This window comes from Erithacus rubecula, assembly GCF_903797595.1.
Source record: "Erithacus rubecula genome assembly, chromosome: 3".
NCBI classification, from domain to species: Eukaryota; Metazoa; Chordata; class Aves; order Passeriformes; family Muscicapidae; genus Erithacus; species Erithacus rubecula.
Genome location: NC_136689.1, coordinates 91890706 through 91962794, shown reverse-complemented (window position 1 = coordinate 91962794; position 72089 = coordinate 91890706). Strand labels below are relative to the sequence as shown.

General features: G+C 36.8%; 1 long non-coding RNA gene across 5 annotated transcripts; it reads right to left on the bottom strand.

The window, feature by feature from the left end:
- Positions 1 to 24125: 24125 nt before the first annotated feature.
- Positions 24126 to 68681, bottom strand: LOC306800426. 5 transcript variants are annotated; one of them, XR_013773826.1, is made up of 5 exons: positions 68576 to 68681; positions 67820 to 67949; positions 65508 to 65654; positions 28225 to 28442; positions 24126 to 24289 (listed from the first exon to the last, which is right to left on the bottom strand). It is a non-coding gene; the product is annotated as an uncharacterized lncRNA (long non-coding RNA). The 5 variants fall into 5 exon arrangements; XR_013773827.1 differs by lacking the exon at positions 65508 to 65654; XR_013773828.1 differs by lacking the exons at positions 24126 to 24289; positions 28225 to 28442 and adding an exon at positions 58312 to 58381.
- Positions 68682 to 72089: the final 3408 nt, after the last annotated feature.

Genomic DNA, 72089 nt, shown 5'->3' with positions numbered 1-72089 from the left:
CCAGAGAATGATCCAGTATCTCAAACCCATTCTCTGAGAAAGAGCTAATAGGAAGGCTGAAAACAGTATCAAATATATAAAATCTTATTTCTTTCATATCTTTGCTTGAAACATCTCCTGAAAACTTATGCATTTGGATTTTCCCACCTTACTTTAACATTATCTATTCTTCAGTCAGAGTAAGGTCATATTTTTGAAAGGAAAATAGTTTTGATTAAATGCATTAAAAAAATTTGACTTCTGCTAAATGTAAAACAGACTGAAAACACAATTTATGAGCAAGAGGAGAAGAAGTCCAATGATAATGGTTGCTTAAAAGTATCTAAAAACCATAACAGAAAGGATCAGCTAAATGTTAAAAAAAATATAGTTTAGTCATATTTCTACTCAACAGTGGGAACAATACATACACAAAAATGCCTGAAACTCTGATAATTGCACTTAAAATACAGCCAAAGGTTCTAGTTTACTTTCAAAATCTGGAGAGTTTTTCTTTACAGTGAAAGCCAATTAAATATTTTGTCATCACCTGATGTTAATTAATGATTTTGTACAACCTTTGTGAGCACAGATGTTTTGCAAGGCTGTTCTGTTAAAAGCGATTGATGGTCTAAGCAGTTCATAGTAACCATTTCTGTCTTCCTCCTCTCTGTCTTTCACATACCCTGAACTAATTAAAGCCAGGAATTTTTACTAGTAATTAAATCAAAACCTAATTAATCTTCACAATCGCTGAAATTGCTTTGTCTTAGCACAACACTTGGGTTTCCAAGATAATCTGTGAATTAAACAATAAAGAGCACTAGATATGAGCAAGCTTGAAATGTGAATTTCAGAGTGAATACAATCAGAGAAAGTATAATCATTCACAGGTATGAAGAGTGGCTGTGGGAAATTGAGATGAATCTGTAAATTAGGCAGTTTCATTTCATGAGCAACATTTCAACATTTCTCCTAGGAAACATCCTTGGGATTTCCACCTCAGCAAAAGGCCTTTTTCAAGGCCATGTTGAGGGATGGGTAAAACTAAAGGTTAAAATTTAAAAAGGCAAAACATTAGACCGCAAAAGATATTGAAAGTACAAAAGCCATGCAAAAGAGGAGTACTTCAGGTCATCTCAATACATTTGATTACAACCACTTACTCATTCAATTGAATTTAAATCCCTTTAAAGTCGACTGCAGTCAGTTTGTTTCATTTTAGTCTCTGATTTCAAGACTTCCTTCCCTTTCCAAAAAGTAAGAATTTTCTTTCAGGAAAGGGAAGGACATATTGTGATGTCAATGAGGATCAAGTGAGCAGGCTACAGTGCATTTCCCTGCACTTCTTGTCCATACCAGTTGCTTTTATTGTTTTCATTTTGTTTCAAAATATTCTCTTCTTTTTTAGCATGTAATTTCATCTTCTTTCTCTTAGTTTACATTTCTACATTGATTTGGGCATTTCAATATTAATAATTTTAACAAATTTCTCCTTTTCCCTACACCACATTTCATTTCAGTCAATATTCTTCTAGACAATACATTGCAAAAAATATTCTTTTTGCCAATTGCATTTGATTTGGTCATAAATCCTAGCTAGAGTGTTTGTTCCACACTCTTCTCTGATTCCAAGCTTTCTTGAAAGGAAAAATTTCCCATCAGGAAAAATAGTTATATCTTGTGATTTCAATGAGGATCAGTTGGGCAAGATTCAGTTCATTTCCCTGCACTTCACATCATCTCAGTTGCTTTTATAAGTTTTCACTTTCTTTTAGAACTTACTCTTTTATATATTTAGCATTTCCTTTTTTCATTTTCTTCTCCTGTCTCTTTAACTACCTTCCTGGATTTTAGGATTTCAATAGCAAAAATATTTGCAAGCTTCATTTCTTTTCACTGCATTATATTTCAACTCAGTACATTTGATTGAAGTCAGTCCAATAACAAATCTACATTCTTTTTTTACAATTGCATTTGCTTTAATCGCATCTCTATTCCAGAGCAATTGTTCAAAATCTTTTCACTTTTCATGATTTCGTTCCATTTCCTGAAAGAAAGAAATCTTGAAAACTGAGAAGAAAGTGGAATAAACACTCTGGCAAGGAGATATGAACAACTAAAATGCAATTGAAATAAATCAGAAAATTGGCAAGCTTTGTTCCTTTTCACTGCACCATATTTCATCTCAGAACATTTTTTTGTAGTCACTCCCTTTCTAAATTTCCCCTTTTTTTCCACAATTGCATTTGATTTGATCATGTCTTCTTTCCAGAGTGGTTGCTACACTTTCTTCTCTGATTCCAAGATTTCAATGAGGATCAATTAGGCATGATTCAGGTCCATTTCCCTGCACTTCTTGTTCTCCCAGTCACTTCTATTGTTATCACTTTGTTTCAGATTTTTTTCTCCTTTTTTATCATTTTATTACTCCAATTTCTTCTCCAGTCTCATTCTTAACCTTTCTTTCTTTATTTTGGGAGTGTAATCGCAAATATTTTTGCAAGTCTTTGTCCTTTTCACTGCACCTCATTTTTTCTGACTACCTTTGGGTTGTAGTCAGTCCATTTCCTATTTTTTTTTTCCAGGTGCACTTGATTTGGTCATCTCTCCTTTACAGAGTGTTTGTAGCATGCCAAGACCATGCCAATTCTTGAAGCCAGCTGAACCAGGATCAGGCTGTCTTTGTGCTCGTTAATTCTTTTATACTCTGACCAGACCTGGCTATAGTAAAGCTGTCACTGGAGGGCCCCTGATTCATTTTTTTCACTTTGTTTATTCAATGTACTGTTTCAGAGTGATCCAGTCCAGTGTCCAGCACCCTTCCTAAGTATTAAGTTTGAAGTACAGGTGTAATAGGATGTAATATTCTTGAGTTATTCTCAAAAGCTATCTTATGGGTGCAAGGGTTGGTATTCAGACTATGCTAGGTAAGAGTGCCATTTTCTTTTGCTCCCACCATTAAAGTATCAGGGAACAAGAGATTTCTCACAATTCTATAGGTAATAATCTATCCATTCTAAGATAATTTGGCTAAGATATTTGAATGGATCAAAGTAATAATTATTTGGTCCTTTCGATTCTTAAAACTGCAAGATCAAGCAACAGAGCCCTAATATAATATCAAATTTTCATTCAGTATCCTAGAGTGATTAATCTTAATTTGTTTGCTCTGAAGACCAACACTTTAAAATGTCATTTTTTTTTCTTGCACACACCCTTTTATCCCCCTATAGCTCAAGTTTATTTATACTTTTTAGAATACTTGGATCAAGTGGCATCTTATATGAAACAATTCAGGTAATCCAAAACGAGGTCAAAGGACTAACACTATTTTACCCTCAGTGAAGCTTCAGCAAAACATAGCTCAGCCAGTGTCACAGAATTCTTTCTGGGATTTAATCAAAGAAGGGCTGAAAGTGCCAGAAACATGAACAAAAGGTGATAGAAATTTCCAGAGGGACATGTTCATGAGTTTTCTAACTTGATTATAGTTAGCTTTTTTTCCTTTTCCAAATAACATTTTGATCCCCAGCTACAATGAAACTCTGAAGCTGAAACACAGCACCTGTACTTTTTCCTCTCCTCAGTTTGTGAACAGCTTGCTGAAAACCACCTGTATTTATGCCAGGTTTTTGTAATGGCAGACAGCTTTGGCAATCAGACAGCTGAATCGTATGTCCCAGTGCAATTTCTGGAAACTGAAAATAGCAGTATAGCTATTTAGAATCCTGATAGAAAAGGACTAGTTCACAGGCTTCCTCTAAGAAGAAGTTTGGTGTTTTCTTTATCCCAGGTTCCTATTAGTGGTCCTGATTTCCAATGGAATTCACACATAGCTGCATCTGCACAGTGGAAAATATACTGAACCACAGCAAAAAAAAATCAAAACAAAAACAAAAAAAATTTTTAAAAAAATAAAAATCTGGGAAAAGAGGAAGATTTTACAGATGAAAACCAGTTCACCACAAGCCTATGCAACAGCACTGAGCTCAGGGTTTTCTATAACATCCTTCCATTTGTCTTAGAGATAACTTGTTAAAAATGCATCCAAAAATCTATCTTTTTGCAATAAACAGCAACAGAAAAAGCTGTTCCTTCTCTAGGTTTCAAAACACTTTAGCACTCACTAAACATTAAAAAAGGTTACATCAGTCAGCAGAAAATATTTTAGTAATGTTAATAAGCTTAGTATCAAAGCAAATAAAGGTTCCTTCCATTATCACCTGTTACCACTTTCTATCTACAGAGTTACATTTAGACATTCAAAATGGACTATAATTAGTTCCTAGACTTGCTTATGATCACCATCCCCTTTGTACCTAAGGGAATCATAAGAAATATTTGATTTGCTGGGTGGGTGTTTTCAGCTCTTACACATTTTAATTTTTTTTAACATAAAATGATAACATTTTTATAGAGTAGTATATTTGCCATTGGCACTGATGGAAAAGGGTGTTGGCTGCAACATGTAATGTTTCTTTCCAGTCTCCCAGCTCCAGGTAGCAATTTCATCCATTGCTGCCTGTAGCTGAATAATTAGCCCTTCAGTAACTGAATTTCTGGTGGAGACAGAATGGAAGAATTAGCAATTTGTCTGCACACCTTCAGTGCAAATGTTGCCTCTCAGGGGAATATTACATCTGTTTCCCAAGTGTAGCTAAAAGTATGCATCCAGCAAAATAAATGTTTACAGAAATACTGGCTACCAAAATCAGACCAAATGCTGCAGCAAACTGAGTTTAAATCCTTGTCTCAGCAATATTTTGGGGGTTTTATTATTTTATTAATAAAAAATTTATCAAAGGAGAACAAAAACTACAGCATGGTAAACAATTATATCAGATATTAGATACAAAATAATTTTATTCTCTTTTCTTAGGGACCATGGCCTTGAGCAGCTCTGGCTGGAGCAGGGACACACGGACTAAGGAACTGCAGCCAAGGGTGATGCACAGGTGGGGCAGAGGAAAACCAGTAAGAGAAGCAGAGGAGCAACAGAGACTAAAGTGTAGCAGAGAGTCCCCAGCCTCCTGCAGCAAGGGTTTGTGAGGCACCAAGTGCCACAGCCAGCAGGAGGGGAGGTGAGACCATGGTGGGGGAGGAGAGGTGTTGGACTGGTACTGAGCCCAGAAGACAGGGAGTTCCTTCCCAAAGTGCTTGATTTTTTATTTTCTATTTCTTATAACCGGATCAGTGGTGAAAAGTTTGGGATAACTAGAAATAATTAGGAAAATTAGTAAAAGTTCCTCACTGAGCTATTTTTGCCTGCAACAATGTGTAATACAGATATTATGCCCATCTCTACCTATCATCTAGATCCCAATGTTGTATAACTTTTAGAGCTTAAGTCAAGTTTTTATTCCATTTCATACCCATATCACATGATTACCTTTATCAACTGAGAGGAAAACTACTGTTCAGTCCACTCAAATGAAAAGAGCCCAAACTGCCAAGATCAGGCTAGGTGTAAAGAACAGGGATTTTCTTGTCCTGGTATAGTCAGGCTACCAAAATAAGCTTCAGCTGGTCCTCTGCCATATCATTCTCCTTCCTATTAGAGTTCTCTTAAATTATGGTTAAACACACTATTTTGCTGATAAACACAGAACTAAAACAGGATATATAAAATCTAAGTTGGGAAGAAACTGTCAATCCTACTTCACCAGTGCTTTGGGATAGGATAAGTTTTACAAACCCCAAGTCACTAAAGCCACATTCCTCATATATATATTTTTTTAATCTTGCAACATGAGTGTGAATGCTCATTTGTTTGAAATTTATTAGAATGACAACATCCAAGGCTATATACAGAAGTCAGCTCTCAGAGAACTACATAAGACAAAACACAGCATCACACCTCTCAGAAATTGCATTTTCACTTGCATTTCTGGGCTTGGATTTTTGTCATGTACTTGGATCTAGAAGTGAGAGACTGTAACCATAATACATAAACAATAAAAATAGCTGAAACTTGAAAACACCATAGGACTATAAAAATTAGAATCAGTAAGATGGAAGCAAGAATGAAAAACCTGAGCGATTTATTTTTCTATCATATATACTTTTGAGTTTAGAAATCAACTTGTATAACTTACTAGCACAGCCATCATTAGGGACTTAAAGGGACTCTGTAGTGCAGTTGCCCATTTTTTGTGAGTACATTTTGCTGTCAGGCTACAATGACCTGCAACTAAAAGGGCACACAGTCACCAAATGCTTTGTGGACACAGGCGTAAACTCCTGGGAGCTGGTAAGCACAAGCGTGACAAAAAGCCACAATTTTAGAGGAACTTCTTCCACTTTTCATATTAGACATACCCTAACCAGGCACCCTCAGGAAGACAGGTGCTCCATACTCACCTCATTGATGCATTCGCTGGAGACTCCCATCCAGGGTGGGATTCATTTTTTCTGCTTCCTAGAAGTTCATTGGTGAGTACTTAGAAACTATTCCCTATTACTACTGGAAATATGATCAAATTCAGCATAAAAGTTTGTAATTGTTATGTATTAGAGCTCATTTGGATAAAGTCTGTATCATTCCAAGAGGTTCGTTACTAATTTTAATTTCATTTTGGGACCAGTTTTTTTCCCTCCCATAGTAGTGCTCAAGTTGTAATCACAAAATAAACAATTTGACATACCACATAGGCAAAATTAAAGCTCTCATACACATGAGGATCTTGATAGTAATTTAATTCTACATACAAATATTTACTAAGAGTATGTAAAATCACTACCATTTAAGTAAGATTTTGTCAATTTTTAAAAAACCATAATTTAACCCATTCTCTTTCCCCTCCACTGAAAAAGCAATTAAGATAGCAGCATACATAGGTTAAGTCTAAGAAATCTTCATTATATTAAAAACCCAAATCATATACTAGCTAAAATCCAGAATAAAATTCAGAATAACATGTCAGAAATTGCAACTGTGAAAATGGGAGTATTTTCATCTGGGATATAGAAATGAAGATCATGTTATATTTGTCATAGGGAGGAGGGGACAAGAGGATAAAGTTCTTTGTTGGTAGTTAAATTTATTGGTAGATTCAAATGTCATGAAGAGAATACTTCTGCATTAGGAAAAAAAAAAAAATCAGTTTTATACCCCAAAGTACTGATGTTCAATGTTATAGCCAGTGTAGCTTTAAATATATTTTTACCCACATGATAACTCATTTTGTTTCCAGAGATGCTCATTTCTAATTAAAAAAAGCCACACAGGCATTTGCTATGACTTCTCAAGAAAATAACAGTGATTAAAAAAACCCAGGATTTTTTAATTGAATTAATATGATGACATTTTAGGTAAGGCTTACTATTACAACCAGAAGATCAATTTTTTTAAAAATTGAACTTTTTAAAAGTGGGAGACATTTAAAGTTTTAAGACAGCCATTATTAAACATTGCCTGAGAGAAATTTTGCATCAGGTAAATGTTTTGGTGCCTTTGGTGGATTTATTAAAAATATTAAATATAGGGTCAATATAGACAGCTAGAGAAAGCCCCAGCAAGGGTCTGCCAAATCTTAGTGGAAGCTTCAATACCATTTTTTCCAGCAGAAAATTTGTGAATACCATTAAGGTAGGAAAGAAGAAAAAAGAGAGATCTGCAAGTGCATTGGGCCTGGGAAGCAGCAGCCAAGGAAAAGAGCTGGCTGCAAGGGACTCATTCCAGGAGAAAGTTTCCATCAGGGCTGTGCATCCTGGGGTCTGCAGATTTTTTGGGGGGTTATTTATAGAATGTGAATGGGGGCAAAATGAGAGCCTTCATTGTCCTGTGAGTGAAGCTATCAAGCTCCTGTACTCTTAGGTGTGTTCTTCCTCTGTGTCTGAGCTGAGGTAAGCTTTCCTTCACTTATTGAATTGTGGGGGAGGGAGTCTGAGTTTAAGTCTGCTCTTATGTTTCATTAGGTCAAGCTCAGCTGTATCAGCTGTACTCTCAGAACAGCCCAGTCATCACAGTCTTGTGATGGTGGACTTGACCTTTCCTCTGCCAACCTTTAATACCAATATTCAGCTGTCAAAAAAAAAAAAAAAATGGCCACTGGCCATTTGACTTAATATTAATCCATCTGTTTTGCATTTTCAGCAGTTAAACTCATTGCCTTTGGTCATTTTATTGTATAAATTTTGTCCTAGGACAGCAACAGAAAGGGAGTTAAAGGAAGCCCTATTTGTTCTTTGCAGTTAAATTCTCATTCTAGTTACAGGGTTATCAATCTGGTATGTCAAGTAAAATAGTGAAGTTATTATAGTGAGTAATGTCTGAAAACTAATTCACATTGCCTGAATCATAGCAAATGACAGGGTGTTTCAAACAGTTCTTAAATCAACCCTCCTCTGTCCTGAGAGGCATTTTAAGCTGTATCTTTATGACACTACCTATTAATTGGTTCAGTACCAGTAAGAAGCAGCACTATTGGAAGATAGATTGTAAAGGATCTTCCTTACAGCAGCCACACTTGTTACAGCCTGGTCTTTCCAAAACCATGATTCCCTTGTTGCCTCTTCCTGGGGTTCTCTGCTGGATGCTACACAAGCACTTTCCTCGGTAACCATGGGAACCAAACCCAGAGCATTATTTGGGATGCAAAGGCTTGACCAATGTTTTTAACTCACAGTGATGCTTTGTTTTAAGGATACAGGCCTATTAACATAAAGTTTTTTACAGATTGGTGGTTTTCCTACTTGAAAAACATAGTAAAGGTCAGCTGCTGAAAACACTAATTCTGCATTTCAAGCAGAGATTTATAGTTTTGTGTAGAAAACTGTCCTTTACAGTGAATAACTGCAGCAGTAAAAAAATAAAACCATCTATCATGAACACATGAATCTTTTAGTATCCCATGACCAATTTAAACAATGCATCCCTGAAAATGGAAATCTTGAGTTCTCTTTCTATGTAACACATTGGCTGTTAATCTTGTTTGAGACAGACAAACCACCTGTGCTTCAATCTCCATGCATTAACCCTACATCAAATACAAAAATACCTGGTTGCTGAGCCATTTCATCCATTCAGGTTTGTTAAGCTCATTTCCCATGTAGAAAATATTAATATTAAAAGTTGTGATTGCTCATAGTGAGATGTCATGACAAAGACAACTAGAACGTAAAAAATCCTGTAACCTAAAAAACCTCCTGAGTAGACACAACTGAATATCTAAGAGAAATGTGGTGTCATCTGAAATTTATTCCATATTCTCCACTTTGTTTGGACCATAAATATTTCAAACACAGTCTCTTCTTCCATTTGAGTCTCCATTGCTTGACTGGCAAAAAATGTTTAATTGTTATTTTTACATTTAAAAGAAGTTTTGCTTGCATTCAATTTTTTGAGAAAAACTCAGGACTACTGACTAGAAGATTACAATTAAATGACTTATCCACTCTTAACACACACTCTGAATAAGCACTACATAGATGTTTTCACCAATACATAAGCAGAATACATCAAGTTAAATCTGAGGTCATTTAGGCAAATTTCTAGTTTATCTGTATGATTCTCTTTTCCAACAAATATTTAGCTTACAAAAGGTGATGCAGACACCTTTGCATTAACAAACAGTAATATCTCGCTGTCACCACAAATCATAAATTTATTCACAATGGTGCTAAAATCCTGCTTTAACTCTGTAAAAATGTAAACCAAACATTTTTAATAGGGTTATACCACTATATACTTATTAAATGGCTTTGTATAATTGTTGATGGTGTTGCAATGTCAAGGCTAACTTCTTACAGGACAGTAGCTGTCAAGCCTGCATCTGCTCTGATTCTTATGCTGCCTTCTAATAAAGAAGCCAAATCAAAATTCACAGGACCAAGTTATGAAGCCAAGTATTTTAAATTAGGTTGATGTGGTAAAAACACAAGCTCCTCAATGATGGTTCTTATCCTAGAGGACATGTTTATATTCATACATGATGCCATTTAAAAACTCACAGAGATTTTCAGAGATGATCTTATGTTCCTAGAATAAAAACCACTGGATAATATCTATATCCAAATTCCAGGACTAAGCAAATAGAATAAACACAAATACTTCTTATTTCCAATATCTTATTTCTATTTTATTTGTAAACTGTTCGGCATTGCTTTTTCAGGTATTTGAATCTCCTTCTACCCACCCCATGACACACACACCCCCTTTTAGTCAGACAGGCACATGTAACTGATAGACCATTCTTCACCATGTTGAAATAAATGTTGCTAAAATCATAGGAACCTCTGTAGAGTAAAGTAACATATGGTGTAACAGCACCTCAAGATTTCTGTGGAATCCTTACAGGAAAGAATACCTATTTCCTTGTAGAAAGCATTTGTGAATTCGTCCTTGTATTACCTCTTCCAAGATCCCAGATCTGTGCACAAAGCACAAACTAGGCTTTAAAGAACACAAGGTAATTATCAGTAGACTGAATCTTCTACTGCTGGAGAAGAGAGGAAAGAGGAGAAAAAAAGACTCAGATCCCAAAATCAGAATTTACCCTCAACCTCCACACCTGTGCCCTCGTTGCATAGAGCATAATATGGGATATACATTACAGGATGATGTACCACACCTTCCAAGCAGGCCTTGTCTCTTGCTTGATACTTCAACCATCATAAAGACAACAATGCCATATGACTTGGGTGCTTCTCCAGCAGAAAAATCAAGCTGGCATGAAGCCATACTGCTTTTCCTGCAAATCCTGCAGTGCAGATGCCAGGATGCACACCCATGTGCAGGCAGACACTCAAGGGTCAACACACCCTCCTGTAATGACAGAGTAACAAGGCCATGAAAGTTTGATTTCTTTCTTTCGATTCAGTTGTTGTTCCAGAGTTTTTAACCAGTCTCATGAGAATAACTGATCTTTAAAGTATCAATAACATTGAAAATCTCTGAAGAAAATACAGCCAGGTTCACGTGGATTTTTTTCCTACACCAAACAGTGAAGAAAACAGACAACTGACTGCAGACCTTATTTGTCTTCTGTGTGCTTTTCTTTCTTCTTCCGTCAGAGAAGTGCTTAAACTCCACAGGTTTCTTTTGTTCTCAGCAATTCACCTCCAAGCAAGGCACAGGAAGACTCAGGAGAACAGTTTACAGACCTCATGCAAGGTCAGCAACAAAAGACCTGATCACTAGCAGTGCTTTTAGGAAAAATGTTTATCTCATTTGTCTTGTGTTTAGTACCATAATTTAAGTAATTCTCTTTTGTGAGCTGGCCTCCAAAGGAACCACTTTCTTCCACACAGGGATTGCATATTCTGCTCCTGCACTCCCATTGTACCCATGCATTCTCTTACATGTGTTAAGTGCCATTAACTGTTATCATCAGCAGTTTCAAATAACTCCCCTATGAAATCAATAGTTTTATAATACATAGGCTCAAAATTTATTAACTTATCATGAATGCCACTAGAAAATTATGTTTCTAAAATAAGAGGCAAAACCAACAAATGCAAGTAAAACAGTCCAACTATCACCTAATATTTTTATAAAATATTTATTTTAAATGGCATAATCAGTTTTTACTGTCTAATCTATAACACTGTGTTGCATTCTAAGACTCCTCCTCTGTTATGAATTCACATAATGATGTGTACAGACATTTAAAAATCTGTCCCATACAAACTGTGAACATCAGGATACTCATTTTTAGCTGCACAAAACAAGTCATGACAATATACACACTGCTAATTGTCGGCTCAATTTGGTGAAAAATGATCTGGCATCAGGACACCATATTCTCAAACAACAAACCAGCTTTCTCAAAGTGACACACTTTCCATCTTGTTACTAAGAAACAAATATCAGATCTCATACACAAAAGGGAGACCAGTAGGGCTTTTTCATTCCTGATATCAGGGAGATATCAATTCCTACAACTGTCTTAAAAAGAAAACAAAAAACAAAAACACCTAATCAGCATTAAAAAAAAACAGAATTACTCTTTCCTTATTAGAACATATTGTGCAGGTTATTTTCTAATTTTTTTTTTTTTTAAAAAGGAACAATATTTGCATGGATTTTGATTTTGCAAGATTTTGTCTTCATAAAGATGACAAAATAATATAATCTTTAATGTTTGACAAGACCTCTTAGATCATCAAGTGTGAGTACTGCTGGAAAATGTTCATCCAAGGACCAGACCCAAAAGGTAAACCATCCACTACAGCTCTTATTCTGTGGTGATACAAACACAGTCTCATCTTTAAAAATTACTTCCACTAAATTCTCCTGTTTTATCATTTATTTTCATAATAACAATTTTTAAATTATTTCAGATAATACACACAAAGTAGCCATTTGCACAAAACTATGTGTAAAAATGAAGTGAGTATTTGCAGATTAATTATTTTAAATCAATGCAATTCATTAATTTTTTTTCACAGGCTTGAAATTCCTTCTACCTATAACAAGTGTGTGGTCAGCTATAGGCTTTCCTCAGGTTTGACATCTCAACTCCTGATTTAGCTAAATTCTCCTAAAACTTTTAGTAACACAGCTTTCAGTTGCCTTTATGGCTTGTATGATTTCAAAATATCTTACTCCCAGTTTTGACAAAGTCAATCAGCACTTAAATGCTAAAGTTAATTTTGAGTAGTGGATGTTTAAAATATCCCTGATAACAGGGGAGGACTTTTTGAAATTTAGCATTTATGACAGGTATATTTCTTCCAAAGACTATTTTTTTCTTCTTAAGTGTACTCTGCATTGACAACACAGAAAATGAAGACTGTTTCTAAATTTAACACATAATTATGTCACTGGTCCAGTGTCAGAGCATACTTGTTTCAACAAATGCAACAAAAACATTCATGTCCTTTCTTCCAAATCTTTAAAGACACAATGAAAAAAAAAAAAAAATCATTGAAATGTTTGGGTTTTTTTCTGAAGGACTAGTTTTGCAAGTAGAAATAGTATTGTGTGGGTGGCTGGTTTTCACTCGATTAATATTTATTTATTTGTTTGTTTAGGCAGCATATTAGAAAGGGGAAGAGAAGTTTTTGGACCCATGAACTCTCTATGTCTGAAAGAGAAGCAGCAAAGTCCAAAACTGAACACATTTTGAGCATAATTCCATCAAATCCCCTGAGTCAGAAAAATCAACTCTCCTGAGTCACTTCAAAGAAAAGCAAGTTGGACACAGAGGACATAGAGAGGCCATGCCATGGGTGAGTTAACTCTTGAAATCCATGGAACACACAAAAGAGAGTAGGTGAAGAATATATTGTGATACAAAATTTAGGATCCAGGAGAATCATTAATTTATGTTCCATGCTTGGTTTTGGATACTATTGTTCCTTTGAGGATCAAGAGCAAGAGACCACATCTGTTCTTTGAAACCTTCTCCCATTGGTAACCTCTTTTTTGATTGCGTGTCATGGTTTACTTTGGTGAAAAATTGTATGCAGATCCATCCACATTTTTTTAAATTATGAAAACCACCCTAATTCTAAGACCAGAAAATGCTAGATTCAGTGACTGATTCAGAGTACTCTCAAGAAGACCTTTTCCAGTGTTCTTCTAATATCTGTATTGTTCATTGTTTCTCTGTATGGTCAAAAAATATACTTTTAAAAATCCTAAGTTTCTGATTGATTCAATGAAAATAGCTTTAGAATGTATGTAGGGGGAAGCATATTTAAAAAATAATAATAATTATGGAGCATTTCTAAATATCTTTTTAAGAACAAAGATCCTGCCCAGAGAAGCAAACCAGTAAAACACATGCTACAGAAGAGAAGATCTAAATTTTATCACTACATTTTAGATCACCATCTAGAGAGTTTTGTGGTATATGTTCTTTGCTTCCACTCAACACTAAAATAACCAGAACAGTTTGTAAATCTGAAGGAAATTACACCACGACTTGCATATAGAAAGAATAGGGAAAAGAGAAAGAATTGAATAGATAGAAAAGAGGGGAAAAGAGACCTTTCCAGACTCAGTGCTCCATTCACCTTCCTCCTAGAGGGAGATTGAAGCCTTGGTAGTTAGCCTCACATCAAACATCCCAGAAGTCCAACTTGGTAAAAATTCATGGGGTCAGATCCTTTTCTAAAACATACATATCTTGGCCAAGATGTGTGTTGGGCTCATGTACTGTATAATTTTATTTTCCATGCTACAGCAATCTCTTTGCTGCATCCCTTCTAGCACTGACCAGTAAATTTCACAGCAAGGTAAAATAAATTTGCAATATAGATTGGAAGTACAACATTACAGTCCCCTAACATACTGGGGGAAGTTTTAGACTTAAGGAAGCCAAAGAAAATGTGCAGAAAAGGAGCTGTAATTGTAAGGGAAAGTGCCATTGGTCAGCATATGAGTTCATTTATTTCCTAGTTTTGAATTTCCTACTGCTTACCAAACAGAAACATAGGAGTTTGTTGTCCAAAGAAGAAAATACATTTGTAGGAAAATGAAGGCTGCAGCCTTTTAACAGATGTCAGGTTACTTTGATATATCCTGGTCATAAATACAACAAAATAAGTGATTTTATATATAAACAGTCCTTATACTCCCAAGAGTCTGCAGAAAAATGTACACACAAAAAAATCATTCAGCACATTCATTGCCATGTTTTAAAATTACTTTACATAATTTAATGAAATTTAAATACAATTAAAGGGTAAAGATTTGATGTCCAAACTCTAGTTGCAGTACTTTCTTTTTCGTGGACTAAGCAGAAAACCCTAAAAGAGAGCAGCTTTAATTAGCTTTATTTTATTCAGATTTAGAAATGAGACAAAAAGGTGGCTCAGAATGTACCTATTTCATTTAGAATAAAAATAATTTCATAAAAAACTTGGGATTGCAGCATTTCCTGAAATGCAAATAATGAAGTCTGTTTGTCAGGAGGCCTTATATTAAAATAATCTAGTAAAGATTACCAAAACAGAGATGTTTAGGGGATTAGATTTTTTTCACACCCCATTTTTTTCACTTTATTTTAGAGGAAACCAAATGATGTAGATATCCAAATACATTTAGTTCTCCTCAAAAACACTATTTGCAATAAGACCATTTATGTACTTGAACTTCTCTCCCCAGGTAGGTCTTCGACTCTGTGCTGTATTGCCATTTTAATGGGAAACCTAAATAATGTTAAGCAAGCCTGGGGCAGGAAAATTGGGGGCTTTTACATTCAATTTAAAGCCCTGAGTAGAACAGAGCTCAAATTCTGGTTCAGAGTTACTTAAAAGTAGCAAACAACTCCACATTTACTCCCATTTTAGGAATGGGAGCAATGACTCTTCTGATCTCAGTACAAAGAAAATACATGGACAGCTTTGGGAAGTTTCTCAGTATAAATTTCCCACAGCTGCAGGTGCCCGTTCCTGGCTTATTGAGATGCACCAGCCCCCAGCACACAGCTTGAAGCTCAGCACTAAATCAGAACTAACCACTTTAACTCCACTGGAGCTGCTGCAGGAGGTAAGCAGCTGAGGAATGCACCAAGCAAGGAGTGCAGCATGCCCAGGGACTCTAGCCTGACATCACTGAAACAGTTCAATGCTCTTCAATTGCACAGAATTATTAGCATCAGTTTTAAATAATGACAACAGGTATTTCCTTCCCTGAGCTTTTCAAGCCACCACACAGGCTCTGCTCCTGTCTCCATCACAACTGAGTGAGGCCCAATTTAGAGTGACCTTTTCAAGGTGACAGATTAGCCATATAGGGGATTTTGCAGTGCCTTTAATATTTTTTTCTGTACACTATCAGTGATGAACAAGACATCATACAAGCCTCAATTCAAAAAAGCACTTGAGCTGACCATTTAATCCAGTAAAAGCAGGTACTGGCTTAAAATTAAAGGCACATTCCACTACTTGGCTATTTATAACACGCAAGGAGAAACACAGCCCAGCAAAACATATCTCTGCTGTGTAGAAAAGTGACATTCTCAGATTTAATCCTTGGAGTATGCTTGAATTTACTTGCAATTTTCACATTTTCCCTGAAGATGTTCTTAAGAAGAGATCTTATTCTCAACTGCACTGGGGAGAATCAAGTCAAAGATTTCTTCAGGCAGCTCTTCATAGTAATTTCTTTAAGTATATGGAACCCAGCAGATTCATTTAACTCTAATGTCCTCCCTATTACCCTAAAATTCACTAATCTCATTCTTCTGCTTTCAATTTCAGGAGCACTTTTGTTCCACATCTCATTAGGCTAATAAAAGGGAAAACTTGTTTAACATAGAAAAATTTAAACATCAATCACATCAGCCCCAAGTAAATTGACATGGCAGTCAAAATGCTCTACCAGACCAGAGGATTACCAAAAGAAACAGACAGAAAACTGGATTTTGGCAACAGAACTAAAACACAGATATTTTACCAATCATCTACCCTTAAACTGTATTTTTCCACTTTTATACTGCTAAAACTAAACTGCTCTTGTGAAAAAGCTACTTAGAGGGGTCTTGCATAAAGAATATTCCTGAAATAGCCAGACAATTCTTTTCAGTAAAGATTAACATTTACTTGTAAGGCTCATTTATGAAATTCTAGAGTTTAGACAGATACTCTATTATGCCTCCAGTTCAAAAAAACAAACAAGAAAACCAATCAGAATTTATATTAGAGACTAGAACAGAACATTGGAAAATTCCATAAAGGAACAAAAATATGGTAATGATTTTGGGATGAGGTGCTTGACAGCTTGTCCAACTGACAAGTACTATATGTCATTCAATTTCACAGATCACTAGTAACCAGACTGGTAACTTGAATCTCCACTGAAACAGATAATTTTGAAATATCTACAGACCTGAAAAACCTGAGAATGCTTTGCCAATCTCCCAGTTTCTTCATCCCAGCCACGCATTGCAGATCCTGCCTTAAATAAGGAAATATTATTTTTATTATCTTATTACAATGGAAAAATTCAATTCTAAACAGGACAGTATCAATTTAACAAGCCAAAAAACTATCTGTACTGCTTGTGTCTGTCCTTTCTAGAAACAGCTAACTAAGATCCCAAGTCAGTATCCCCACGCAGTAATAAATAGCATTAGAAAGTGGCCGTGTGAGATGAATTCTGATGGCTGTACCAGTGTGTCACAGCCCATAACTCTATCCTGTAAATATCCACTTCCTGCAATGAACAGATCCCTCAATTCTCCTCCCAATTCTCTCTCCCTCAGCTCATTCTTTGGCCACTATACTGACTAGAGTAACAAAACCACAAACAGAGGAAAGGAGATCAATGTGTGATTTCACACAGGCCAATGCAAACTTTGAGTATAGAATGTTCTGCTCATCACATTTCCTTCCTTATCCCACTAATAGCATACTTTCATGGAAGGTATTTGACAACAGTCTCCATTTTCAACTTGTACAGATAGATTCAAATTGAGAGAAAGTTGAGAAGGCAGAAAACAGAGCTGCAGTTAGCTACAGAGCTGCAAGAGTTTCATCCAGCCAATGCTGGCTCTGGGAAGAACATGCCAACACCATCCTCTGCCTCAGCAAGTGTCCCTTTCCCTCACACCACCCACAATACGAGGGCAGAGGGAGGAGGAAGGAGACCAAGAACAGCAGACAAGATTTCACGGAAATAAAACATATGCAATTTAGCATTTTGCACCAAGATACATGCTCTAGAAAATTCACCAGAACTGTAAATGTTGTCAGCTGGCTAGGATGTCATTTTTTAAAACTATATATAAAAAAAGTTACTCAGAATGTTTCAAGAATATTATTGCTGTTTTCTCTGTTCCCCTGCCTGCCAAACTTTACCACTTGGGCGATGGTATGAACTCAGAGGCACAGCAAGAAATCTGCTATAGTCGCTCTTTTTTCCATCCAAAGTATATAAATACTCCATAAAAGAAATATTTTCACTTTGTCTCTGTAACACACAGTTTTAAAAGTGATTCCAGAGACAGAAAAATCTATGTAACAAAATGCAGAAAAGTATATACTTTGAAGCAAAAATGGGAAACATTCATCTGTATACTTTTATACATTGTACTTTAAAGCATCATTCTAATTATCTAATGTGCATTTTTGGAATTTTGCAAGTACTAGCTGGAAAAAAAAACTTATTGGTCTGTGAGCTACAAAATAGGAAAAAAATTGCAAGAATTATTGAGTTTTTGGAGTTTGGAATGATTTCCTAGTTAAAGAAATATGCACACTACTTTGATTACATAGGAGCCTCTATTCCATATACTCGAGTAGGAACATACTGTCAAACAAGACTTCAGACAACATACTAAAAAATAAAATACAGTAACCCTGCATCTTATCTGATTAGGCCACTATATCCCATGCTATGTTCCGTGGAATTTTCTTGCTTTCCAGTGTGATCTACAGAAAATACTATGATATTGGATGTTTCATAAACAGAAACATATTGCAAAATTATAGCAGATGCATTGTAATGCCTCAGTGCATAATTAGCTAATCTTAGCATTTGGAACAAATGTGAGCTATCACAGTCAGCTTATCAGTTTTTCAACCCTTGATATCAGTCACAGGAGTTTTGACCAGATCAGAGAAGACCTAAAGCCCAACTGAATCATTTTATGGTCAAGCCACAGTCTCAGCATCACCATTTAACTCTGCAGTCCAGGCCAGAGTGCTTGACTGGGGGAAGTATTAATCAATAGTCTTGAAATTGGAAGGAGTAAAAGGCTCTGCTATGCCTAACTTCAAAAATCTGCTCTCCTAGCTAATCCACAAAGCTCCTTTTAGTATCATTACATTCATACAGAGTAATTATATTAATTTTACTAATTAATCAGTATGGGTAACACTTCTTCCCATCCCTTTCCCCATCATAAGATATTTGAAACTCCAGAAAAAGACTTAACTCTTGGTAAAATTTGTTCCTCTTTGGATTCCATCCAAGCCATTTTACACAGTTCAATTGAAGCCCAGCAAATAAGGCTAGACATTAATGTGTAACTGCAGTTGGCTTTACACTGTCAACACGGATTGGATTCAGACTGGCTCCTTCCCAGAATTATGCTTTTAAAAGCTTATTTAGTAACAAATTACACAGAAGATAAACACACAATTAACCAATCTCCCAAGAAGCTAACAATCAAAATACTCTGTGCTGAAATATTAAACATATTATGCTACTGCCTTCCATCTCCATCTATCACTTGATTTCTCAGTATCTGCCCTGTGTGACTGTCTGCCAAAGCCATGGATAATTAATATAAGTGCATGCAAGCATTTCACAAATTTAAACCCCATGTTTTAAGTATGTTTTCCATCTTACATTCCACAGCAGTATGGAATGCAAGATGGAAAACAGATCAAGGAATGCTCCATATGTATGTTGTCATTTTCACAGCACTCAGCAGGGTATGCTGATCATGACTGTGAATGTGTATGCAAACTGTGGGATATGAGTGGCTTCCAGTGTTACTACCTGCATCTGTCACCTTGATACTGCTACCAGTTTTCACTACCTCAAAATTAATACAAGGCCAAACTCCAGCTGTTTTATTCTTATAGTTACATTAAAATCAAATTGATGAGGCAGCTTGGAATTCAGACACATCTCTGTAAATTTTCATTAGATTAGACAGATAGGTATTGGAGCCTATTTTCTTATTTCTGAGGAAGCTTGGGAATGAAATAGGTAGATTTTAAGGCAGTCACTTCTTGGTATGCTCAGGAACAGGGCTTTATAAACCCAAAGTCAGTGGGAAAATCCAAAACAATCATTCAGTCCTTACTTGGCATGCTCTTAAGCTTAGCAGGAATCCAGATAAGAAAAGTAATGCCAGAAAATGGCCAGAATAAGTCACATAAACCTGTCTGTATGGCCATATATGAAGGGTTTCTTGACTTTGGGCTCAGCTGTGTCATACTAGGATTAACAGATAACTTCCCTAGTCAGAAAATACATGTCATATAATTTCTGGGAGGTGATACTTTATACTTCTCTCACTTTTCATTGTGAAGCTATTCATTGCTCACTTTTCATTTCATAACTATATTAGCCTGTATCACTTCAATGCATTTTTGTACACCTACCTCCTTCTAACTAGACATCTCACTTTCTCCTTTCCACAGCTGTGCCATGACTATTTTTTCCAAAAAACCCTTATATAAAGTTTCAAAACATGAGCTTGGCTTCTCCTCCTTCAAAATCACATGGCACTGAGCTATCAGAATTCTTTTGATACACATTTACTTGCCTCTTTGACCAAACTCTTGTTCATAGATGTATGCTATTATAGCTCTTGATTTTCAATTTATCATCAAAATTCTACATCTACTTTTTTTAAAAACACCATGAAGCTACCCATATGCTTGGTGCATTAACATAACATTGTTTCTATTCTTCCTATGGAATGTATGTACAAAATTATTACTTATATTTATTTGGGTTATAGTTGCCAAACTACAGCTATTCGTATTGGGATAAATGACACATTGCTTAAAGGCAGAACCCTGTCCAAAGGGTGTTCAATAGCCAAAGTAACAAATTCCACTGTAAGAGGATAGTCAGGAGTTTTATTCACCCATGGCAGTTTCTCTCATTTTGTCCTGAAAAGGCACACCCCTCCATTTTCTTTGCAGTATACTTTTCATGCTATTACAGTTTCTGAAAAAAATACCAGTAGCAAACATCAGCACTAACAAAAACCCCAAAGTGCAGTCCCAAAACACTAAAGAAATGAATGTAACTTTGTTTCCATTTAATGCTGCACAGTCTTAATACAGAAGGGGAAAGATGCACTACAAGGTTAAAATAACAGTAGCCAGAATGAGATCTAGAAATTAAAAACCTGCTCTTACAATCAGGCTTCTCTTCAGATACTTCAGTTTAGCACTCTTACAATGGAGAAGTTTTGGGGACCGTATTTGCAGTACTTGAGGAAAGATACAACACATGGATGGGTGGGTGTATACTACTATAGCAAGAAATTTCTAAAAATCCACCTTGAAAGCAGATCAACACCCCTCTGACCTGTAACTATCATACCTTGATACAGTGTTCCCACCAGCTTCCTTCAATCTAAGGCCTCTGTCCATCCATTCAGTGTCTAATCTCAGAATCCCTCTGAATTACCCTCACAAAATCCTGCCTGGAATAGATTTTAAAAAATTTAAAAAAAAAAAGAATCAGCCCCCACTAAACCAAGAAAACTGAATTTGAAAAGGACAGATGCAGTCTATTCCTATACCAATGTTTCCTCTGGTTTTCATATAAAAATATTGCTTTTCAATTCTCACTTGACATTGTAAGTGACAGAATAATATCAAGAGTGGATCCAAATCTGTTTTATATGTGACTCCTATCCAAAGACAGCATCAACTGTCACCCTGCATATAAACAGCTGCTACTTCACCAGCATCTATCTCACCTGCTTGTCACTCAGCAGCTGAATTTGATGCTGGACAAATTTTGCTGGAATGCAGTGAAGTCTGGTAGATTTGGATATGAGCAAAGTGACTGTTGTACCAAGCACAGACATACCTCAGAGCCAGTGCATGGACCTGCCTGGGACCACTTTCCAAGACAACTTCATCCACTGAGAGGATCTAAGAGCTCCACACCTGAAAACAATTACCAGGATTGTGAATCCAAACGGAGAGTCTGGATACAGTTCTGTTTCTTGGAGGCTTCCCTTGTGATGTTCCACACAGTCTTTTCTTCCAAGTCAACTGTTGCATCTCTCTCCTTATCTAACAGCCCATCTAGATGGAGAGGTCTTTTTTCTCCAGGTTCTGAGCCAAGCTGATCTCATCCTTCTGGTTAAATCTCTCAATTCAGACACAGGCAACCTGTTGAAGAGACCACTGACTGTACTCTCTGGCCCACATGCAACTCTGTGCCATGAGAAAAAGCCTAACACCACACACTTTCAGATATTTCTACCTTCAGGATTATCAATGATTGAGAGAGAGATGGGGACTGCTGACTGGCGATCAGAGTTTAAATTTACTGTGAGTTACATATGCTTATATACCATTCAAGGAAGGCTGGTAATTTTTTACTACAGTGATTGGGTTAAACATCACACAAACAAACTTGTACATTTTGCAACATTTCTACTTGGTTCAGTCTTCTTCCCTGTTACCAGTCTTGATGCAATCTTCTTGCTCTGTTTGTTCTTGCCAAGGCATCTTGGTTATCAAACTGCTTATGCTAATTCAATCCACAGTACTCCTTGTCTTAGCTCCCACAAGGATGGGTCCATACTCTCTTCTAGGCACTTCATGCCATGTAATTAGAAATTAGTGATCTTTGTCAGGAAGTCTTGAAGCTCTCTTCATAAAGCAAGAATGCAGCTGTCAACACAAAGAAGTCCTGGGACAAGGACAAGCAGGCAGAGATAAGATTATGGCTTAGCCCTAGGTATTGGGAACAGGGCATCCTGCTCTGTGGAAGCTTCAACTGAACCAAGGAGTAAGGAAAAAGAACTGACCAGTGTGATCTATCTGAGCTGTCACATTTGGCAGCAAATATAAACCCTAGGGAAGCATGCAGAATGTTGCCAGCTGACATCTTTGGGCTATTTCAGCGACAGGCTTCTGCTATGACAGTGCTGGTATAAAATAGCAGAAACCCTACATCAAAATGAGCAGCAATAGATAGGTCACAGCATACCCATATAACAAAACTCAGAAGTAGGATAAGTGTTGAAAGGGCCTGCATGGCACTTTGACCCTGCCTGGTTGTGAGGTGCCCACTAAAGTCCCTCTGTCATTCCCTTCCATATTATCATGCAGGAGAGAGAGACTACAATGGAACCTCAAGTGATGAGATAAGGGCAGGGAGAGATCACTCACCAGGAACCACCACGGGCCACCAATACTCACCTTGGGGAAATTAACTGAATTCATTACTAACCAAGCTCAGTAGGATAATGAGAAGTAAAACAAATCTTAAAAAAACACCTTCCCCTTTCCCAGGCTTACCTGTGTTCCTGAACCTCCTCTTCCCCTCAGCAGCTCAGAGAGACAGGGAATGGGGGCTACAGTTAGTTTATCACCTTTTGTTTCTGTTTGTTTGTTTCCTCCTCAGAGGAAGCTCCAGAATGGGTGCTGAGTCTGAGGCACAGTGAGCTACCCATACACTATTATTTTTGTTACTACTTTTTTTATCGACCTATTCTTCCTGTCTGCAAAATTCTTAGATGGCAAACAGTGCATCATACATACTCTACAATTATTGGGGAAAATCCAGCTATTTATACTAAATGGCTGAAGTACTGCACTAGGATGCAGGCAGCTACTTTTTTAATCTCCCCTTTCAGCTACAGACTTCATACATACCCTAGGACAGCACACATTCTGGAAATTCAGATTACATCCATCTGCAAAGTCAGAATGATAATAGTGTGTAGGGGTACTACTAGCATAATGGTCAGATGTATGCAGAATGACTTAAGCTCTGCCATAATGGCATCATACCTTAAGGTAAATTGAAAGGCAGTGTGTGTATTTGTTCACACACATCCAAGCGAATGACAAGACAATTTGTTCAGCAGCTCTACAGCAGTGTCATTTGCCCATGTTTTCCCTCACATATATCTTTGCCCTGTGTTATTACTGACAAGCATGACAGCTGAAGAAACAGCCTGGGTGCAGCAAATGCATGAGAATGTCTGTGAGAAGCTGAAAGGCTCCAAGACAGTCATACAACAGCAATCATTCAAGGATCTGTTACGTTCACTCTTCCTCACTCTTCTGCATTTTTTCTGCCAAGAAGGAGCTGCAGCACAATTAAGCAAATCTTTGGATGTGTCCTTATCATGACCACTTGGAATAAACACATGCAAAGAGATCTTGTTCTTTCCCTAGCAGGTATTATGCAAGCTTTCTACAGAAACAATGCACCATGCCTGCATATCAGAATTCAATTATATAATATAGATAAAAACAGACAATGAAAACTTTGAAACCATGCAATTCTGTAAAGGATTTCCATGCGCTAATGTTGGCCTGAGCAGCGGTAAGGCAGCAAATTTTATATTGTAACAAATTGTTCCTTTGATACAAAGCACTCCTTCAGAATCAGGCATGTAAGTTGTATCTTCATCTCACTAACTTTTTGCTCAGGAAAATGCATGCTGTTGTCTAAAACTAAATATAACAACTAAATAACTAAAACATAATGAATTTAGGGTAAAACTGCTTTTATCACTTACTCTGTAACCAAGCACATTGCCTTTTGCAAATCTGTTTTTCTCCTCTTATAAGAAAAGCAGCACAGAGCATTTGGCCAAGTTGCCAAGTATCGAAGTGAGACCTTCTGAATGTATCCACAAGAACTAGTGGCACACCAGGTTCTCCACTTCAGAAGACAAGGGCATGCAGGCTGCAGGAAAGCACAATTCGCCAGAATCATCAGCAAATCCTTGGCTATGTGTATAGGGCTTTAATTGCTACTTAAAGGCTTTCATTTTGTTTTTGTTAAAAGTTGTTCTGACAAGTCTGACTTACTAACAAGGGGCTGCTCTTGTCATTACCAAGCCCACAACAGAATAAGACAATCTATTTTTGCAGAACAGTTCCAAAGATGAAAAGTCTGCTCTTGCATTCTTGCAGTTGTACATCATTAAATTCTGCAATACGGTGGTCATATTTCCACAGCTCCCAAATTGGAGTGATAGAAACTTTTTAAAAACTTCAAAATATTTTTTTCTTAATGTTTTTTTGTGAATCTGTTTGACCATCTTTCAAGCAGAGCAGAACCAAGATATGCATCTTGCATATTCTTACTTGTTTTTAGAATTCCTTAAATTACACCATGATAGAAACTGAATCTCACCTGCTTCCAACTGAATCTGCTCTACTAGATATCCTGTATTGGCCATGGTCCCAAACATTGTACCAATTGTTACTCACTCCTGCTGTTCCTTAGCATTCCAATAGCAACAAAACAAAACTAAACAAAACAAACAAACAAAAAACCCAAAAACAAACAAAAAAACAACAAACCCCATATTTACATAAGAAACACATGTACAGAATTATGTATACATAAAGTTAATATTTGTACCAAATGCTTTACACTTTTGCCAATATCAAGAAATTAATCCTTGCAGCTAACTGCATGCCATTTTAAACAGTTTCACTATGTTATCTGTTGGTTTTTTCTGATGCTTCATCTCCTCTAAAGACAAAGAAATGCATTTTGTTTTCTGTTTTTAGTTTCATATGAAAAAAACTTCTGCATGTTAGGCTCCTATCCCCTTAGCAGGTACCACCACTGCAAGCTGAGAGAGCATAGCCAGTCTTAAAATTGCTCCTGTCACAGAAATTGCAGGAAACTGCCTTTTGGTGATTAGAAAAGGTACTGAACATGTTGCACATGTCAGGGTTAACTCTTACACACAAGTTCACCCACATAATAAAATCCTTTTTTTTTTTTTACTTTTCCATGAATGTGAAACAAAAATTTCTAAAGTTTTAGATATTAGATTCATAAGAGCAGAAATCCTACAAAACTACATTTATATGAAAATAAGTTGAATAAACATACCTGTATGAAAACAGTAGAAGCATTTGGTAGAAGAGAAATATCAGTCATAGGACATGAGAATAAAGTTATATATATCTATCTGTTTTTTGCCAACTGCACACACAACTTTATATCAATTTTTTAATGTTTTTGCACACAAATTAATATACATATGTTAATGAACTTGTTTATTAAAACCTCTGAATTTTATATTCAGACCCATTTGAACAGCTAGGGTCACGTCACATGAATTTCAGAGAGTGTTGGTCTAGTTCCTCTTTGACAACCTTTGAACTGGTAAACAGATAAGCAGAGACTTTCCTCTTCTCCTTACTGTAGTAGGTACTTACCCTTTCCTGCCCTGCTACACTTATGCTCAGACATTGCTATCAAATGCTAAAAACCCTTTTCTTAAAATAAATAAATAAAAAATTAAAATCTTAAGCTTTTAATATTTGCAAATCCCCCATATTTCCAAACAATGTGTTTCTAAAACATGTGATGCACACAGTTAAAAAAAAACAAATACTGCTGACAAGTACTTTTTGCATTCCAGAACATTAAAATAAGATTTAATGCAGTGTCACTCCACAGTAAGAAAACATAGAACAAAATAAATCATGACAGCCTTTTAAAATATGCTAAATTTATGTTTTGTATTGTGTGTTCAGACTGTACCAGTTTTAATAATCCATGAATTTTCAGAACCATAGAGACCTGCAGAGAAATGCTTAAGTGGCAGTCAGTTTCTTTGGAAAGGTTCTTTTCTCAGTAAACAAGTCACAAAGCTGCTATTGCTGATAAGAGGTAGCCTGATCTATCAAACCTTCTAGAAGCACAGCCAAATTTTCACTTCCTCCCTTCATCCAGAGTTTTAAAATCCTTTGATCTCAGAGCTAGGGGAATGTTTACTACTTTTCCCAGGTAGCCTATTTCTCCCCTTCTCTTTCTGTGCCTGAAGTGAAGTGGTGCCTATGGCCAGTGACTGCACCAGCAGCTGACCAGTGAGGCTGAGTTCAGGGATCCCAGCCAGTTTCAGAAGCTCTCCTGCTCCCAAAAACATCTGCTCTCCTAGAGTCTCCATGCTGCTCATGTCCCTGTTCTTGTTTCCCCTGCTCCTCAGGTGTCACTGCCTCTTTTGCCCTTCTTTATCATCACAACTCCAAAGCTCCAAGCCCCAATTTTACAGGTGACTTCTAAGGATGTGAGGAGACATCAGTGGAATATTCTTATCTACAGTCCCTCTATCTCACTTCCTCCTTTATCTTGTACCTGGTTGATGGGAATGTTTCTCTACAGGCTCTCTTGCACTAGTACCTCAACTGCTGATAGCAAGAATGAGTTTGAGTATAGGCTTCACTATGAGTGAGGTCAGTATTTAATAACATTTCTTCTAGGTTTAGTGACATTGACAATGTCAAAGCCCAAAATTCAAGGACTGGCAAGTGCCTCCTGATTTTGAAGCAAGATTCTCTCCCTTCAAACACACACTGTTGCCTTCTTTTATAGGCTGAAATAAGAGTTTCTGAAATAGGCTTTTGTGGGTGATGGAAGAACGTATGTACTGACTCCAGCTACAAAAAAGGTTGGTATATACCTGGACCAATGAGAAAAAAAAAAAAAAATCAACATTTCTGCAATTTGCAATAGATATGTCGACACTCCTTATGTCAACAGAAATTTAGCTATTTGAATATCATTAGAATCAAGATAAACTTGAAACACTCTGCTGGGACAATGGTTAAAAAATACCATTGGCTTGGGACTTTTCAGTCTGAAAAGTGTCATTTCTAGTATAATCGACAGAAACTAAAATATAATGCCAAGACTATAATACCATGGATGATGTGGACAAAAAGACAATTAAGTATTTAACATTACGTGAAAACTTTATTTCTGTGCTTTTCACAAAGTACAATCCAGTACAGAATAACCTTGCAAAACAGCAACATATTCTCACACAGGGAATTAAGTAGGATGCAAGGACTGGCACCTAATTTTCACCAGTTCTTCAATAGACTCCAAAATGTTTTGAAGTATTACAGATATGATTTTCTCAACTGAAAAGGAAGCCTGAACTTTTAACTGTCTCATCCCTTACTGTCTCATCACTTCTGGGTGTCTCAGATGTGGTTGCTGAAAGGTTGCCTGTGCCTATATTTAGATAACTGTGAAGATCAAATGGTCTAAATGCTATGAAAAGTGGTTTGCTTGGGTTTTTTATCCAGTAATCTGGCAATTGGGACAAAATATCTTTCAATTTAGAGCTCAAAATTTCATGATCTGGTTCTCAGAATTATTAAAAATATACAGCTGTCACTGAAGAAAAACCCAGTTTAAAGGGTCATGAAGCTGGACGGGTTGTATCACTTTATAATAAGTAATTCAATTTGTCTTCCTCTCACTTCAGAGTGTACTAAGCACACCCTTCATCTTTAAAAAAAAATTCATAAAATCAAAGGGGAAAAAAGAGCAAACTTCAAGTTTCACAGCTCTTTTCTCATAGCATCATTTGAAAGAGTGTTTTGGTTTCAGAAGAGACTAATATTATTCTCTAAAAAAATGACTTCAACTCCTACACTACAATAAATACACAGCTCCCATTGGGTAATATCAACACAAGAAAAATAAACCAGTTTCATCTAATGTTTTCTACATTCCTGAAGATTTCTCAGAACACCATGGCTTTTCTCTACAAACTTGCATTACATGTGAATAATGTGATATTATTATGAAATTTCAATACAGAAAAATAATCAGTCCGAGTTCTACCCTTCAGAGACTCTTACCTTTGAGATTTCTTTCTCTCAAATGCTGTTAACAGCCTTAAGGGTATTCTAAATAATTTTGCTAAGTGTAATGCATTATTTATTGTTCTCTTCTATTTTATTACAATCTCAAATTTCCATGGGGATTGCCTTGGTTATATCAAGCCGTGTTTCTCCATAAGTGCTTCAGAAGACTGTCACTTGCTACTGGTACTGCATGTTTCTTTGTCAAGCTATAACTGGAAAATCAACATGGAATTGCTGAATTAACGTGGGAAAGTTGTTATAAAAAGCTCAGCTTAGTAGAAAGTTGTCTAGATGTGTCTTGTTGGTTCAACTGAAACAAATATTACTGATTTTTAGAGGGACATTACTTCAGAAAAGTCTCTAGCTAGAACAACCTTAATCCCAACTCAAAGCTGCAAATTAAGCTTCTGTTTAAAAGAAATGGACTTTAATTTTGGATAACACTTTACCCAACAGTATATTCACCAAAAAATGTGCAATAGAAAGCCTTATTGGTAGACTTTAATAAAATAAAGCATGCACACAGTAACTATGCAGAATTAAAGCCTACATCACTGTAGCTGAGAGGTTTAGGTTTCATTTCAAGAGAAAATGTAATAATTGCATTTTGACACCTCTTCAGTCTACACAAGTATGTTCATTGATTCAGATTTTTACAGTAAAATACAAACTACACATCAGACTGTTCAAAAGCTTAATATGCCAAGCTCAGTTTGATGCATTTGCTCCTTCTGAAAAAAAAAAAAAAAAAAAAAAAAAAACAAACAAACAAAAAAACAGAATAATGCATACACCAATGAGAATTTTATCAGAGTATTGTAAGAACTTTTATCCCAAGATTTATCTACAGAGCACAGTATAGACTGCTTTTTCTCAAACTGGAGAATAAAATTGGCTACAATCACACAAGCATTCTCTGATTACTACTTTTTCATATCACACAGTTGGATTCTTTGGAGATACCACTACAAAAACAAAATTACACAAGCAACTTAAACATGAAAAGGTTCACTGTTGTTCAAAAGAAAAAAAAAATAGAAATATAAATCTCAGAGATAACTATACACTTGTGTGTATGCTTAAATATCCCAGCTAAAATTCTAACATCAATAATGGTTATATCCATGCTCTTGTTTCAGAACTACCTGAAACTAGATTCCAGACAGTATATCTATAACATTCAGAACTAGTTCTAGAAACATTCCCATGCAAACACATCCAGCTGAAAAGCTACCATTGAAAACAGGCCAGAAATTGCAAGGAGTAAGGTGATAAGCAGAATTATAAATAAATAAAAACCTGAACACAGACCCAAAGAAGTAGGAAGATTTTAAGATGTTCCATTTCCTAGATGTTAATATTTGCAGCAGAGCAATCTTTACTTGCAAGTCAAGTGAACTGCAGAGAACATGAGGTTTATTCTCAGACTTTGCCAATTAACTATTTCAAGTTTGAAGGCAATGCTTTGTGCAAGCTTGGCTCCATGGGTTTCTATTAATTATATTGACAAGAAAAACTGTCCTTAGCTATGAAACTTCAGAAGCATTTTTCTAAACTTTCATTTTAGTAAGAGTCCATGGCCTTGGCCAGCACAAAAGTCTCCATTTGTGGGAGAAATCAGACACCTCCATTTCTTTGAATGTCGAATTTTTGATAAAAACAGCTTAAATCCAAGCCAAATTTAAAAACATAAAAAATCATAGTTCAAAGTAAAGAAGCTTTTAAAGTCTGAATATTTAGTGGTGTTACATTAGCTTCCTTTGTGCTACTTAAGTGCTCAAATGAAAAAATTAAAAGGAGATGTGCACAAATATTTTTACTTTGCCCCTTAATTCTAATAAGTTTTTTAAAGGCCTGTGAAGAAAACCTTATAACACAAATGCTACTGCTACACTACTAAATATAAGACATGGGACTCCCCTAAGGAACCAAGCAGCACAGCACAGCTTAGTATGTACACCTACATGGCTCACTGTCTTCTGCTCAAAATATCCCAAAATAGCCACATCCCAGCTTCATGCTGAAAACAACTCACAAGAACTGTGCCCAGGCAGCAGCTGAAGATGCTAGCTGGCAGGAACCAAACATGCCAGTGAGCAGTGTAATCACTGATCCTCCACAGCCATGCCTTTCTCTAGCAGCAAAGGCATAATTAAAGATTCTTTGAAGCATTGGTATCAGTGCAAGACTCTAGATAACACTAATACAATCCATGCAATGAACTGAGAATAATGCCCATTAGCAGCTTATTCATCTACTTACTATCTCAAAGCTACTTGGTGTTTAAAAAAATGTACCAAATTACATTTTACTAGTTTTATTAGATGTTCTTTTGGCACGGTCAAAACCCAGATGATGATATATTTTAACTTTTAAATGCACTTATTTCATGGAGAGTCTTTTAATCTTTTCACTTTTAATCAGTCATTCTATATTATTCACTCCAGATGGAATTTTTAAAATTCATAATTAGCATGAAATAAGCTTTCCATAACTGAATAGAATTTCAGAGAAAATTGAAGTTCATTGGGAAAGATTTTAAGAACGAGCAGTGAACTCGGAGGACTGGCATTGCATTATTTCTGACAGTCTCCTGCACTAAGTCTAGAGCACTGCTATAAGTCAAGCACTCAAAAGGAGTTAAACAAAGGAGAGAAAGGGGGCAAGAGGGCAGGTGAGAGACCAAAAACTGCCAAAATCTCCATAACCAGAAAATTTTGGCTAATAAGATTATTTTTCCATCCTCTGTTAAGATGGCTTTGATGTCTTATTGTTGAGTATTCACATTTAAATCAGCAGTGGGGAAGCGATAGATAAAAAAGTAAACCAGTCACAGAAAAGCTAAATGTTTTCCTTTTTTTTCCCCATGAAGAGCAACCGTTTAAAAATACTAAACAGCACTGGCAACAGTAACTTTTAGCATGTCACAAGAAGGTCAATATGGCACTAACTTTATAATTCTTTGGGTAATAGATTGAACATGTTGAAGCAGCTTTTGGTTCATTTGCTATTATCCTCATTACATCTTTATCTGGCATGAGGGATCAATATTTCTGAACATTACACTACTCCTGAACAGACAGAAGGACATATTGTTTATTTGGCTGCCTAGTGATTTCTGACACAAGAAGCTATCAATTACATTATGGTATGAAAACCAGTGCCAACTAAAAGGACTCCTAACAGAGCACCACGATGTGGTTACTTATGAGCTGATTATTCAGTAGCAATCAAAATATTAAACCTAGAGAATATTTCATCTGAGGCTGGCTCTGTAGCAATCTCTGCTTCTTTTAACCTTGCAGGCTTACTTGTCACAATTTCCAATTTTCATTTATGAGGTGGTGCAGGATTCCCCACAATCTACTCGATTTCAGCTGCCAACAGTTAAAGCCTTTGGCAAAAATTACCCATTTAAGCAAATACAAGAGCAAGGCAGGAGATGCAATTACATTACTTTCCTGTAGTTAGTTATGTTCTTGCCCAGTGTGTCCATTATTGTCCAGAAGATTTTGCAAGCACCATTACCCTAGATCCTTTAAAATTTGCCTGTGATGCAAGGTTAAATATCTCAGTTGTGTTAAATGTAATTTCAAACAACCTCATCACTATTACACATGCATCCCTATTACAGACACTCAACTGTGCATCTATAGTTGAAATTAAACTTCGGCTTTACAGCAAATATCAAGTGCAGAAATTTGATCTGAGCCCAAAAATGTCTACTGGGATCATCTGGATTCCTTTGTCCAGTCAGGAGCAGACACCACAATTCATTAAAACAAAAGGATGTTTTGCCAATACATGCTTTTCTCTACTGCCTCATCCCTTGCAAGGAAAACCATGCTCACTCCTGAGAAAGACAGAATATTCTGAAGTGACTTGAAAAAGAAACCTTAATGTACATAAGGCAAAAGAAAAGAGACTGGATGAAACAGCCTAATACCTCTGATTTATTTTTAAGAGTGAGACCAGCTGTATTAATATCATCTTTCCTCTGCATCTCTTGTGACATTTGAAAATCTTTTAATACATTTATGATATACAATTAGCTGCATCTCATGCATTCTAAAATATGTTTCAAAGGCCAATTAAGGCTTCCTACATATGGAAAAAATGTAAAATTTAATTAAGACATCTGTCTTTAGAGTATAGAACTAGCAATACAATACAATAAAGATCATCTGTTTTGTTTCTTAGCTTAAAGCTATTATCCACTCAAAATGGGACAGACAGAATCATAGAAAGCTTTCATGATGGAATAATAAACTACTACTTCTCTGTAGAGGATGCTAAGAGACAAAAGCTTTTTAGATCAGGATGCAGCACACTGAGTTTGAGATGGAAAAAGGCAGAGTATGAGAATAAGGATGGAAAAAGTCTCCAGCACTGTAAAGAAGGTAAGGCATTTCTGAGTGGAACAGAAAGGAAACACAACCTGGTCCTTCCTGGTGGACTACACACCATAGGAGCACACAGGCTTTGCTGGAATGCAAAAGACATTAAACCTTGCAGGCAAGTGCAGACACAGGAGACAGGACAAAGTTATTCATAATATTTTTTTCTAATCTTTTATTTTAAAGTTAACTATCCAACTTTTCCTTCCAGTAAGACCTTCCCTAAAATTTACATGTAGAGTCATACAATCAAGGCTGGGCCACAGGTAGGTTTTGGGAATCCTTAGTGTAAGGGGAAAAAAAAACCCACCTCACTTCAAAGTGTAAATGTGGACCCTCAGTCAGAAAAAAATTAAAGAACATAAGTATTAGATTCGGATGCTTTAAGTTGATGCTTGACTCAGATGAACTAAATTTGAACTCACTAACTTTGTTTACCAGATAGCTTGGAGGAAAACTCCTACTAAATAAATATCAGAATCATTAGGTCCTGAATTCAATGCAGCAAGGTCATTTTTCTTGCAAAAGTAAACGACACAGTTAATTAGGCAAGGTTTCCTTAATCTTGGGATAAGCTTATTTTCTCCCTCTAACAACATCATACCAGAAATTTTTATCACTTATTACCTATTGTGTCAGTCACATGTAACTTAATGCAAGCCTTCTTTTTTCTGAGAACTCTATCTAGCCACGATTCTTACCAAAGCGAGCAAGGATCCACTGTTGCTTCACTATAACTTTACAGTGCAGAAGCAGATGCATTGCTGTATTTTACAACTGCTTTTTATTACAGAACCTTTTGTTGGAACACATTTACAACTTTGGCTCAAACTGCCAGATTTATTCTTTCAACAATCAAAGCATGCTTTTGGAAAGGTTAAAGGAAACTGGTCAAGGGTTTTTTGAATGAAAAGCATAGGCTTACAGTGCTTTACAAGCTTACACTTTTTACACGTTAATAAAAATCAAGTGTTATTGAAGCACGCATAATTTTTTTAATGGATCTTCAAAGCAGAAAACAAGTGGTTCTGGGACATTTTAATATAAATGCATTGCTCCTTGTAACACAGCAGAATTCAGCATGGCATGTTAGAAAAAGAGAAGAATCTACTTAATTAAGTTACAGGGACAAATCTTCCACAGATATGCTTTCTGCCACAATCACCATCATCAGTGCTCATCTACACTACTTAAAAACAATGTTTACCATGCCTTGTTTGCTGTTAGCCCTTATGTGATAAAAACAGAAAACAACAAGCAGCTACAGAAATGCACAGGAGCAGCCTTCACTCCCATTCTTTTGTCAACACAGTGACAGCTAGCCAGGTGCAAAAACCTCTCTGCAAATTATTACATCTGCATGTCCTGGAATCCCAGCAGGAGCTTTTGTTAAGGTGATAGCTGTTCAAAACAGATTCCAGAACATTTTTCTGTCATATAGCTTATTTTAGACAGCAATTAACAGAGCTGCCAAACAAGTAAGAATATGCATCCCTTGGACGAACAAGTGAAAACTCTGGGTTTTGCTGCCTTCTGATAAGGTTACTACAAACAGCATTAAAAGCAGCAACAGGAAAAAATAAAACAGCCCACTTGTGAGCTTCTCAACAATTGATTTTTCTTAGCTTGGGAGCTACCAGGAATACTCCAAACTACATAGATACAAATTTTGATATCCTATTTTCTTGTGTGAAGTAGTTGTCTAGTACTTCAGAGTGCCCCTTTAGAAACTGATAGATGAGTGTGGTACATTTTTATAGCTCTCTTTGGACCTTATGTCAAAGTTGAGGGGCTTAAAAATAAATTAAAAAAAAAAGGCATATAACAACAACTTTTAAGTTGGTATGTACAGTTGTTACTGTAATCTTTTTTATACATTGTTACATACGTTAATATCTAGATGCCACCAACATCTCTTCTTTCACCTTTTTCATCGATGCTTTCACACTGAAACATTTCCATTTCTTCTTTCTTTATACCACGAGCAACATTTCTATTGCATATTTGCATCATCCTTTCACCTGAAACTTATTCTAATGCAATTTCTGCTTCAATCATACAACTCTACAGAGAATCAATGTCATTCTTTCCAGACTAAAGCCTTGAAGAGAAAAAATCAAGTATGTCATGAGCCATCTAGAGACTTTGACTCCCTTAGAGTGGTACTAAATCTAACTGCAGTTCTTCACAAAATAACCTCATTCAAGATCAACTTTGTAAACTATAATAAATGAAGGGCAGTGGGAAGGCAGAGATGTTTTTCATAGACTAAAAATACCCAAATGCTATTAAAATGACCCTACAGAAACCTCGTGCAGTTTGACAAATACAGAATCCTACATATAGAAGCAAGAGAACAGGCTGAAGAGCAGCATTGTAGAAGGGGACCTCGGAGAGCTGGTGGGCAAAAAGATGAGTGTGGGTCTATCCATGGCTTTGCAGTAGTCACACTCAACTGCCATAGGAAGAACATATCCAGACAATGGAATTCCTCCCCTTTCAGACTGCATTTGAAGTACTGTGCCCACACATGGAGTTTCAGCCAAGGAAATCATTGGCATTCTGTAGCAGGTCCAGGGCACACCCTAGTGGAAAGCATCTGTGAAGAAGCATGGAGTCAGCCTCCTCTCAGAAGTGCATAGTGACAGAATGAGAGGCAAAACACAAGCTGTGACATGGAAAATTCCAATCAGGATTCAAGTAAAAAGTTTTTAACCATAGGACTACTCAAAATTTGAACAAGAGTCCAGAGCAGCAGTGTTATTTCCATCCTTGGAGATGCTCAGCATTCAATTGGAAAGAGCATCAAATGCCCTAATAAAATTTGACCCTGTTTGATGCTTTCCAAATTAAATTATCCTATGAATACTAAGGAAGTCTCAAATCAAATCATTCCCTGTAGTCTTATTCATATAGATGAAGTCTGACATGGGAATACAGGTAGAAAGCTTTGGTTCAAAACAGTAATTATATTGTAGTGGGGGAAAAAAAAAAAATCAAGATGCCTAATTAGTGTCAAACATCTGGATTCATTCAACTTTTGATGCCGTTTAGCAATTTTCCAGATATTTTCCAAAGTCCACATTTCAGTTTCTACTGTCTTCTTCCAAATGTCTATAAGGTGTTTTCCTTTTAACCAAACAGAGGAGAAATGAAAACTTCAAAGTTACATTTAAGTTCCAGGGAGGAAAAAACCAAACAACTTCATAGTTTTCCAACTAATTCCAGGGATGTATGTGAGTGTCCCTGTGCACCTGTAACAAGTTTCAGGAAGGGAAAGAAAATTTTTATCCTACGGCTATTGTCTCAAATCTGGCTTCTTAACATTGTATTATTGGTATTGATATTTTCTGTGAATGCTGACTAGTTGACTATTTGGCTAAAATGGCAAAAGTCCTCATTACAAGAACCTAGAATTGTAAATTTTCCCAGCAGGGCAACAGTTTCTAATAGACAATAGATTTCTAACTCTATTAACTTTGTTTTTATCAGACAGCACTGGGAAAAAGCCAACCCTAACTTCTCTGTTGTGTTTTGAATTTTTAATACCCTGAACTCTAGTTTAAGATAGAGTACCTTCAGGAGCTGTTTTAATTTATGCAACTTGTACCAATTTTAATGGCAATTTGTTTTCAAACAACCAAATCAAAGGTGTAAATTAGTCAGATACTTGGTATCTTTTCCTAGTCAGGAGTGGAAGATTTTCATCCCTGATGATGACTCCATCTCTTACAAAGAGATATTGATTCAAGATCTGCCAGATGTTGCCAAAGAGGAAACTTAGATGACTTGATCTTCTCAGACATTAAATGATCACTCATTCTCTGGGCCTCCCTGAAGGGAACACAAGCAAGGTAATACTTGCCTGAACAAGTGTTGAGGCAGAAATGGGATATCATCTCTCTTACTAAAAACAAACATTCCTATACCATACCATAATCTCAGTGGAACCCATTAGTGAGAATGTTCCATGAGGGTTTTAATGCAGATTAGTTTTCCCTTATGTCTGAAGGAGTTAAATTTTACTACAAATATCTGATTTTCATCTAAATCATTTCATACTATTTTTCAACATGATAACCTCACACTACTCTTTGAGCTACTGCTATAAAATGGAAGCAAAAGTTAAAAATCACTGAATAGTTGTTTTGTTCAGAAAAGCATTTTCATTTACAAATCAAAGCCTTAACTACAATGTATTTCAATATCCATCTGTATCCACCCTACTTAACAACATACAACAGTTGCTGAATATTAACAATTATATCTATCTTCTTAGCATTCAGATAAATATGTATGTCTATATGCTATAAATAATTTTTGCATGTGTTCTTTAATCCAATTCTCTCAAAAGCTTGTCTAAGGCTTTGTGAGTTTTAAATGCATGAGATACTAGGATGAGTAGTGAAAACTGACACTGTTAAGCAAGAGCAGCGTCAAAAATTCTTTTCCTTTGCTTTACAGTTTAGCTGCTGCGAAAACTAAAATTTACACAAAATCAACAAAAGGTGTGATACACTATCAACAACATCCAGAAAATACTTGCTATTGTTCCTATTTTTCTAGTTCTAGGGCAAAATCCAATCTTTATTAGACACCTACTCTGGGACTACTCAATTAGTTTGGAATAATTTTACTCAAATAAGCACCAAAAATTGTACAAAAACTTATTTCTAAAGCCTTCGAAAAGTTAAGAGGAAGAAGCAAAGTCAAAATGCTTGAAGTCCTAAAGAATTTTTAAAAATACTCAAGTAAATGACATGTCTGCTTGTCACTGAAGTTCACTGAATTTGGGAATCTCTTTCACACTCACTGAAAAAGCCAAATGTGTAGTCCCCTACACAAGTGCTCAGCTTTCAGAAAAAATGAATAGCCTTCATGAAGAGAAAAGAACTGCTGTCTACTTTTGAAGTTCTTTCTCAGGTTAAAAAAAATTGCTGAGTAAAGGCCTAAATGAGGAACCTTTCTAATTTTACGAGAAACCCAAACGTGACTACCTTTATGCTGCCAATATATATTTGAAACAGATTTACAGAATAATGGGAAAAGTCTATTTGAAATAATGTGAAGGTCAGATTTAGCTTTTAAATTTTAGGTAAATGTTCTCTATCTCTATATTTTAACAGAACTAAGAACTGTACTTCAAGTTGACACCTGAAAGCAGACAAGAGGGAGAAGAAATAAGGAAATATCAGGTTTATTCTAGGTCATTCTTCCCCTTTTTATTTCTTCTAATATATGGGTGATTTTTCAGCTACCATTACTGTGTTCTGGCTGTAAGGCTCTGTCAAGGGCTGCCATCCAACTCTCTGAGCAAAGGTCATTAGTGGCAGGGATTGGGAAGTATTAGAGAGCTTACAAGGAGACAGAGATAATGACAAAAATCCAGTGTTTTAAGCCCCCTGCCATACCCCTCCCATAAAATCCCCATAATGAACTTTCTATGCTACAAGGTTTTGGGGGTTTTTAATCAACACTCTGTTGTAAGTTTCACTGAAAATAAATTATATTTTGCTACATCTCTTTATAACCTGGTTCAACCTTTTGGATTTCAGCTACCAATGTACAGACCAGATTAAAAAATAAGCAAGCCCCAATCTCTAAAATAATCTCTATACAGGCCACCTGATGCACAAACACGAGCTAGCCTCAGAATGCAAAATCAGGTCAATAGTGAATTATGGTTTAACCTATCAGCATCCCAACACACCTAATAACCAACAGAGTACCCAAGGAGCCTACAACCATATGTGTAGATCAAAAGTCAAAACAGTTTTTCACAGTGCACTGCAAAACGAATGCCCAACAGCTTTGCAATAAGAACAAAGGTGAGGAAAAAGCAAGAAAAGGGGCAAATGCCAAATTATAAGCTTGAAACCTCCAAAATTCAAAGTGTTAGAAGAGAAATCACAGCAGCATTTGATGAGTTACTTGGTTGACTCAACAGCAACAATAATTATTGTGGAAATTATTCAGGTGATGTGCAGTTAATTTGGCTTGTTTCCCATCTATAGTGTATTAGTTCCCTGAGGACAGGCTCTACAGCTATTACACTAATGATAAATAATACAAATATTAGTGATGAATAATTTTGCATATGGTTAGTTATACAGTCTGCTATGAAGATAAATTAATAAAATATAGAAGTAAAACTTGCATCTTGGTGATTTTCTTCGCAAAAACTGCTTACTCATCTTGGTGAAAATAGTAGTGAAGAACAGTGACAGAGGGCAGAGCTGGACCCTCCAAAATTCCAAACAGCATCCTATACCACCAGCTGAAAAGATGCTCTGGAGCATCAGGGTGAATCAGAGGGCCAATCCTCATTCCACATCCAGCCTTAGGCAACAACATCACATCACACTTCTAGAAAACCAAAGTGTGAAAGACAGATATGGACCAGGTTTGGTTTCTCTCTGGTTTTTCTCAGAAGACATTCTCGATCTCAGTCACTTCCTCACCAGAGTATGTGCCAAGAAGAGTTAACAAGCAAGAAAAAACACTTCATCCACCTCAAATCGCATCATTACAAGAGGAAGACAACTCATTTTCAAATCCATCTTAAACTTACCTCAGACTGCTTTTATCAAAGTGCCTTAACTGAAACCATATTGTTATTTATATAGCAAAATTAAGCATACGTGAGTGTTTAATTCATCCAAAACTCAGAACTTCAACACAAACTTTTGCCCTTTTTGAAGTTAGTGTTACATTTCCTGCAACTGTAATTTATTTCCTTAATGTAATAATACAGCCCCAAAATAATTTCTCCTGTCAAAATATTGAAAGGTGTCTTTGTCTTAGCCATTTTGCCATATGTCTGCAGCATAAAATCCCATGCCAGGCTATAATCAGTAAGAAGAAAAGCAAAATTAAGGCTATATATGCTCCTGCATATCTTATTAGGTAGAAGTTGGTACAGAATGTTGCACAGGAATTTTTCACTCCTAATTTTCCATCTATCTCCCTCTCTTCAAAGCAGACTTCCCATGGCACAACAAAAAGTGTGACTGAAAACTTTTACTTTGGTCAGAATTCTCTTTTTCTCCTTAAATCTCAAAGTGATCACATGCCAAAGACTTTGGGGTATACTTGATTTAATCTCTGCAGTAGTATTCAAATTCAGGACTCCACATAGAAAAGAAAAATACTTCCTGAACACCCAGCCTCATATTATAATTATACTGCTTGTAATTTTTGCATTTTGTTTCCATCAATATATTAGTAATAACATTGCTAACATGCGTGTTCATAAAAACCTGTATTACGTTGCTTACAAGGAAAAAATTCTAAGATTGCACCAAATCTTTCTAAAGTAAAATTTGGCATCTACGAATAGGGACTTTATCAGTCCCTCACCTCCTGTTCCATTGATTGAGTCCTAAAACCAATTAGTACAGTATGAATGGCAAAGTTAACCCACCAACTGTGTTCATTTAGTGATGCAAATTTAAAACTACCCTTGTAATGCACTGCATGATATTTAATCTATCATCCCACATGAGATCCTCAGTGTGTTTCTGCCTAAAGCAGTCAGAATCTTAACACCACATTTTCTAAAACAGGCAAAGCAGAGCTGTACAGATGACTCTGCAGGACAGGTGGGATATGGACAAAAGTGTGGTAAGGTCAACTGAAGGTGCAAAAAATTACTCAGCAGAATATTTTTTTGTTGATGGTAGTTCAAGGCTATTTTTAATACAATTTGAAAAATGCAGGAAAATAAAGAGGAGAAAGTGAGACTATTAAGTCAAACAGACAAAGGAGAGCTATCCTCTCTCTGAGATCCTCAGGACTAATGTTCTTAAATGTTACTGAACAGTTCCTCAACAGTAGCACTGGGAACAGAGTTGTAGCATTTGTGTTTCAAGAGTCAGTGAAACTCCAGCACAAGCAAAATGGTGTCTCTTCAGGCAGTCCTAAATCAGTTTATTGAGTGACAGCAGCAACTACACAGGGTATCTGATATGTTACTGCATTTTTGAAAGCTAGGAAAATTCTAGATCACAGAGATGCACTGACTTGCTTTAAAGGAAAGCAAATTATTTTTCCAATGATAATTTAATTGACCTGGAGCTGTTCATTCTGAACATTTTCATTCATTTAATCCAAATAAATATTTCCATTTGCACAAAGTTATGTAAGTCACCATAGCACAAACATCTAAACCAATGAGAACGAAAACAGTTTTTAGTTAAATCAAAGCAACAGTTTAATATTTTAATAAATTGTAAAATAACAAGATTAGGAAGAAACACCTGTGACCTTAAGGATTCTTTTTATGGATGCTGCTATTCTAATCTATTATTCCACCAGCTCTACTTTATTATTTTATTATTACTAATTCCAGCAAAGGGACGAAAGACATGTCAAGTGCCACCTGTTTTTTTATATACATTGTGCAATACTCCTCTTTCTCCCAAAACCAGCCTGCTCATACAGGGCTCTGTTTCAATATGACTAAGAGATACCTGGAGATATTTCAAAGCATTTACTCAGGGGTTTGCCACTGTACACCTCAGAAGACAGGAGTGTAGTGCAGCTCTCAAGTGAGCACAGAGCAGGAAACTAACCTTGAAAAGAAACTTCATTTACAGGATATTTCTTCCCTTCTGCTGTGTTCCCATACTGACATGAAAGTTTATGATTTAAAATTAACACAGAACGCATTTTTGCAATGAGTATCTCTTCTTGCTTCCAGATTAAAACCACAGATTCTATTTTCCTGCTCTTTAGATCAATTACCCTTCATGCAGCAGCCAACTCTTCCATTTGTAGTTTTCATACAATTGTCTTAGTAATTTCTGTCAGAAGAAAACAAATTCATGCAAATTTCTTCAATCTTAGCATTAACAGCTGTAGATGGGTTATGTTAAAGTTATTTACATAGATATTTTAAGTTGGTTCTCAAGGGGAAAAGAATTTTTAGAGAGATGATCTGGCCAAGGCTTCCAGAAACATGTTAGACAACAATCCAATTCTTCCCATTTACGACTATAAAAACCTATAATGAACTGTTGCAAATCAAGAAATACTGTAGTTACTGATTCTTGGGCCTTTAACCCCAAAGTCCAAGAAAAAATAAATAAATATTTATTTACAGATTTATGTCTCAAATTCACAAAACACCTGCAAACAGCAAGAAGGATGCCTTATTCAATCCATGAAGTGTAGTGATAGATTAATGGGAAAAGATATAATGTGAACAAAACACTAAAAATAAATCAGTAGTGTCAAAAACTGTGATTGCATTCTCAAGTGTATTTTTGCTTCCACAAAGTTATAACATTAGCAGGTCACAAAATATTTTCTGCATATAGAGCCAGAACGACATTTGCACCTAATGCTCAATGCTCATAAAAGATGAAAATATCCTCATTACAGAATATATCAAAATGCCTAAAGGCAACATTAAAGAACATGTAATAGGGAAATGACATGCAATGTTGTAGACAGCCTTCTGCAGGGGTAGGGGAGCCTGGAAACACTGATACCATGCCAGATTGTGCATCCCATTCTCCCTTTGCATTCACTGGTAGAGTGAAACAGTGGCACCAATGCTCTTCAGGGTGTGCAGTGTCCACACAGGCACAGAGTTTGATACCTCTGATTTAACTTGGTCATCTAGCATTTGACCTACAGCCCTCTGAAGAATGCTTCCTTTGAGTTTAGAAGGCTTTAAATTTAGCCCTTACATAACTACCACACAGTGGACATGACATGTTTCACACACCTTTTAGAGATTTACTGAAATTTGACGGAACAGACTCACACACACTATCACAACTAAGCATCTAAATAGATCTCAATATTAAACTATAGTAGAGTTTATATTAACTGGACACATTAAATAGAAAATAATTAAATTATTAGTTTATAAATAGTTAAACAACTTTTAGCATATCAGCTACATCTCCCTAAAAAAGAGAAAAGTTTGATGGATTTTATATATGTTAGTTGTGAAAATGTGTTGTTACTGTGCCTCTACAATGTTGTGTTACCTACCACTAAAACTTTCCATCAGAAATTATTTTCTCCCTTTATCAAGGACAACTTGCAAGTTAAAATTTTTAAAGGATAGGATTTTCTTAAATAAAAGAAAAAATCTTCAAATGAAGCTGAACAAAGACCTAGCTTGTTTAAAGAGTTTCTGATGCTCCATTAAGACCACTAGAAACATAAAAATGGTCTGACAAATACTAATGTTCCAAAAGGGATTGTGCTTAAATTGATTTTAAGTCAAAATAATAAATTACTTTTCTCGCACATTCTAGGAAAACTTATGAATCCAAGAGTGCACTATGTGATCTTGGGTAGGAAACTGTAAATTCCTGGAACATGAAAGAATTTAATTCACGCTTAGAGGGAATTGGAGTCATTATTACAACACTGAACAAAATTATTTATTTTGGTTTTACATCCTTTTGTCCTTAATATTATGGATATACCAGATTCTGCTTTGAAATTAAAGAATTTATGTATACAATAAAGAATTACAACAAACAAATCACAAAAGAAGATAGAAGGAACAAAATCAAGTAACTTTGCAGATTTTTTCCACCCAGAAACATGTGTTCTATTTGTGTAGATTTTTGAGATCCTTTTCAGTGCCATTTCTGAACTTCTTACATGTAATAATGGATTTGTTCTCCCCAAATTGGTTCAAGACAGAAATAGAAACTGCCACTTTACCAGAGGATAAAAATAATACCTTCTTCATCCAAAATTACTCAAAAATACTTCAGGTAACATCAGAAACCAAGCCCACATTCATATGTACATAGCTCGTTTACGAAGTCAGTTTTTCTTCATAGCAAGAAAAGATGGATGTGGCAGCAGAGATGTAATAATCAACATTTTGCTTGCATTACGTCTCAGTAATAGGAAAGGAATGGCCTCAAAAAAGGTTAAATCTATATCCAGCCGGGCAATTAAATCACCATCAGAACTGGAAACAAACTCCATGAGAACTTACATCTATGACATTGAAAAGCATTTACAAGATGACTGCCTTTATGCAGTTTTAGTATTATCTGACCAGAAGAGGAAAAAAAAAAAAAAACAAAAAAACCTACAAAAAACTAAGGAATATATAAAAAAAAAAAAAAAAACAAAAAAACAACCACTGCTACTTGAAATAGAGGCTCATCCCAAAAGAAGGAAAGAAAATGGAAGTAGCAGACTATTTGAACATTTGCATGTTATATCAAAGAGATTTATGCTGTTGAAAACCAGGGAAACTAAGAGAAGATGTGCCCTGAAGGTGATGTACTTACTCTGCAGCTATGCCCTATGCTTTTGTGCTGGCTTGCATGCTTATAATTCTGAAGTTCTAACACAACAAAAGTGTTCAAGAATGAAAGCTTGCTGGTACTATTGCCCTAATGGATTGCAGAAATGGCTGGTTTTGAGAAATATCCTTTTAACCTTGAAGAGGATTGATGTCTTCATGCAGTGATGTATGGGGATATATGCTTATGAGTTATGAGCAATCACTTCACCTTGCAGGCTACAGCTATCTGTAGAGATCTATGCAGTTGCAGGAACTAGTTAATCACTGTATAGTTTGGCCATTGACTGGATTTATAACCACTGCTCTAACAGCACAGTTAAATCCTGTTTTCATGTTTGGGGAAGTTGTATCACAACTGTGACCAAATTAGAAGCTTCAAGAACAAAAAACCCAAATCTAATTATGCTGACTTGTTAATGTGATAATGGAATTCTGATGCCATGACAAATTTTGTTGCCTGTAAAATAAACCCAAATAATAGTTAAACACTTCTGTAAGACTAAAAGAAACACCTGACAAACTCTACTACACCCATGACTCGGATGTAAAACATCAGACTACCTTTCCATCCAGGAATGACCCAAATTACTCAAAATGTCATTCTGACTCCTTTTTACACAGCTTCTTACTTTTGCATGCTACCTAATAATGAGCTATTCAGGACAGCAAGGAGGTAGCTCAAAGAATGTGTTGCAGGAAGAATACAGATGTCCCTAGCAATGAAGAAGTAACAGAAATTATATTAGTGCTCTAAGATGGTATAGGATAAAAATATTTTAGCCTTTATTCACTACATCAAATCTTGAAGTGCTCAAGTTTTTCAGCTATTTATCTCAGAAAATAAAAAACATTAAAAACAAACCCTCTCTTCCCCAAAAAGAAAACAACCAAGCCCAAACCTTAACACAAAATAACACTCCAACACCCACATTAATTTTTCTGTAGTATCAACAGACAGGGTTAAGTTAGTTCATGTTCTGTTAAGTTAGTTCATATTCTGTTCATCAGAAACTGATAAAATTATTCCTTCCTCCTCTACCTATCCAATATAAAATGCAAGTTATGGACTAAGTTGCCTTTGTCCCCTATTTTTTTACTGATTTATTCAGCATTCTCAGAGTTTTCTGTCACACTTCAGAAGGATTTGACAGATATTTAGAATTTCCTGGGTGTATTTTGTCTTCCCACTTGGATATTTCTACTCTATATATTACATGTGTTCAACACATCTCGTGTATCTGAGACACGACAGTATCACTGTTCACTGTAAAAATATGAATGTGTACTTATTTCCAGCCAAGAAATCCCAGAGAACAAGATGCCATCATAGGCAATTAGGAATGGGCTGACATTTTTCTTGCTGCAAAGCACCATATATTTACAGAGCAACATATTACACCTTATCTCAAAATAACACCAGCAGAGAACTGAGCCATTTGTGCCAAGCAATTCTCCAGCTGAGTAGAGCTGGAGACAGTAAAGATACTCACGTCAATCTCTACCCAGAGAGAAGCACAAGGGTAGGTTGCACTCATTGCTAAGGTTCCAAGTAGCAAGGCACAATGAGGTGAGTGAAACAGACAGGGTGGAAAGAAAGAATGTAATAAAATCAGTTCAGTAATGCTGAAGAGTAGTCTGTGTCCATATGTATGTGTTTGTCTGTCCATACATTGTGTATGATCTCTCTTGTGAAAAAGCTAATAACTCCATCAGCCCTAGGGAAGATCAGTTAAAAAAATAAGGGAAAGAAAAAGACTTTTCCCCATTATGGACAGCATCATCAGCTTGAAGGAAGACAATTTTTTGGTCATGACTTTTGCAGAATCCAGATTTTCCTCTGACTTTCTGAATGGTCAGCGAGTGCCTTAATGTCACTGCTCAGAGTCAAGAGAAGCTGTAAAACTGTTGAAAATACATGAGCCAGGGACAGGAACCAAATGAATGAGTGTTATGTATAAGGCATGAGATTTGGCAGATCTGTAGACACTGCTGCTAAATGATTCACAACCCAAAGAGAACCAAAATGACAACTTCAGCACTCTTTCTGAGAAATACCACTTTTGTCAGCCAAATTTCAAGAATTTCTAAAGTCTTCCTAAAGAAAATTAGTTCCTCAAGACCAAGCAATAGTAAGAGAAAGACGAGTAGCAGCTGAGGATTAGAAAGGTAAAACACAAATTTAAAGGTAAACCCTTAAATATGACAGATTTAAATCCACTTAGCCAATAACCAGAGGGCAATAATAAACATGAACAGAAAAACATAAATAAAAAAGCTCCATCCCTCTTTGTGTTCAGGCTTAATAAAACTGAGATGACAGCAGAACTGGAACAGTTACTCATTGCTAAAGGCAAAGTTATGTATGTTAAAACAACAGTCAAAATGCCATCACCTAAAACTTGTCACAAACAATGTTCCTCAGAAACTGGTTTTATAATCCACTCTACTAAAAGGAGCTTCTCTGACTGCAGCCATGCATAAAACATCTCCTAAATTTTGAGCTAGCATGACAGCTTTGTTACCACAGGCACTATTCACTTGCATATGAGGGTAAGGGCTGTAGATACTGAAAGCATGGGGTTCTTTAGATACCTGCTCTTGAAAGAGTTGCACAGGCATTTGTTGTCTCAAGGCAGAAAGGCTCATGAATACGTTTGTCAAGACTAATAAAAGAAAAAGGAAAAAGTCTTTCATTCCATGTTTAACTACTGTTACGTTTCCCTAAACAGAATATAAACGTGCAAAATTCTCAGCTGATCTTGTGTTTGGAAATGTGCATGGAAATATGCATTCCTTTGAAATCCAGATTGCCTCTCCTTCCTTCAAAATCACAAGCAGCAACCGAGCCTTAATTCAGCATTGATGAATTTATATGCATTATTTATACTTGCTATTCCTGGGAATCAATACATCACTCCTTCAGCCAACCAAACATTCAAATCACTTTTCAGTGTAACCTTCCTGCCATGATTCAGCTGACAAGAACAGAGATGCATTCAAATTTAAGGGACTTCCTAGGTAAACACTTGCTTGAAGACCTATGCAGAGAGCTGGAGAAATTATATTAATTGCACTCACAGCAACCACTTCTGCCCATCTACAACTTAAAGTAAAACATTTACACATTTCAATTTTTAATTAAAAAGAGAAAACCAGGCAAGTGAACAGAACACCAAGAAGTAATTCCTAAAGTATAACTAAACCCATACAATTTCAGAGTCTTGCCCTTGTTCATCCAGCTGGTTTCTTTCCCATCACTCCAGTAACCATCATTCACAGCTTGACACAAAAGTGTTTTAGAGAAGCAAGGCCTGATTTCAGTGGCACTGGTCTGTTGGTGTAACTCACCTCAGCCATTTGCCCACTAGTCTGCAAGCCATCCTCCTGCCACCATTGTCATTAGCAGCTTCCACCAGTTATGCCTTGCATTCAAGGCTTCTCCAAAGCTCACACAGTCCCACCTGAACTTCTTTTCTCTTTTCTAGACTATTTCCTTTCTGTGTTTAGATGAGTGGTCTTCAACTTTGCATTTCTCTTTTTGCTAGAAACACATATTAAATATACATCACCACATCTTGAGTAATGCGATCACGTTTCAGGGCTGTTTGCTAATCCTTTCACTGCATCTCCTCCTCTTCCCCTGATACATCAGCTCTATCTTCCTTCACTACCCCTCTTCCAGTCTCCTTGGGAGGCTGAAGATGGATTTGGCTTTTTGCTCCATCAGCTTGGTTCCAAGTCTTTCAGCCATTGTTCTTAAAATGTTTACCCATCCTTTTGTTACCCAGGGCTTCCACATGAAGGAGAACAATGTGCTGATGTGCTGCAGAGAAAACCTCTGGTTCAATGATCCATATGCATTTACACTGGCACCCAAATGCCTAAATATTTTTTTCTAAAACAAAAAGACTATTTTTATTAGGTATGAGCAAATTAATCCCTGTCTGGTTTATGATGCACTTGGAATTGTCTTCTTTCACCCATTAATTCTGTGGGTTTCATATTTGTGAAAATAAAATGGGTACCAAAGAGTGTCTTCAAGGATTCAGACAACTTGTTTGGTGTGATAACTGGTTAAAACACTGGCATCTATTTGTATCACTAACATAATTCATGTTTTATTAAGGAAACATCTATTTTTTTTTTTAATCTTATTGCGAAAGGCAATAAAGTTGTGAAAGGTAAAGAAGCAGCACTGCACAATCTGTACAAAGTGTAAAAACATTTAGGAGGTGTATAACACATTGTTTTGCATAATGGAATTCCTGTTCAGTATTAGGAAAAATCAACTATTTCTGTGAACTTTAAAAATTTTAATTCAGCAGTATTTTCCAGTTATCACATAAACAGGCTAGCAAGATTTCTGATTGAGAAAATTGTGTATTAATTACACTCTTCCAAGGCAAAAGTGAATATTTTGGCTTGTTTTAAGTTCCTAATACAGTGCAAGTAGATAGAGTAAACACTGGAGGAAAAAATAGCCAAAACCAAAATCTTAAGGCAAAAATGAAGGTTTGAAAGGGAGAAAAGGGTAAGAACATTGCTACCTAAACTGTCATAAAAAACAAGCCAACTTTTGCAGTTATTGACCCTGCAATGATATGGAATTGCCAGTTTAGTAAACATTATTTGATATTTACCATCAGAGTCTCAAAGGAAAAATCTGCATGGATATTTGATATCCCTTTTGTTTCTCTTAAACTCATCAGTGAAGAAAGAGATCTCATGCTTTTAGTCACCATCAACACAAAAAGATAAAATTGAATACATCCAACTCACTCCTAGCAAATGCAATCTTGAGAATAAATGTTCCTTCTTTTTCATACATTCACATTTATTCCTGGTGATAGCAATAAAAATAAAACACATTTGAGCATACTTTAAAAGCAAGAACAAATTGTTTAGTAAGCAAAGTTAAAAGTTATCAGATATGTAAAATTGTCTTGACTGAATCACATACAAAAGCCATTTAAAAAACTAAAAATGCAAAATAGGACAAGGTTTCCACATTTAAGCACAAACAGGAGCACTGGCTAATTGTGCATATACATATTTATCTTTGCATGTGGAAGTTTGTTGAGAGTTTTCTTTTTCTGCAACGAATTTAAACATGTCACACAATATTCAACCATGGCATTCTTGGTGACAAGGACTACAGTAGAATTGTACATTGAAGTTCTGAGTAACAACAAGATAGCAATTTGGTAAGCTGAAAAAGACAGCAAAAAATTGCTCCCCCCTCTTTTTTTTTCACAGCTATGTGAAGGATTTATTTGCTAATAAATAAATAATTTACAGATGGGGGAAGATTGTTGACTAAAAGAACAACATTACTAACAGAAGCCATTCCTTTTTTTTTTACACAATGACAGAATAGCAAACCCTTAGTATTGCACAAAGTCCAGGATGCAATCCTGTTCCTAAAATGATTTATGCCAAATAGAATTGTGTTCCAATAAAGCCAAATCTCATTAAAAAGAAAACTTAAAAATCACCATTTGAGATGTATACTTTTCAATAAAATAACCTGACATAAAAAAAATATTTTTTAATATATGAACGAAAACATTCACTTTGTTACAAAAATGCAGAACAAAATAAGACTGTTTCAGATTTCCCCAGCTGGAGAGCTACAGGCAAAATACAAGCACATATCTGTGAAAGGTTGACACATTTCCCATTTTCTAATTCAATTTAAGAAAAACGTTTTGCACAAAGCTCTGTCCACCAGCTTATTCTTTCATTTTTAACCCCCATATATAAACCATCATGCTTGGCCTTACTGGTTAGGTCCTGTCCAATATCCTAAGCCAGTGGTCTGGAACTGGGGAACTGGATCCTTACTTTGTAACAACTTTCTTGCAAATAAGTCAATCAAGTAATAGTAACTCATTAGGTGAGTTAATCCCACACTTCACAGAAATCTGTTAGAAGAACGCTGTAAATTATGTTGCCATGCTAATTAATACATATCCTGGGCTTAATCCTTGTCAGCTGAGAAACAGGAATAGGGGTCCTGAAGTTTGGAGCAACACTATTCCAGCAGTCATGCAGGACTAAATGCTCTTCATTGCTCTCTAGAAGGACTTAATTTGAGAGGCATGCACAATGAATGTTTCATGCATACTTAAGGAATTAAGCATTTTAAAACATTACAGACACAAATACTTCTGTTTCCCAGTGGCTGGAGTACTACTTTTATCCAATAGCCCAGTGGTTAAATCACTTCTTCAGGAAGCCACCAAAAAAAACGCTGCGTCTTCAGCCTGAGGAGGCTGAAATATGCACATTTATTTGCCTGCAGAAAGTACATCCCTGGCAAACACAGTGTGTCTGGGGTGACAAAATTCACCTTCCTGCTAAAGCCACACCACTGAGCAAACCATGATTTCTGATTTGCTGGACCAGGAAGAGGACTGATTCATTGCATGACTGTGACCCTCTCCCCTGGGAATAAAGATGCTCTCTTGGGAACCTCTTCACACAGGCTTTCTGCAGAATCTCATTCAGTTGAACACACATATGATAGTCTGCTGTCAACATGTACTTGATCTTACTTTGGCCTGTATGAGGTCAAAAGTTAACTAAGCTTGATCTTACCAGGCAAAAATAAGCTGATTCTGTGATACTACAGCTAATAATAGAGCTACAAGAAAGAAAAATGAAGGATTCATAAGGTGATACTGAGCACTAAATGTGAAAGAGTCCTCACTAGTCTCAAATCACAATGCTTGTGGTAGACTGATCACAGCCAGCAGGTAAATCACTTAACCCCCCAAGCACAAGAGGGGAGAGAACTAGAAGGGCAAAAAAGTAGATAAAAGATTAAGATACAGTCAGTTCAATAAGTGATTAAAAAGAAAGGGAGAAAAATTCTCACCACCAGTGGACTCACACCCAGCCAGAGTGATGCCCCAACAACAGCTATCCTGGAAAAAACTCTCCCCCTGTTCCCACATCCTCCCATCCAAACACACACATTTTATTGCTAATGCATAACATTATATGCTATGAGACATACATTTGGTCAACTGAGGTCAGCTGTCCCAGCTCCATCCCCTCCCTTGAATCTTGTCCACCCCCAGAGCTCTCACTGAGATGGCAAAGTGAGGAAGAGAAAGCCTTGATGCTGCACAAGGACTGTTCATCAATAGCAAAAACATTGGTGTGTTACCAACATTGGTTTGGTCATCAGCCTAAAATACAGCACTGTGTGGACTGCCCTGAAGAAAATCAGCCAAATTTTCCTCCCTCAGTTGAACCCAGTACATGCTGAATCAGCTCAGACTGCCTTCACACTCTTTTTAATTTCCAGCCCCTACATTTATTTTCTTCCACAGAACTAAATGTGCAAACAAGCAGAAACACCTTAGCATCCTCAGCTCAGAAAACAGATTTTTCTTACTCACTCATGAAGACTTGGATGTTTAGGAGCTGGCTCGAGATGCTGCATTCAGCTGTTATAAATCAAGATTTCCTTTTAGTCATTTCCCTTGTTATTCAGTCAGCCCTCATGGGAGCCCAAGAATGCCATGAGATGAGAAATACTAACATGTGGAAAAGCTGAAAGTGTATTAGCACACCTGCTGCTATCACTGCAGCACATGGAGATCAAATGAACTCAATTCTTCACTTTTCACATGGGGATAAAAGTCCATTGGGTGGGGGGGCATGTATAGTCTCTAAACAGAAGATTAATACATTCTAGGAAGGCTATACTTTATGGGAGGGCCAAGGAAAGGTCTCATTCTGATCTAAATGAATGTCTATAGAAAAATCACTCATCTCCAGACTTTGAGAGTATTTACAGTTGAAGACAAACACTGCACCTTTCAACATCCAGCATGCTTGTAGGGTGCCCCAAGATCTCAGTAAGTGGATCCTACAGCTGCAAAACATTACAAGAAATTTGCACCATCACGAAATGTTTGACAGCAGTTGCAGCTTAACAGCAGCGACTCAAATCTGCCAGCACAGGCTGTAGAACAAATGCTCACCCCGGCTCAGTTCCTTCAGTGGCATTTGGCACTGCCACCAGGCTGACAGCTGCTCTGGCTGGTGGTTTGTAGCACATAAGGAAGCTTTGCATGGCACTGCACAACCCAAGGGGAGCAGAGACAGCCCTGGGAGAGAGCATCGTCACACTCCAGGGTCTCAGCTGATCTCTGCTTGCTCCACCAGCCCTAAGGGGTTTTTAATACCAGAGGGAAAGGCAGCCTGTGACACAGAGTTATTTACAGTGGTAACTTGCCATGGCACCAGCCAGCCACAGACAAGCACATCACAGATCTGCTCTCTGCCTGTCATTCCTGGACAAGCTGTGTCTGGTTTAGATCTACAAGTGTATTCTAACTCCATAAATAATAAGCCCACTTCCAGCTTTTGCTAGAGATGAACCAGGAAGACTGCAGCTAGCATTAATTCTGGCACACATCTGCATAAGGGGCTTCTCCTTTCAACCTAGAAATCTTTCCTGCATTTCAGCATCTTTTTTAGGAGACATGGTGTAGACTGCAACCCACATGACATTAACTCTGCTATTCAAGAGAATTTGAATTATTCAAGTAGGATTTCCTGCTACATGCTATCATGTATTTCAAGATATATTGAAGATGTTCCCATCATTCCTTGATGCTGCCATCAGAAAAAGCAAAAATTTTGGCAAAAATTTGTGTCTATATTATAGAGGATATTGATTAAATACATGATGTAGAAAATTAAATGGGCAGTGAAAACATAGATGGCTCTTTTCTAGAATGAAATATTGTCATTCAGCATTATGCTGATTTAACTTAGTTACAAAGACAAAAATTTGGAAATTTACTTGATTGATACCTCCTAAGTTATGTTAATAAAGACTTTTTTTTTTTAATTACTTATGGGATGCATCTATGAACAAAAGGTAGGACATACAAAACACCTTCTGAGATGATACACTCCTATCAGAGTGAAGTTTTATTAAAGAATACTGGTTTTTTCCAACTACAGAAGCAAGCTGGGTTTCTTGAGCAGAGGAATGCCATCCACCATTGCCTAGATCCAGCCCCCACACAGTTTTGTCATATTTCTGTACCAGGAGCCCAGATCTCTGCTGTACCCTTTACAAAGTGAATGCCAGCTACCTGCACACAGGAGGAGAGGTGTGGTGCCCAGCTTGCAGAGGTGTTTGTGAGGAGACCACAGAGCTCCTTCCACACTTCTCACCCCAAAGCACAAGGCAGAGCTGACTGTGCAACCACCATCCCCAGGGCCTGATTGTCCAGTCCATTTCACATGTCATGGTTGTGCAGTGGAAATCAATGAAGTTATACAGCCAGAAAATTGGTGAAACAGAGACTGGCCCTCAGCCCCTGAAGGGGTTTCAGTTCACTGGTGGGAGAAACAATCCTTGAACATACATTTGTCAATCTGGTCCCATTTATGTCAATTAAAAGTATTGCTTTTGACTTCAAGGGAGTCTAGTCACATTTGTGTACTGGTAAGAATGTGCTCTGGAGACTTTTCAAGAGAAAGGCCTTTTTTCAGGTGGAGGTTAAAATCTGTACACACTAATGATGAATGGCATTTAAAAAAAGTTAGCAATATACTTTAAATTTGAGGATGCAAGCTATTCAAGTGTTCAATTCAAACCCACAGATTTCTGATCAATAACATTTTTGAATGCCTATCATTAATCCTCTACATCTGACAGAAATAAAGGGAATCTTTAATCTAGGATTGATAAGTCATATAGGGTAAAACTAAAGGCTGTATGCAAACTTACACATTTTTTTTTCTAGAAAAATTCATAAACTAACATGGAACAGAAGATGCTATGCCTTGAACTGCAGTTTAACAGCAGGGAGTAGGACCCAATGAAATGATGGATACTGACCCAGTGAACCTTTGCTTAGTCTCACCAAACAATCACTGCTGATGTCTGTTACATAAAGGACAGAATAATAACAGGGTACACTCTAAGCAAGATGGTAGCCTCTCCCTCCACTTAAAGCTGTTTTCAAGTTTTTCACACTGATGCAACCAAAAATTAATAAACTGTGGACCTTTTTTATGCAAAATAGGAAATGCCCTTAATTTGAATAAAGATGAAAATTAACACTCTTTTCCTTCTTGACTTAGAATAGAACATGGGGCATCTCCAGGCTCATAAACTCAATCTAGAAGCTCAATTAACTGAGGAGCACAGCACAGGAGTAACATTAAAAACACAGTGTGATTCACCCTAAAACAAACAAAAGTTTACCTACTTGAAATAAAAATAAAAGAGAGGTGGATGTAGAATAAGATGAAGTTTAGGATTATGAAAGGGCATGAAAAATTGAACAATAGCAGAGCACACAAATATGAGAACAACAACAAAAAAACACCAAGTGTTTTTCATTATGTCATTATTTCAGGTTCTTCCTAAAAGGAGAATCAGTCCTGCCAGAAGAAATACACAGTACATTCAGGGGAAAAAAAATCTGTTACAATACCACCATAAGTCTTTTAAGCATATACATATGATAATTAGAATGTGTGCTAACTACACCAGTCTTTCTTTGATTTCCAAAAATAACTATTTCACCAGCATGGAGAGTTTTAAAATTAATCTTACTACAGCATTCTCAACTTGAAAAAAATCCTTCCATATCAAAACATAAGACACATTCTACCTTTATGAAGTATTAGTGCATAGCTTTTCTGTATTAAATATTTTAATGTTATAAGAGTACAGAGAACATTGTGTGAGTTTTTTACACTCACTTGTCATGGTTTAGGAATGGTATCCCTCAATTTAGTACTCCCACTAGAAAGAAAACCACAAGCCACTCCCATCTCCTTCCCCTGAGAGACAAAAAGAGCAGAGATTGCAGGCTGAAATAAAAAGACTGCTGGAAACAGGACAAAATAATCAGAACATCTTTTTTCAAAGGTGCCTAAGATTAGAAAGATTTCTCCAATAAAAAACTGAGAGTTCAGTTCCCTGCTGGCCAAACTTGTATCCCCTATTAGCCATGTCCAGCCTGAAGCAAAGTTAGACTAAGATACAAAGCCTGAGAAGTTAAAATAGTTTTGAATGGGAAGGGAATCGCTTTTTTTAAGTATTTATTTTGCAAGACCCCAGCATATTACAGAAATTCTCAGAAATAAACCTTAAACATCTAATTAACCACATAAGTGTATCCTTTTCAGGAGGACAGAGCATCTGCTGAGCACAAGGAGCTTACAAAAATAATGATGAAAACAAAAATTCCCCAGAACACAATATGAGAAGAAGCCATATACATTTAAATAAATTAGTGTGTATTACTGCTGGATCTTCCTTGTTTTTTGGGGTTTTTTTGAGGAACACTGCACATATGTGGCACACAGCAGCAGCATACATTTGTTTGGGTGCCAAGTGCCTTCTGCTTCCTCTGACTGGAGCATCAGCAGCACCCAGCCTGCATCCCAAAAGAGAGCTCAATACAGGTTTGAGTGCCCAGTGAATTACTGTCTTCATCTAATGAAGCACAACCACTTTCACATCCTGGTGACATGGTGATGCATAGACCTTGCTAAGGGCAAAATTATATAGCAACACCCTTTAAAGAAACTCAGACAAAAATGCACCTCTTATAAAAAATTGGGCTGCTATTTCCTTGTGATTCTTCCACTAATTAATTCAACTAAACATGACAGTTTCATTAAAATATTAAATCTTTATATAATCTTTATGCATTTCTCTCTATTCAGCTTCATAAATGAAAGAAAGATTTTGATTAAATGTAAGAAATAAGTTACACAAGACAGCTTCTGGTCTGTCTCACACAAGAAGGATTGCAAACAAGTTGTGTCTGTGCTTGTACTGTAACCTCCAACCTCTGAGCACCACCCCAGGGACCTGTTCATCAATATAACCACTGCCCTGCCCTGAGCACAAAGGGAGATCAGGGCTAGCGTGCCAAGGCAGCCTTCTGCTATGATCATTGAACTCAAAATGTTTTAGCCAGATATGAAAGAGGGAAGATGGATAGTAACCAGCCTGACCTCCTCAACATTCATGGGGAATCTCAGAAGCTGCATGCCACCGGTGCAAGGCAGGACTGCAACACAGATGCTGTAATGAAACTGCACAGTGGGTGGCACAGTCTCAGCCTGAGAGACTAACCCCACTGTCTGGAAAAGAAAAACAGATGACCTGAGTTGGTGAAGTCATATTTCCCTTCACATTTAGCCAGGGCAAAGAAGACAATCTGTTTTCACTCCTGATGCAATCCTATGAACTGAGAGGATAACAGGTCATGTATAATTCAGTGTCATTTTCAACAAGACAAAGGAATTCAGATTTATCTTCACTGTAATTAAGTACAATTGGGCTCGTCAGGAATTCTGAAAAAGTACCAATGACCTGATGAAGTCCACTCTTTATGCTAGGAAACACATCCTTGTCAGAGCTGGGACTTATTCATGCATGCACCAATTTCAGTTTATGGGAAGAGAATCACTGTGCACTGGCTCTGCTAATGTGAAAGAAAACCCCCTTAAAAACCAAACTTTCTGACAACTGACAGAACTTGTGAAAACTTTTCTAACTACACTATGGAAAAAAAATTGAAACCTATGAAAGAGTTTAGAATGTGGAGTATTGCCAATAAGCCTGACACTTCATGCAGCGGAGTTCCAGCTTTTGGGAAGGTAGATGCATCCCAACTTCCTTCCACCGTGGTGAGTAAAGATGAGATTTTCACACAACATCCAAACAAAGCACTACTAATTCTAAACACTGATTAAATTATCCTCTCAAACAATTAAAAAAAAAAATCCAGTGTTTTATCTTGTAGATTTATCACCCATCTCATTCTTTCAGCTTCTTTGCTCTGAAGCATTTCAGAAGAAGCTCCTAGGTAAAAGCCTACCCCAGCATAACAATGCTACCACAATAAATGGTCAGCAGCATCTGCACCTGAGCACCAACTGTGCAGCAAGCCCCATGGTCCCTTGGAACAAGGAGCCCAGGTTGCAGAAGATGATTTCACCAACTGATGTTTTGAATGCTTACTTTTGAGTGCTTGAAAAATCCTATGGTGACAATTCTAAGAGTACACATACTTTATTAATATGCCATTACAATCATTTTTGTATTCTTTTCCTCTCCATGCAGCCTTATAATCATTTATCAATTGCACCACTCCAGGGGCACAGCCTAGTGCTGTCTCAGTGGGAATTAGTGTTGATTGCCCCACTGCACATCACCTATGTTAGCTTTTCTTTAAAAGGTTCTCACTACAGTCCTGCTGTTTTATAGTTCAACTTAGGTCCTGCTGTTTTGTGATTCAGATACAGCACACAGAATGGTTTGGGTTTACCCCAGGATATGTTTTACAGAACTGCATTAAAAACAACATTCACTTTTATTGGAATCATTCATGCTGTAAGTTTTAGTCTGCTTGAGTGAAAAAGAACATAACACTTCTACAGTGATGAAATACAGGATCTTTTTCTATGCAGAAAAAAGTTGTTCCACAATAAGAAATTTCTATTTAAATGCTTGTTCATTTTTTTTTTTTCTGTTTATAAATGTAGGGTACAGCCCTTTTCTGAGGTTCAATATACACAGCGTACATTTTGTAAAAGTCTTACCCAAACCATTCACACACAGATTAATGTTACTGAACAGCCTCACTTAGGGAGTGGAGGATTTGCTTTGTTCAACAGGCACCAGACACTGGTACCTCATTTCATGCATGGCCTTCACTACAGAAAATTAGGAGCTGTGAAAAAAAAAATCAGTGGGCTATTCTTACATTCCACCCTGTGTTCTTGCAGCATTTCATCCCATGCTTTTGTGACCCAAGACATTTTGATTCACAGCCTACTACAAGTCAGCTTAACATTTATCAAGGTCTGCATGAGAAAGGTGCTGTGGCTCTGCCTCTGCTGATCCACCCAGGCACAGCTGGCCCTGGGAACCCCACACTGCATTGCTCTGTGCTACTAGTGCTAACTAATTCTCTGCCAAGAAAAACCCATTTGAGGGAAATTTAAATGCCTTCCGCTATTTCTGGCACAGGGAAGGACTGCGAGGCGTTGTTGCATCCATCTGCATTTTCAGCACTGAACAGCATGTTGTTTATTCCATGTCAAGCATCAGATTTCCCCACATGAAAGGCAGGAAATACCTATGCAACCACAGAGACCCTTTGAGACTGGGGAGAGTAAAACAAAAGCACAGTAAGAACGCTGAGAGGAACCACTCTGGGTCACATCTCTTGACAGTTGTCTACAATGAGCTGATCACAGCTCACATGAGTGGCTCAGAGTGGCTGCCAGTCTGCCGGCAGCAGGAGAGGTACCATAGAAAATTCCATAAAAACAAGAAACAAAACAACAATTACAGTAACACTGATAAATCCATTAGCCTCTTACCCGTATACTATGCCTATGGAACACTGAGGAACTTGATGAAGGCACTGTCACTGCCAGAAGGATTTTCCAACTGAAATAAAGCATGAATTAATTCATGAGATTCAGCAAAAATTAACATCGCTTTTTCCAACTCTTAAAACTTCGCCAAATCTGTGTATTTCAGCTCCTACTAACCTCTGGGTGACTGCTCCTCATATGTTTTAAAATATTTTGCAAAAACTTATTTTCCAAAATCCTGAACTTCTACAGAAAACATCAGTATAGAGGCACTTACATTAAATTAGACTTTTTAGTCTCCACTTAGTAGACTGTACTCTACAGATTCAAAATTAAACTCAATATAGATGTTTTAGCTTACTGTCCAGGAAACCAGACAGAAATTCTTGGGCACTTTAGGTACCCAATATCCTGTTTCCTGAATTTGAAGGAGCTGCTATTTAACATACATTAAATTTACACCTTTAGAGATAATATACATGCAATCCATGTTTTGTGCATATGTCTGTGCATATACACAGAGAACATATGTATGCAGTAAATGTTGCAGCTCAGTGCACAACCTACTTATATAGAAATTACACAAATATATTTTACTGCTCCTTTATGTTTATTAAGCCATATACATGAAAAAAAACAGAACCTAAAAAGAACTAGTCTGGACCTCATGCAGAGATGGATGAACCAAAATCCATTCAACCACTTCACCCCTCTGTCACTTCTACCTTCATTGACATTGATTGATACATAAACAGGGAGCAAAGTGGCACATTACTAATTGCACCATCTTCATTAATATTGTGTTATGTGTCTCAGTGCTGTAGAGAATTGAAAATGCAAAAAGATGTCAAGAGCTTATCAAAAATGTGCATATAAATATTTGGTCCCATTTTAAACAAACATACTAGCAGTCTCTGCTTCAACAGCCCAAACTGGAAAAAGGGTTGTTTATCAGCTGCTAATCAGGAACAAAAGGCAAATAGCCTTAATTTCCCAAACACTCAGAGCTATTTGCATCTTTCCTGTGCCCCTTGGATAATTAGGCATCACTGCAGAGTAAGAAGTCCTTACTGTGCTGCAGAGATATCTGCCTGTAAACAGAGCACTTCCATTTGTTAAAAAATCTTCACAAAAAGATAAGGAGAGGCCTTTATCAGAGTCACACAGAACTTTAAGAAAATCACTGCAATAAGGACCAGTCAGAAGGAACATTTCTAGACAGGAAATACCAAAATAAATAAAAGCCATCCTTTTGCCCAAGTGTAAGAGAAAGACAGCATCTTATGCTTGGGTTGCTCGTTTAAAAATATCTAAATAAACATCCAGCCTCAGTCAGAGCGACCATAGTGTGTGCCCACAACCAATGTGGATTTAAATGAAAACAATGTGGATTTTTCACAAGGGCAAGAGATCAGGATTAAATAAAGAGGTATTGCGACAACTGTGAGCTCTGCAGAGTCTACAAAGGATCACTCATTTCAGCAAGTGCAGAATGACAAGTTCCTTGTCCATGTACTGATTAACACTTTTCACCCCCAAGCAAAGCTTTGTTTTTAGCAATGAACAACTGCAAATGGAACAAATGTAAAGGGAACATGCAGAATCTCTTTTGTTCTTTCCACCTTTCTCCACTTCTCTTACAGACTAAGACTTGGGGCACTAGAGCACTGGCAGAACATAAACTGTTACAAGTAACGTGTAAAACTGCGACCAGCCACAAATAAATAAATATACAACTAAGTACAGTATTCCTCATCCAAGTTTAACCCTACAATTGCCTCAAAAAGAACTAGCTACTCCCAGAACAGAGACAAATCCTTTTCCAGAGTCAGGAATGGATTGTTTTCTGCCTGTACTTCTAGATTTTCTTCTATTTTTCTACTTCATGTAAAGCTTCACTGAGGACTTCTTACACAGAACTGAGATCCCAGATGGCATCCTACTGTAATTTGGGTAATATTTTTCCAGTTTTTTACAGCTATTAATAATTAGAAATTAATAACTCAAGGGACATATTGTCCTGAGAAACACGTCAAGCTGTCTTTTAATCCTGTAATTAAAGTTCAAATACTTTCTGTCATGCAAAAATCTAAGCATTCTACAAAATATTTCAGTTATTAGTGTATAATTTCATGTCAGTGTATAATTAATGTCAGCATGGAATCTGGAGATCACCTAGTAGATATTTTGCTTCCTCTTCACTTATCTCTGATGGTTATCTTTTATGTTGCTAAGATGCAAATACATATTCATGCAATTAAAGTTTCCTAAAGCCTGTTTATTTTCACTGAGTTTTCTTGTGACAAAGTTAATTTTCTTCATAGCAGCCTGTGTAATCTGTTCCCTGCATTTGAAGGTGAAACAGTGTTTGTATCATACCAACATTTGGTGAAAAGTGCTTGCCAAGCCAAGAGCCAAGGTTTTCTCTCCAACCTCACACACACTCAGAGGCCAGCAGGTTAGGGGTGGGCAAAAGGCTAGAAGGGGACACAGCTGGCACAGCTGCCTGCACTGACTAAACAGACATTCCATTCCATACATGCCCTGCTTAGCAATAAAATCTCAGGGAAATGGACAGGATGCAGGGATATTCATGATGGCATCTGTCTTCCCAAGAAATCATTATACATGTTTGATAGGAGAGGTAGGGATGATCAGAGCAGTTTTGCTGTGGGCTGGGGTCAGCCCACCACATCACTCTTTCTGAATATTTTCTGTAGCTATTATCTGTCATGCCTCCTGTACATTTCACTCACTGCATTCAAATCACCACTTAAGTGATGCAGCAAGAGCAATATCCTGCATACCTTCCTCAGTGAAACAGGCCACCTCTTCTTTCAAACTGACCTTGGTAACCAAGCAAAGTCATTGAAACTTCAAAACTAAGCAAGTTAACTGGAACAATACATTTAATTTGATACAGAGTCAAAGAATATTCTGTGTTGGAAGGGTGATCCACAAGGATCATCAAAGTCCAGCTCCTGGCTCTGCACAGGAACCTAAAAATAAATCACACCATGTGCCTGAGTATTGTAAACCCTTCTCAAACTCTGTCAGACTTGATGATGTGAACACGTCCCTGAGGAGCCTGGTCCAGTATCCAATCACACTTTGGTCCAAAAAAAAAAAAAAAAAAAATACTAATATCCAACACAAACCTGCCCTGACACAACTTCAGGCCATTCCCTCAAGTCCTAACACTGCAGAGAAGAGATCAATCCTGCCCCTCTGCTTCCCCCATGAGGGAGCTGTAGACCACTTGATCTACATAAATATAGAAAAAACACTTTTCAAATATTGAACTTTAAACATTTTTAATTTTGAACAAATATTACATGAGAAAAATTATGTGTTTCTATTGAGGGTACCAATATCACTCTGCAATTTTGGTGCAAACTGATCAAATTCTCCTCTGATCACCAACTGATCAATATTTACTAGAAGAGTATGAAGAACTACTGAACAACTTCAGTAGTACTAAACAATTTGAAAGACTACTGAAGAATGTTCTTCTACAGAGACAAAGCTTTCACAGTACAACTGTTTAATATTCCAAAAATAAACTAGTACAACTGTTTAATATTCCAGAAATACCTATGCAGTGATAATTCTGTTTAAACATTTACATAAGTGAGGACCCTGCTCCATCAGAGCACAATACATTTGGAAACAAAAAAGCAAACATGATAATAGTTTGCTTCTGCCCTACATCCCTCTGGCACAGGAACAGCTTTCTTTATTGACCAGGCACCCAAGTAACTAGGAAAGATCTTGAATCCCAGTGCTCAGCCTTGCAATTCTGATAGGCAGATTATAAGGAGGGAGCAACCAATTTCCATCTGCACACAAGCAAACAGGCTGAAGGGAGCAGAATGTTCATAACTAAGCAGAATGTGCCAAATCTTGAGCTATCATTAGTTGAAGGCAAATTTTCAAATGCTTTGAAATCTCAAGCCTTCTCCCCTAGCAGATGCACATAAGTCATTTTTCCCCAGTTCCACAACAAACCCAACACCAGTAGCAAAATCAATACATGTGTTTCAATAGCCAGATTTACAAATACTCAGAAAATAGTAGTAGTATAAAAAGTCCTTGTGAAAAGCAAATAAGTGGGTCTAAAGCTATTTAACCACCAAACATGAAACTATTATTGAGGAAAACTGACAGCACAGGAAATGGCTTTTTGAAATTGAAGTGAGGTACTAGAAAAGAAGTTGTGCAAAAGAAATGGTTTGGTCAGTTTTTGCCATTGTGGCTCAGTTTTTCTTCTCTATACTTCAGGTCTCAAAGCCTAAAGAATAACAAAATCTATTTGATGGGTTCCCATCAGAGAAAGACAGTATGAGAGTTACAGAAACACGTGTGAATAGCAGTGCCTGTTATTGCTCTCTATCAGTATGCAGCAAACCATGCTAAATCCAATGCATGCCAACAATAGAGTAGATTCAATTTCCATGCAAAAAAACCCAATTCATTTTGCTGACTGCAAACTGTATGGGATGGAGGGGAGTGAGAATCAATGAAAAGAAGGGCTATTAGATTACATGCAGAGATTTAACTGCTGACACAAACATGTACTCTTCAAAATCAGGTGTACAAAACGCTTCCATTAATCTTTTGAATCTTTTTAGTGACTAATAACAATAAAAGCAACAGTGTCAGGCTACATATTACAAAGGAGCAACTACAAGCACTAAACATTACACGAGCAAAGAAAATGTTTTCAGTGGGCTTTTGCTAGTAAAGAACACAGAAAAATAAAATTACAAAGAAATTGACATAACCAAATTCTATTACACTTGATGGTAGTAGCTTCCACCTTTACCAGATTTTCAACACATCCCAGAGACAAGGAGAGAAGTGGTGGCCTAACACCTTAAATATGGAATAGAGACAAGTAACAGACACTTGTCTTCTGCATCCATTTATTGCTGCAGTAATGTAATAGACAACACTACAGAAACCATGAAGATGCAAGATCTCCTCCAGGAAAAATTGCATAATGTCATAGGAAAACTCATTCACAGTGTATTATTTGCATTATTCTTAAATCCTTGGAATACCACTAGTTCAGGCATATGCAGAAGTGCATAGCTGGATTCTGATTCACCTGGTGAATGGTGGAAAGGGGGAAGTAACACCTGTATGGCCTTTTCCCAGTGAAAAAAATGCTTCATACTTGGGAAAAAAAATAAACTAAAAATAATCCTTTCTCTTCCGACATATCTACTCCTGCCTGACAGAGAAAAGAGTTTCAAACTGAAGTTTCTGCATTCTTAATAACATCTCACATCTTCCATCCTAGTCCTACAATCTGCAGCAGAGTTATGAAAACAAGAAACCAGGAGCATGTAGACAAAAAATCCCAAATTGTGCATTTATCAAATGTCACGCCTACTCCTCCCTTATCTTTCATGTGGAGAATAGTTGAAAGGCCATACTAATAAAATTATCAGCATTTGCTTGAAAGTATGAGGTGGAGGGGATAAATATGTCTTCACTTTTTTACTTAATGTCTGCCTCTCAAATATGAGACTCTTCACTAAGGAACAGTCAAAATTTTGCAAGCAGAGACAAAGGTATTAAAAAAGTTACTTTGGAGGTTGGTCCCCTTTGGAAGAAAAAAGTCATTACTTGACTAGAAAGCTCAGTGTCTCATTCACATTTCTTGTTACTTTGTATCTAGCAGTGAAAAGCTTCCGTCCTATTAAAATCTGAATAAAACCATATTACACAAACCAGCTTCAATATGTATTTTCTAGCAGAGCTGAAGTGTTTTCAGATTGGCTTCAGCTCAACAAACACATCAAATGTGAAGCCATGCAAAATATTGATATCTTGAACAATTTCTAGCAATAAATAACACCACAATGCTTTGATTTTGGGGTGTACCCAAGACAAGCAACTGACAAGAACTGAGAAATACCTTTTAAAACCAACAGGATTTCTAGGCTGAGCTAATCTGGCCTAAGCCCTGACTACAGGGTCTAATCTTTTGCACACTTTATATTTGTTGGCTCAGATTTGCAGTTTTGTTCTGGTTTTAAAAGACCCTGAAGCTGGAACAAGCACAAATTAGAACATTTCCAGTGAAAGAGGTTAAAGTTTCCACCCAGAAGAGATCCAAGTTACAGTGGGGTTAGTTTCTAGCTAAAGCAGCTGAAATTAAAATCTTGGCCTTTCAAAATTGAAAATGGGCAACTTCTATGCAATTTTGTTGTACATCAAAACACTCCAGCCTTGCTCTAATGTGGGGAAAAAGGACAAACTGTGCAATCAAAAAAAAAAAAAACTCCTGAGAACCAGAACTGTTTCCTCTGTTCATTTTTCTCAAAATACTCAAGATACCCAATAGTGTATGAAATTAAACTGCTTTGTTATTACAATTTTGAGAGGGGAAAAAAATGAAGGAACCCATTAAAGTGTTACTTAGACTCTTGTTTTTCACTGCATTCACAGAAATTGAAAGGCACTTTCAACATCTCTTAAATTCCAAATCCTTAGATAACATTTTGAAGCATAACCTCCAGGACTGCATTGTTTGATCTCATCTGAAAGCATGGCACCAGCATGTTGTGAGGGGGTACCAGAGATGGGCTCACACCAGCACAGATGTTCTCATGCCAGAGACATCACCAGGCTCATGTGCTCTAACAAAATACAGAAGAAAAGAAGTAGTAACTTGGGACCTTCCTTTGTTTCTTGCTGCTTTACCAAGATATCTTCCTCTATAATTTGCATAAAACTAATGGACTTTTTGAAGTAAAGGATCTTTTTAAATCAGGTTTTATGGGCTTTGCCATATATCCATTTCTTCATTTTCTACAGCCACCCTCCACATTAGCTCAGTCACCACTTAAACATAATTAGCTAACAATCTGGAAAAGTGCCAATTATATGCAATAAAAGCATGAGCATAGGAAATATTATTACTTCTAAACATAAATCCCAGTGATAATTCCCCATAGTGCTGAAAAGAGTATGGATAAGGAAATAATGATAAATCCCTTAAAAATTACTGTCCTTATTTATTAAATCCTCCAGATGCATTCCACAGAACTTATCTGCCCCTAATCATCTTCTTTTATGTTCCTTAATGTAATACTGCCAAAGTTTCCAGTGGGGTCACTGGCATGATTTTGTACCTAATGTACCAAACCACATGTCCAGAGATTCACAAATTCCATGGAGGCACTTACATTTGAAAACCAAACTCAGAATCTGGAGATCAAAATAAATAATGACCATGTATAACAGTGTCTTTGCCACAATAAGTGAGTTTATCACATCTTTTGATTAAAAAGAACAGTGAGAACTGACACTGCAGCTACTTCACAGCACATCACCTGCAAAAAATTATTTTAAAAGTTGTATTTAGAAAAACATCCCACATGTTGCAACTTCTGTGAATTAATGCTGCATAGAAATTCTTTATAATGTATACGTAGAGCTAGTGCCATAGACATGGGTAGAAATGCACCATAACCTACTGAGAGCTGCAATAAAAAGACCAAAGACAACTTCAATTTGACACAGGAAGAAAAAAAAAAAAAAAAAAAAAACATAGAACTGCCAGTGCCTTGGCCCTGCAGGAGTGCAAAGAACTTGCTAGTTGGGATTCCCAGGTGCTCCCAAGCAGCTGCCCATGCTGTACATTACAACACAAACTACTGGTCCCCCATGGTCTCTGCCTGACTTGGCAAACAGAACAGAAAAGGAAAAAGGGTTTTCCCTCTGATCTCCATACCTGGTAGAACAGGTTAACACACTAATACACCCAATCATCCCCTCAACCAAATCCATCTCTGATTCTAATAGCTAAGTTTGGAGCTTTACAAAAAGATTAACACTGTCATCCTGACCATCACTATGGCTGAGGGGAACAAACCCTTACACTTCCTTCCATTACTGACTTGTGATGAGTACATAGATAAGCAGAGTTCAGGTGAGGATTTCACTGCTTTTCACCTCTCATTTCCCCTCAAGTCCTCACCTTTCTCAGAACACTGTAACTGCTGATGTGACTTTGTTCTGCAGTTTCTGCTACACATACATAGTTCATTAAATACTTGTATATTCTCAGACCTTTAGTCTCCAGTTTGTACTTATTGATTTCAATTCTTCTCTACTATTATTGTCTTTGTACCAATAACTTAGTTGTGAGAAGTATTTTAAACTCATCTGTGTGAAATAGCCATGGAAAAGCAATTACATTGCCTTAAAAGTTTGATAGTTTTATGTAGTGACAAATAAATTTTCTGCAAAATAAAATATGAAAAGTGTCCACTATAAGTAATGCTGGGAAAATTCATCTCATTCCACTGAAAATAACACATTCAAAAGTTAAAGTCTTTCAAGAAAAATAATCTAATTGGGGGTACAAATTCCCCTCTTCTTTGTATTCATGAAGTTTAAACTTTCTCTGTAGGTTTAAATCTCTTCCCACTCATCTTTTCTTTTTCAGCCAGAAAACCAACAGCACTGAGGTCCCAATGATGAGGAATGACTCACCAGTAAGTGCTGAGTCATAATCACACCAAACACACTCTTACATCTTGATGGAGCATCAAATTCAATAGCTTTGCTTAGTCACTTGAGCTTGCCCTAATTCCTATGATTCACTCAATTTCAAAACTTTGATTTCTGATTTCTTGTTTTTGCTCTCAATACATATTCAGCTGTATAACTCTTACACAACTCTTAAAGCAGAATTGTTGCAAGCCATCACTAACCCTCAGTCAGATCTCAGGCTTCAGACACAAGATGTGTCACTTATCAAATCCAAGTGGCCAATATGCCACAGTGCACGTTGGATAAATTTGGAAGTGCTGCTCTCCCACTCCTTGCACACCTACGAAGAATTCCAGCTGACATCGGAAAATCCATACATTAGGATTTTATCCTGCCCTGACTCATGCCAGCAACAACCTGCCATCAGCCAAAAGTGTGACCTTTCTCTGGGAGGGCTCCTCAGCCTGACAAGGTAAGACACAAGAAGCCAGTGCTCAGCAGTTATGCCAATGGTGAGGTATTTGACCATGATTAAACGAGCCAGTGTTGGAGTGACAGATTTCCAATTCCTTAGTAATTTCTGTTTGTTACCTTTTGTCCTGTCTGATGGTAGATAAAGAAAAATTACCCAACTGTTTATCTGTTCATCCAACTGCTTATGTACAGAAGAAGCTAAATTTGGCCTGAATTCAACCAAGGCAATACATTCATTTCTCTTCACAAAAAAGAAATTGACAGCAATGTTTTATGTATTTGCTCCCAGCATTTCAGCTGTAATCCAGAGAACTTCTCTGAAACATTGCAGGCAGGAGAGCACGGGGGGATGAAGGGAACTCATCATGGAGAGAAGGAAAGGCAGATGCAGTGAATAGGTTTCTGATGACTACCACATTGCAGTACCTACAGCAGGCAATAATCATTACACTGTTATTTATTGTTCTGTCTTCAGGCACAGTTTTTGTGCTTCTTCACTGTGCATTTCTGCAGCAGCTGCACTTACAATTGTTGTGCTGGATTAGTGGTTAATAAGCCTGTTAATGCTGAAGGCACTCAGCCAGTTATGAACATTTGAAAAAGTTTCCTTTATGAAAAGATGCTGTGAGGAAGGCAGGGGTCACCTCTGGGCATTTCTGGGAATAAAACAGACCACACAATATTACATTCACAGAAATGCTACAATAAAGGTTTATGCCTTTACCCTTGCTGAAGGAACTACAGCTTTGAAGCTGCTTTGGCTAGCTATTCTGACTTTAATCAATAATAGTATGGGGGAAAAAAAACAATAAGATAATAAAATATTTAACCTGTTATCATGACAAATGAAATGTAGGTCATATGTTGTCCATGAGTTCTCAAGTCCTCCTCCAGGTGTTGATACTATGATGCTACATTTCTTAAGCTCGCCCTAGTTACAAATAAATAAAATATTGTCCTTCTCCATTATATATTCTAATGTAAGTAAACTAAAGGCATGTCTTGATCAGTCTAAAGAACTGCAAGAAGTGCTTCTCCTACAAGCAGCTGAGATTCATAAAACTATCCTGACACTATTGCTCAAGACATCCAAAATCTACCCCAAAAAAAGAAAGCAAAGGCAGCCACAGCAAAATTAATTCTACCTCTTCTTTCCCATCTCCACCTAGGCTGAATTACTGAATGTCTATATCAGTCTGAACATGAAACAAAATGCTTCAAGAGGAAAAAAAATAAGAGATCCACCCCACAGCAAATTATGCCCTGGTGTCTTAACACTCACCTGGTCCTGGTGACTGGTCTGATGTGAGTATGGGATAAGCTTGAATCCAGGCCTCACACTATGGTGGGTGTAGTAAAAGCAACCTTAGCAAACGGCATGTCCTTTTTTTAACTAAACTTTTTCAGCTTTTGAATAAAGTAGAATTTTAAATTACTATCTTGAAGCTTTTGACAGAAAGAAGTAAATTTTTGACATACTGATTTTGTTTCTGCTGAGAACAATTATTTCACCAGGAAAATACCAAGCAGCTTTATCAAAAACTACTACCTTTTTTGTACAGAAGTACAAAACAGCACCCTGCTCAAAATATGTGTGCTTGTATTTCTAATTATCAGTGCCAGCAGCTTTGAGGCAGCCAATACCTCTCATCTTTTCAGAGCTTTGACATTATAAATATTGGAGAGCTGCTACTGATATCAAAACTGACCAGCAGGACCACAGCTGGAAAGAAAAAGAGGCAGAAGATCAGGACAAAAGTAGTAAATACTTTATGTATGGTATGCTTTTATATGACTTATTTATTCAAGTTGTAAAAAGACACTTTCTAAAGTCCTCAAATCCTGATTTTAATACAGCTGTCTGCTCATGCAGCTCAGTGACCTTGGTTGGTGCACAGTAAAAACCAATACAGTTACTGAAGACTGATTTCAATAACTTTTTGGAAAGTGTCCAAAGCAGCTTCTGCAGTCTCTGTATCAAAGACAACAAAGAAAAAGACAGGCAGAAAGGAGCTGCTCTTAAATCTAGTGTGAGATTTGCACAGCTTTCTGCAACAACTTAATTATAACATATTTTCTATGGGCAGGTGTCTTCTTTCCATCCAGGACAGGGTTAATTTTTTCCAGTATCCAGAAGCAGGGCATGACCAGGACATTGAGGTTATTCTGTACCACCTCACATCACTGCCAGGGCGCAGGGAAAGCACTGTCTTCCAGGGAGAAGTGGTTCCCTTCCCTGGCACAGAGAGCTGTCCAGTATTGTCTATGATTGGTTGTGTTTTCCACATGAGTCATTTCTTTTCTTGCACCCTCTGGCATTAGTATTGTTGAGTTACTGTTTATTTTCTTGTCCCATTGCTGTTTCCAGTAAATTTTTCCTAGTTCAACCAATGATCTTTGCCCTTGGGCCTCCAATTCTGCTCTCCATACCAAAGTAGGGAAGGGGAGGGAAAAAGTGGGGGAAACAAGCAGCAGTGTGTTTGTGCTGGGAGCAATTAATGGGGAGTACCATTCCTAAACCATGACAAGACTGACAGGCAGCTACACCCCATCTACCATGGCCACACACTGGGGTTAGCCAAGAGCTACCACATTTCTATTCTTGCATCAAACAGTACAATGTTTGCTTAACTACAATGTCTTCTAATCAATGGAAGAGCTTTACTTCTGTATTGTGGTGTTTTGTCCATTATTATCAAGGCAAAGTGCTGCAATGCTGGTGTTTAGCCTTTTAAAACACAGCATTACTAAGAATTTGCTAGTTTAAATACAGTCATTCTTTCAGCTACCAAAATATTTTATTCTACCACTGGACACATCGAAGCAATGGAGAACAAAAACAAAAAAATAAAAAAAAAAAAAAAAGACTCAACCCATGCCAACCAACACTGGTAATCTATGCAGTAGCCAAGTGTACCAGAATATTAGCTCATACACAAATGAGAATCTTCTTATTCAGAATATAAATCTCTTCAATCCTTAAGTACTCCATCAGGAGTCTTGGACTGCACCTCTCTGCACACAATTTAAGCTGCTTTCTGCAGGATGCCAAATATATTCACAGAGACAGAGCATCACTAAAACAAATATCAAGGACAAACAAAAGCAGACTTTAGCCAATGATTGAACAGAGACAGTTCAGTCTCTTCAGTGATAGAAAGGATCTTGATGTCTTTTCATATCTCACTGGAAACTATTTAAACCATGGCCTTTTCCTATCTTTATTCACACAGATCTTTCTGTGAAATATTTACCCATGACCAAATGGACTATATTGCTTATTTGCAATTGGTCAAGAAGTGCTTTTTGTGTTCACTGGATGTGCAATGTTTGCAATGAGCTTGAAGTAAAGAAGCTTCTCTAAACTCCAGAGAATAAAATCTGGAAAGATCAAGGCTCACCAGTGTGTTAGCCGGGGGAGAAAGAAAATTTATTTAAAAAAAATCCAAACCAAACCAAACCAAAACAAAACAAAAAAAAAAGAACAAACAAAACCCAAACAGAGTTTAAGATATCAGTCCTGGCTTCAGAGTCAATTCCTTCAGAAAAATGGCTAAGTGCACCCTCAGGTCCCTTAAGGGATCAGCAAGAATTTATAACAGGTGTGAGAGATGTGACAAATCAAAAATTCATTATGATGCTAATATCAGAGCCCTTATCAAACATGCCCATCTTGGAGAAAAGCCACTTTGGTTATAGATAAGATCTGAAATCTGCAGTTCATTCCCTTAAAAACTGTCAGAATTACAATCCTAAATACTCATCATTATTGCTGAGGCTCTTCTGTACGACACTTATTTTAAAAGGCAAAGAAAACAAGCAAACACACACTAAGGAGAAAAAAAAAAAAAAAAAAAAAAAAAAGCAGGAAAATCCAAATCAAAGAAAACAGCTTAAGGGGGAACTTGCATTTCTGAATTAAATCACAACCTTAAATGCTGTAAAAAAAAAAATAATCAATTTCTTCCTATATGGCCTTTTAATGAGTTAGCAATGTCATCAGACATTTCTTTTCCTTTCTTGGCCAGAGGGAAAAAGGTGTTTCTCAAGCAGAGACATAATGATGTCTAACCATGTCAGCTGACTGGCAGAATTCTGAGAGATGTCAGAATACACATATTAGCAGGTAGGAGATAGGAATTAGGGGGAAACAAAAGTCAGGATGTTCTTATTGGATTAATTACTAAGTACACTGCAGCCAAAACTAACTTTTTTTTAATCTGCCAGTTTATCATCCCCCTCAATTTCCTGTCAAGAGTGACTCTACTGCACACATTGGCAGTTTCGTTTATTTTTTTTAAATGGGAAGCAAATGCCACACTTAAAGAGGTAGTACAGAAAAATAGACAAGGTGTCTCTACTCTTCTATTCTTGAAGTTGTATCTTTACTATGTCCTTTCTCTTGACCTGTTGCTATGAGGCAGAGAAGAGTAATCTGTGAAGTAAACATTGCTGCAAAATTGAGGCCTTCTCAAAATAGCCATTGTAACTGCATTGCTGGTTAGACAAGTTTTATCAGTTCCAAGTCCACAGTTTCCCTTCTCCCCCACCTTTTCCAAATAATAACAAACATTAGCTAATTATAAATTGCTACATGTCTTGTACAACTACAAAGAAGTTAAAAAAACTTTAATAAAAAGTCAAAGATATGCTTAATGACATTCTGTAAGCACAAAGTAGCCAAGACCAGGGCTTTATTCATGATTTTATTTTGCAAGTACAAGATCACGTATTTCTCATCACTTTTGCTCATCCATGCTCATCTTTCTCAACAGAACTATTTTTGAGATCCACAT